The 58,433-nt window shown below is 32.7% G+C and overlaps 7 protein-coding genes across 8 annotated transcripts; 3 read left to right on the forward strand and 4 right to left on the reverse strand.

Annotated features, from left to right (window-relative positions):
* The first annotated feature begins 21,498 nt into the window (after positions 1-21,498).
* On the forward strand, positions 21,499-22,308 carry LOC141720085 (agamous-like MADS-box protein AGL80). The gene has a single exon (XM_074522442.1). It carries the CDS (start codon positions 21,499-21,501, stop codon positions 22,306-22,308), a length of 810 nt encoding a protein of 269 aa, XP_074378543.1.
* Positions 22,309-24,024: 1,716 nt separating this feature from the next.
* LOC141720086 (uncharacterized) lies at positions 24,025-24,741 on the reverse strand. Its single transcript, XM_074522443.1, has 2 exons — positions 24,615-24,741; positions 24,025-24,407 (listed from the first exon to the last, which is right to left on the reverse strand). Exons 1-2 carry the CDS (start codon positions 24,739-24,741, stop codon positions 24,025-24,027), a joined length of 510 nt encoding a protein of 169 aa, XP_074378544.1.
* A 14-nt stretch (positions 24,742-24,755) lies between these two features.
* On the reverse strand, positions 24,756-25,319 carry LOC141720087 (uncharacterized). The gene has a single exon (XM_074522444.1). It carries the CDS (start codon positions 25,317-25,319, stop codon positions 24,756-24,758), a length of 564 nt encoding a protein of 187 aa, XP_074378545.1.
* Positions 25,320-27,460: 2,141 nt separating this feature from the next.
* Positions 27,461-28,329, forward strand: LOC141720089 (agamous-like MADS-box protein AGL80). Its single transcript, XM_074522445.1, has one exon. The coding sequence runs from the start codon at positions 27,505-27,507 to the stop codon at positions 28,327-28,329; it is 825 nt and encodes a 274-aa protein (XP_074378546.1). The 5' UTR covers positions 27,461-27,504.
* Positions 28,330-33,560: 5,231 nt separating this feature from the next.
* LOC141717313 (uncharacterized) lies at positions 33,561-37,806 on the reverse strand. 2 transcript variants are annotated; one of them, XM_074519396.1, is made up of 7 exons: positions 37,581-37,806; positions 36,113-36,177; positions 35,941-35,970; positions 35,605-35,828; positions 34,961-35,526; positions 34,431-34,706; positions 33,561-33,895 (listed from the first exon to the last, which is right to left on the reverse strand). In XM_074519396.1, exons 1-7 carry the CDS (start codon positions 37,683-37,685, stop codon positions 33,827-33,829), a joined length of 1,335 nt encoding a protein of 444 aa, XP_074375497.1. In that variant the 5' UTR covers positions 37,686-37,806; the 3' UTR covers positions 33,561-33,826. The 2 variants fall into 2 exon arrangements, with proteins under 2 accessions (XP_074375497.1, XP_074375498.1); XM_074519397.1 differs by having other exon boundaries at positions 33,562-33,895; positions 34,961-35,523.
* Positions 37,807-38,743: 937 nt separating this feature from the next.
* On the forward strand, positions 38,744-40,649 carry LOC141721642 (chlorophyll a-b binding protein 13, chloroplastic). The gene is made up of 3 exons (XM_074524641.1): positions 38,744-38,938; positions 39,727-39,888; positions 40,001-40,649. Exons 1-3 carry the CDS (start codon positions 38,816-38,818, stop codon positions 40,508-40,510), a joined length of 795 nt encoding a protein of 264 aa, XP_074380742.1. The 5' UTR covers positions 38,744-38,815; the 3' UTR covers positions 40,511-40,649.
* On the reverse strand, positions 40,464-53,881 carry LOC141721643 (myosin-2-like). The gene is made up of 24 exons (XM_074524642.1): positions 53,107-53,881; positions 50,967-51,068; positions 50,742-50,885; positions 50,504-50,654; positions 50,386-50,413; positions 50,120-50,288; positions 49,938-50,001; positions 49,782-49,795; positions 49,598-49,682; positions 48,498-48,601; positions 48,245-48,383; positions 46,848-46,966; positions 46,550-46,702; positions 46,389-46,478; positions 45,345-45,422; positions 44,871-45,029; positions 44,407-44,604; positions 43,915-44,120; positions 43,687-43,822; positions 43,018-43,147; positions 42,673-42,783; positions 42,462-42,577; positions 42,053-42,250; positions 40,464-41,461 (listed from the first exon to the last, which is right to left on the reverse strand). The coding sequence occupies exons 1-24, from the start codon at positions 53,533-53,535 to the stop codon at positions 41,105-41,107; spliced, it is 3,480 nt and encodes a 1,159-aa protein (XP_074380743.1). The 5' UTR covers positions 53,536-53,881; the 3' UTR covers positions 40,464-41,104.
* Positions 53,882-58,433: the final 4,552 nt, after the last annotated feature.

Raw genomic sequence — 58,433 nt, forward strand, 5'->3', positions numbered from 1 at the left:
AAATTGATGTGTTTGAGGTATTTATAGAATCAAGTCAATTGATTATTTTTATTAAAATTACTAACTTCACTGTTAGCGCAATAGTGTTTTGGGACTTGTACCGATTTTAAAAATATTTGAAATTTGATATGAGATCTCACGAGATTTGTTAAAACTATGATGTTATATTAAATCGATTTATTTTTCATTTTTCACTTATAAAAACTAGCATTTTAAAAAAAAATCTTTTAGATAAACAATATTTATTGATCAGGATAATATTGTACAAATATTTTAAATTATTTTAATATTTTGAATTATTCAAATAAAAGTTATATTTATACTATATTGTAGCATTTGATTCAATACATTTTATACTATTTAAAAAAAATATTGGTCAATAATTTGAAGGAATTAACCAGTTCAACTAATATTTATAAAACTTTATCGAATTGAAAAATATTTAATTTTAGGAGAATAGTATACAATATTATCAAATTATTATATGAAGAAATATTAGAGTTGTAATGAAAGAAACTAATAATGAAAGAAACTAAAAATAGTTTAAATAAGAATATAATTACAATTTTTACTTCAAATTCTTGAAAAAAATCATGAACATCAATAATAAGTCTTACAATATATAATTCATTTTTATGTTACATGATTGATATTCGGTCGCGTAAAAAATATATATGGATTGTTTGTGAGTGATAATGTGAATACCATATATAAATTATTGCAATTTATTTATTAAATAATTTTAATTTTTGAATAATTATAAATACATATTATTTAAGTAATCAATTATCTTAGTAGATATTAATAATGATTATACATGTATATAAATTAGATATTTAGCATATAAATAATTGAAACCAACGTAATTTCCTAAAAAATGTAACATACGATAATTCACATGCTAACATTGTCAAACTTAATCTTATTTTGTTAAGAGTAGTGTAAAAAAACTAACATTTTTCTAAACATACATACGTTAAATTTCAAAAACTAACATTTTCCATTAAAATCAACTTTTATATTAACACTAGTGTAAATTTTATATTATTTTATATTATGATTGCAAGTAATTCTGAATTCAGTTATTTATTTTTTATCTTTTTAAATTGAATAAGTTAATTGTAAATTAGTAGAGAACTCAATAATAATATATACCAGTTATATAGTTTACTTAAATAAAATTTAAATTTTTTGGTCAACTCTATATTCAACATATATGTTAATTTTTAACTTTTTCTTTGTAAACATACCAACAACATTCTACATATTAAGTTTATTTGTTTCATTTTAAACGTACAATAACTACCCTGTTTATATTCATTCATTAAATACAATTATAGAACACAAACAAGAATATATATATTTTTCTAATGAGCTATATTGGAAATATTGTGTAATTTAGTAATGTCTTGACATATTTTATTCACCTATACAACCTCATATCACTGCACCATATTGTCACATGTGCTTTTTATGATACACATAATATGTAAGTGTGCTAAGTGAGTATTTTATTTAGCTTTTAAGATAACTACTTGAATTTCGAAAAAAAATAGTTACTTGAATATTTTTACAGTTAATTTTAAAGAATTGTATTTCACATATAAAGAATTGAAAAAAAAATCTTGAATATTAATAATAAGTCTTTACAATATATAATATATTTTTATGTTATAACCATGATTGATACTCGGTTGCGTAAAAAATAGATATGGATTGCTTGTCAGTAATAATGTGAATACCATATATATATTATTGCAATCTATTTATTTATTACATAATTTTAATTTTTGAATAACTCATGTTATTTAAGTAATCAATTGTCTCACTAGATGTTAATAATGATTATACATGTACACAAATCAAATATTTAGCATATAAATAATTAAAACCATCTTAATTTACTAAAAAATATAATATACGATAATTTACATGTTGACACACACACATAACTTAATCTTACTTTTTTAACAGTAGTGTAAATAAAAAACTAATATTTTTCCATACATACATACGTTGAATTTTAAAAACTAACATTTTTCATTAAAATCAACTTTTATAGTAGTGTAAATTTTATATTATTGTATATTATGATTGCAAGTCATTTTGACTTCAATTATGAATTTTTTATCTTTTTAAATTAAGTAAGTTAATTGTAAGTTATTAGTGAACTCGGTAATAATATAGCCCACTACATATACTTTATTTAAATAAAATTTAAAATTTTTGGTCAACTGTGTATACGACATTTATGTTTATTTTTAGCTTTTTCTTTGTAAACATACTAATGACGTTCTTTACATTAAGTTTAATCGTTTCGTTTTAAATGTACACTGACTACCCTTTTTATATTCATTCATTAAATACAAACATGGTTATAAATATCGGTAATCGGTACTAATCAGTTTAGGTACCGATTAGGGATTAATCGGCAAATCGGGGATTAATCGAAACAAAAATCGGATATATTTAATATTTTAATAATTTATAATATATTTACCTTATTTATTATGAATTATATAATTCAAAAATAATTTATAAATATTAATCGGATTTCAAAAAATAGATCGGCCAAATATTTTTTAAGGATTAATCGGGGATTTTTAGAACACTGAATACAAATTATACAACACAAACAAGAATATATATATATATTGCTTAATGAGCTATATTTGAAACGTTATGTAATTTGGTAATATTTTGTATGAAAATAATACACATTGATAAATAATCAACTTGTATTTGATATACGTTAGACATTGTACAATATTTACAAATAAAAAAACAGCTAAAAATATTATAATTGTATAATGCATAAGTAAATTCTAAAAAATGACCCGTGCCTCGCACGGGTTATTATGCTAGTAATATATATAATAGAGCAAATGGGGTTGGGTGAGACAATTTATTCAATGTGAAATGACTATTTTAACCCTTGTCCTATTTATTATTTCGTATTTAATATTCATTAATAGCTAATCTTCATTAAAGTATATGAATTATTTTGTAATTAATAGCTACACACACTTACATATATATGTATACATATGTTATTTTCAATGATATAAAATTTAAAATGTGATAAATTTAATTAAGAATTAGATATCTCGAATAATTATTCACATAAAAATTACATCAATTTTTTAGTAACATGTATTAAATTAATTGTGGTTTAAGAGAAATCATCACCAAATAATATAACTGCTATTACCCCAATACAACACAAAAAAATTTATTATATAGTATCAAATATGAAGAGGCAAGTCGAAAATAATATAACTGCTATTAGAAATTTTTTTCAAATACAACATATAGCAAAATAAGGTTGATAATTCTCAACTATTTATCATTAATTTAAATATTTAAATATGCCAAAAAAACATCAAAATTAATTAAAAAAATTATAATATTTTAGAACATGTTGTGCCTCGCACGGGTTATAGAGCTAATTATAGAAGTATAGGTAAAGTTTAGTTCAAGAATATTTTTGGAGGTGAACATACACTGTTTTCTTAAGAGTGAATATTTAATTATTTATAAAGCATAAGCTAATAATATCCTAGAAGTGGTACAAGTCTTGAGATAGCTAGGGAGCCCTTTCACTTCATTTAGAAATCGAATTGTGATCCGTTTTAATAATTTCTTACGGTTGTGCTACTAGAAGCCTATCTAGTGGCGGATCCAGGTTTCAATTTAAGGGGGGCGGGAAAAAAAATTGTAATCAAATCAACAAATATAAGCAAAAGAGCAAATGAACATATATTATAATGTAATATTTACAAGATCATCAGCCTATCTTTCATACTCTGAAATCGTTTCATAATTTCTTCATTTTCAACTGTTTGAAAAATATCTCTCTCAATATATGTTATCAAACAATCATTCAACCAAATATCTCCCATTCTATTCCGAAGCGTAGTTTTAACAAGTTTCATTGCTGAAAATCCTCTCTCAACTGTTGCAGTTGCAACCGGTAGAATTAGTGACAATTTTATCAACAGATAAACCCAAGGAAATCCAATATCTTTGTGTTTTTGAACCATTTTTTGAGCAAGATCATGGATGCCCTTCAAATTTTGAAAATCAGCATTACTTCTCATGTCAATTATATAGCTAGAAAGCTGGTCTTCAAGTGATAGAAGACGAATTTGATCAAATTCTGAAGGATAAAATCTTGCAAGTTGAACTAATTTTTACTTATCAAAAGTTAAGAAAGAATTCTGCGGATTTAGGCATGATTGTTGGGGCGGAATCACACGCTAATAATACACGCAAGTATACGCGTTCGCAAGTAATATAGAATACTTTCTAGTTCGTTCCCACAGAGACTCAGACTAATTATGTTCAATTAAACTCACTCACCAATGTATGATTACTTCTCAATGTTAAGACAATAACACTTAGATTTGATTAACTAATTATTAACTACAATTAACTACTAGAATTAAGCACTTAATTAAAACTTAAATTAACAATATTTAAACACTCATGAGATCACAACTTCATTACTACTTCCTTCAATAGTCATTGTTATTACCCTTAGCATGCAACAGTGATGATATTAATCGAATAACACGAAACTGATAAAAACCAACTTTCATTGTACTAATACCATTCTACCAAACATCCACAATTAAGATAGAAGTTGAATAGGCATCAGTTATGTTGAGTCCCTATATGTGTACATAAATTGACAACATAACGATTTAAGAACAAGTTATTCCTTTTGATTACACAGGTCGAATAAAACGGTTAGAGTTACCCACTAATCATGCAAAATCTTACATGAACCTATGCTAGCATGGCAAGTTCTAAATCTCAAGATCCACCGTCGTTTCACAAGAGATTAACACCCTATCTTATATGTTCGCGACGCACATAAGACGAATTCGCACAACCAATACTAGATATCATACAATTATCACACACTAAGGTATTAAACAACTAACTAAAGAATTCCATAGTAAATCCGTTATGATCCCATGATCACGATTAGCCCATAATAGCACTCATCGTCATCATGGGTTCATATGAAAACATGATAAATAAACATAAGAGAATAATAACTAAACTAATTATATTAAACCAGAGTACGTCACAAGAGTAAATAGGTTCAAAACAAAGAAAACCAGCATCCAACGTTACAACGAAATAAAGAATCACAAGAAATTATGCTTCCTCTTCGTTGCGGTGTGCTAAAACGGTCTTCTTCCTTATCGCCTTCGCTCCTTGATTAATACAACGATCCAACCTTTTGTGAAACGTCTCTGAAATCTACTTATATAGGAGTCCCATAAAACCCAGATTACTCAGAAGTTGGAAGCCAAACAGAAATAGGAGTCTAAAATATTTATTCTGAATTCACGACCCTGCGCGGCCGCTCAGCATAGCTGAGCGGGCGCTCATACCCTTTCTGAAAAATGATCTGTTTGCTCCGTTTCTTCGCTGCAATCTGCTCCTCTCTTCCCACTTACAATGCTAAACACATGCCGAGGCTTATTATTGATGAATTCTCCCCCGAAATGCAACTAATACCCTGAAATGCACAAACACTAGAAAAACGCATCAACTACAAAAAATACTTGATTTCAAGACACCAATTTAAGCTATTATAAGACGTTCTAAGTGGTATAAAATGCCACTTATCACACCCCCAAACTTAAATCGATGCTTGTCCTCAAGCGTCACAGACTCAAAAATAAAATAAAAACATGCATGAATGCAATCTATATGAAATGCAACGATCCCCCTTACTACGACCAAACCAACCAACTTACGACATCTCAACAAATGCAATTAGGCGACTAAAGATCAATCAAATCATGCAAACTAACATACAGCCAGAAACGTGGTGTGTGCAGATGCTTAACAGATATGCTTCGGAACTAGATCAATTATCATGACTCAACTATCATCAAGGCAATCACATGATTATACAAAAAATAAAAATTCTAGGCACAAAGTGACTTATAACACTACAAGAATCCTGGAGCTTATTACGGAATCATGCTTTTTATTTATAACAACAATGCTTATTTGACCGTGTAATGAGCGAGGTCCACAAAAGACTTATGCAATGGCATCCATGTAGCGAGCGTTACGTTAGCGGATCCCAGACTATAAAAGCCTTAGGTCACTAGGCACAAAGTCCCCTAAGAACTTAATAACTCGAATACCAAAGAGCCCACTCGTGATCAATTATGCACTAACTCTTTATTTTTATTTTTGTTTTTGTTTCTTTTTTTTCTCTTTATTTTCTCTTTCTCTTTTTTTTTCAAAATTTCTGAGCAAGTGCGTTTCGCTCCATCTTGCTCAACCCTAGACTACTCGCATAAACATACGAGCCGGCTACTAGCCATTTGACGCCTAGCCACAATTAGCAACGAATTCCATTTTTTACTCCATTTTTTTCTTTTCATGCCTTTATCACTAAGAACCTATTATAAAATTCTAAGCATAATAAATAGATTAACCTCGAAAACAATCAGACCATAACAACCATCTAGTCCTTAAGCATTCTCTAAGACTTAGTGAAAATACAAGTGTTTCTAGCATGCATATCAACCTACACGACTCAACATCACTTTAACTCTATCACTACACTCGCATCGACATCACAAATCAATTGGTAAATCAGCGCAAAAGGGATCATGGCATATGCATGAGCTACATGACATGATAATAAAATAAAGCTATAAAAAAATAAAAAAAAACTATATGGCAAAAATTATGCAATTATATGAACTAAACTATCATGAATATGCAACTATAAGACACACACACAAAATATTCCTTAACTACCACCCCCAAACTTAAAATCTTCACTGTCCCCAGTGAAGGTAGTAGAAAGGAACACAGGGTATACCTACTCGGAGAGATCATCATCATCATCACCCTCAGAGGGTGGTGTATTAGGAGGCGGATATGTAGAGTCCTCACCAAAAACTGGCCATTGGATATCAGCTCCAAAGCCTCGAAAAGCGGTCCCTAGTGCAAGGGTGAGCTCCTGAGCAAACCTTCTCTGCGTCTCGTACATAGCATCCATCCTCCGTGACAGCCTCCTATACTGGGCATCAGTCATCTCAGCACCCTCTTGAGCTCTAGAAGAACCAGCCTCATCACGCCTTGGCCTCGCCATGGTAGCACCTCGTGCTGGACGCCCTCCTGGAAGACGATAACCCAGCCCATGCTCCTCAGGCTCACCACCGGTCCACTCTTGCATCGCATGCAGAGTCCCGGAGTCAATAGGAGCGGCCGGCAACTGCAACTGCTCATGAGACGGCCACTGAACTCCCACCGCTCGGCAAAGCTTGGTAACCGTAGATGCATAAGGGATGTTCATGTGCTTAGCTCCCCTCAAAAACTTCAGAATTCCCTGGTAGATGAACTCACCAAGGTCCACATAGTACTCCTCATTCAAAATTCCCCACAACAATTGTGCTCTCTCAACTGTGACCTCATGTGCATGCGAAGAAGGCAAAATATTAGCACAAATAAACGCATTCCATGCACGGGCATACCTGTTCATCGCGATCGCCGGAAAGTGACGATACTCATTAGTTCCAGTCTTGAAGGTCCATACTGTGCCCGGCCTACAGAGAGTAGCACAAATCAAATCCAAGTCAAAATCCTCAGCAGTCTTCTCGTTCCAGTTCTCCTCCGTGGGCTTCCTCTGTCTCTGCCCAATCACACGGCGAATCGCCGCAGGGTGATAATCCACCGTCATCCCCCGGACCACAGAATACCCATTCTTCTCGGCCTTCGCGTTCGCATAGAACTCGCGAACCACACTCATCGGCACTGCTTCAGGTGACTCAAAAAAAGCTATCCACCCCTTCTCAGCAATCATAGGTAACAACTCACCATCCCTCCCTGATGGTAAGAATCCCCTCTCCTTCAAAATTGGCTTCCCCAGAAGCCTAGTGTACTCCTCCTCAGCAGCCCTATCATTCAAACGAGGCCTCGCAGCAGTACCCCTCGAGGAATCAGCAGTAGGGACTATAACACCCTCCAAATCCGGGGTATAGATTTGGGGCATTATTAACAACAATTACCAACTATACCTGCACAAGCGGAATATAAATATAATAATTACCCCGAACTATCACTACTCAGGATCTTTTAAGGGTTGAGTTTGAAAACAAGAATCATGCACTACACTTTATTACAAACCCAACTAAATAAAACCTGTCTCAATAACTCTCTTTATTACAAACTTTATTCTATCTACAGTTTCACTACACAATCTTTTATTCAAACTACACAAAACTTTTATTCAACCCAACATTACTACTTATCCTGCTACACCTGATCTGGCAATTTAAAACTCTCTTCGAGAATAGGAAGGAACACTCTTGGTATAAGAGGGTCCCGCTGCTTGACTCGCTTCTTGACTATGCGGGTCCTGATGGGTTTCATTCTCTACCTTAACTGTAAAACAATAGGAGTGACAATAAAAGAAATGAGCCAAAATTGCTCAACAAGCCTGCAACAATATATATATATTATAAAGAGAGAGAAATAAATGAACCAATAAGCTGCTGGTTTGAACAACCATCTGTATCTGTATATGATAATAATTTGCCAATGATGGCGAGTGCCAAATGAACAAGACTGGAAACAAGAACCAACATATGCACTATAATCTGCTGATCAGTCAGAATATAGTGCGGATCTATACCCAACTGCATAGACCCAACCAACATAAGGAGTACTCAGGCAATTATGGCCTATTAATTAATGGTCTGGGAAAAACCCAGCCTTTATAGTAACCATCCAGTCCAAGGCTGAGCATCCGGAACAATCGGTATGCTATTGATATATCCCAACACCAGGATATACCAGAGTATATGTAGGGTAAAAGAATTGAAATATGAACAGGGAATTCAATAAATTGGGTAAATCAAGAATTGAAATGAAACTGGAACAAGTAATAATAAATGGATAACAGTGTATATGAACAATGATTATCAAAGAGAATTGATACGATAGAAAACAAATATAAATCACTATTCTGAATTTAGAATAGGGGAAAAACTTGCCTTGCGCGTACTTAACCTGGTTTAACTCACTGTCTTCTGACCCTAGCTTGCTCTGCCTTGCTAACACTGAACAAATCATGGAAAGATAGGCGTTTAGATAATTTACTATATACGCGTATCTTGAATTGATATCACGCAACCTTATCAGTCTACCCATGCGTTTCTATCTGACTCGCATATATATATACATTTATACAACACATCTATTCACATAATCACATAAAGCACGTAGCACGTAAGGTACATAATTAATTTTTAGATTTATAATTATTTTTAGAATCAATTCTGGGCTTATACCTACATTACTAGTCGTATCTGATTTTATTATAATTTTTCGGGATTTATTCAACTCAGTTATACCCCTATTAGGGCCTACGAACTATTAATTATCACAAGATCACTCTCTTCCGGGAGAATTTATGACTCACAATTATTTTTATTGGATTCGTCTCATTTTTCTGAGTCTAGGGGTCTTCGTTTTGCTCAAATCGGACTAACGGTTTAATTATTATGAATTAAACAAGATTTAATTAATTAATAACTAATTATAAATAATTAATTATAATTAAATAATCCTTAATTATATTTTTAGATAATTATTTAATAATTATTGCATTTTAAAATAATTAATCCCTAATTATTAGGAATAATTACAATTTACTACACTAATTTACTAATTATTAACGCTTACCCGATCAGATCGATTATTTACAAATAATCAATCGATACAATTAACTGATACGTTATTTATCAAATAACTACGAATTACTCGAATTATAAATCACTTAACGATTAATCACTCGTATAATTATGAGCTACTCGCAATTCTCGCCTAATTATCGAATTATTCTATTATTATTAAAACCTGTACGATTCGCTAAACAGATAATTACCGATAACTATTTATACGGTACGAATAATTATTACAATATTATTCGAATAACTAACGCTCCAATAATAATTCTAATTATCGAATCATTATTCGCACTATTAACTAATTATTAGATTATTAATTATCTCACTTAATTATTTCTAATCTTTATTCACTAATTAATTACCTAATTATTAATTAATTACCCAATTATTAATTAATTAGATAATTAATAAATAATTAGATAAATTATTAAATAATTAATTAAATAAATAAATTCAAATTTATAATTAAATAAAATAATTCAGAAATTATAAATACTATTTTTCATAATATAAAACTAATTTTTAATTAATTATTAGAATTATTAAAACTGATTTTTACTTACTAAAATATAAATAAATAATTAATTTATTTAGAAACACAAAAACATAACAGGATTTAGGGTTTTTAGGATTGAAACCGGGTCGAAACCGGGTTGCAAACCGGGTCGTCCCCGACTCGATCGGGTCGGGAAGAACACCGCCCGCATTCCCAGAATCCGACGCCGGCGGAGATTTTCCGGCGAACCAAACGCTCGATTCCAGGTTCTTCTCGAAGCATAACAACACAACGACATCTCCCCTTCTGCTTCCTGGCCTTTCCCCGTCCTCCTTCCTCGTCGAACACCGCCGGAGACGAAGAACAACGGCGGCGTCGCCGTTTTTCCGACGAACCCAAAACCAAAGCCAAACACCACGAATCCGGTACCAAACTACTCCCTATTCGACGATCTACAACCTCATGGCAACGAAATCATTAAACAATCAACAGAAATTCAAACCCGAATTCGCGATTAAAACCCGAAAATATGAAAGTAAAATCAGATAATCAAACATTAAAACTAATTACATAATCAAAAACTACGATTCTTGGGCTTCAAAACGGATACTTACACTAACGATTTGGACTCCGGAATCACGATGAAAATCGCCTTTGATTCTCCTGCTCTGTTCTTCACAAAACCCTAACCCTAATTTCTTTTTCTTTTTCTTTTTATTTTCTGATTTTTCTGAATAATTAACTGATTTAATTACTAATAAATCGTGTATTTATATTTATGAAAATAATACCCCTAAGTAAAATTAAGGGTCTAATTACACTCCTAATAAAAATATTTGGCCCCAATTTTTATAATTTTTGGGTATTAATAATGAATTTTTAAATATCCAATAAATACAAAATAAATACTAAAAATTCCCAAAAATTGTAAAAAATACAAAAATACAAAGAAAAATGATATATGATAATTTCATGATCATATAAAAATAAAAATGTGATTTTTGTGGGGTTTTTGGTACCCGAAGGGGTCCGGAAAAGTCGTTTTTCGCGAAAAAGGTCAATTTGTAAAACGTCTAGGGGTTCAAAATAGTGATATGGTATAGGGCATTTTTGGTAAAATAGGACCAATAATTTTATTTGAAATACGGGCTTTTAAAACACTGTTTGAGCTGTACGGGTTTTGATATAAGATATATAACTTGCGATAAAACATTCAATAAATATCCAAAACACATTCAGATCATAACAGACAACACGTAGCACATAACGATTAGGGTTTAATGACTCAACACAGTTAATCACATAATAATACACACAATTTATCTTTATTATGATATAATACAAGCGTAATTTCTCGGTCGTTACAGGGACAGTGCTGCTGCTATCGATAGTCCTTGCTCTCTTGGGTGCCATCGAAACTGAGTAAAAGTGCTTGAGATTTGTGTTTTTGTGTTCGGGAGAGAGTTGAAGTGTTGAAAGTGTATGGGAGATATATGGGATAGGTGTATGTATATATAGGGTATGGATTAGGGAAGAATTTGATTAGGAGTGGGTTTAAGGGTTAAAATCATGAGATAATGGGGAAATAGGTCGAGGGTTTATGGGCTGTATTTTGTGTTTTTATTTTTCTGATTTTTTTTGGTTTTTTATTGAACATAAAAAAAATTTCTCCCAGTCGGGCCCTGAGCGATCGCTCAGCAGAGCTAAGCGGGCGCTCCGCTTGCTGAGCGGTCGCTCAGCATAGCTGAGCCGGCGCTCAGGGGGCTTCAAGGTATATTAAATCTTTTATGAATATTAATATTAATAACTATTAATATGCTTTTATGAATATTAATAACTTCAAGGTATATTAAATCTATTATATATATAATAGAGCAAATGGGGTTGGGTGAGACAATTTATTCAATGTGAAATGACTATTTTAACCTTTGTCCTATTTATTATTTCGTATTTAATATTCATTAATAGCTAATCTTCGTTAAAGTATATGAATTATTTTGTAATTAATAGCTACACACACTTACATATATATAAATACATATGTTATTTTCAATGATATAAAATTTAAAATGTGATAAATTTAATTAAGAATTAGATATCTGAAATAATTATTAACAGAAAAATTACATCAATTTTTTGGTAACATGTATTAAATTAATTGTGGTTTAAGAGAAATCATCACCAAATAATTTTAGGGTACACTTGCAAAACATAATATTTTTTAAATTGTTTAACATTTAATACGATTTTTTATGACATACTTTAAACATCAAATACTTACTTATAAAATAGACAATAATATAATCACATATATATCATCATGTATTTGTAATATTACATAAAATCCTTATCAATATAAAACAAAAAAATGTATTTTACAGTTCAAAATATATTGTGTCACGTGTATAGTATATAGTCACATATACACTACACTATGCACGTGTATTACACAAAATTACTCCAATACAACACAAAAAAATTTATTATACAGTATCAAATATGAAGAGGCAAGTCGACAATAATATAACTTCTATTAAAAAAAAATCAAATACAACATAGAGCAAAATAAGGTTGATAATTCTCAATATTTATCATTAATTTAAATTTTTAAATATGCCAAAAAAACATCAAAATTAATTTAAAAAATTTATAATATTTTAAAACATGTTGTGCCTCGCACGGGTTATAGAGCTAATTATAGAAGTATAGGTAAAGTTTAGTTCAAGAATATTTTTGGAGGTGAACATACACTGTTTTCTTAAGAGTGAATATTTAATTATTTATAAAGCATAAGCTTATAATATCCTAGAAGTGGTACAAGTCTTGAGAGAGCTAGGGAGCCCTTTCACTTCATTTAGAAATCGAATTGTGATCCGTTTTAATAATTTCTTACATTTTAATAATTTCTTACGGTTGTGCTACCAGAAGCCTATCTAGTGGCGGATCCAGGTTTCAATTTAAGGGGGGTCGGGAAAAAAATTGTAATCAAATCAACAAATATAAGCAAAAGAGCAAATGAACATATATTATAATGTAATATTTACAAGATCATCAGCCTATCTTTCATACTCTGAAATCGTTTCATAATTTCTTCATTTTCAATTGTTTGAAAAATATCTCTCTCAATATATGTTATCAAGCAATCATTCAACCAAATATCTCTCATTCTATTCTGAAGCGTAGTTTTAACAAGTTTCATTGCTGAAAATCCTCTCTCAACTGTTGCAGTTGCAACCGGTAGAATTAGTGACAATTTTATCAACATATAAACCCAAGGAAATCCAATATCTTTGTGTTTTTGAACCATTTTTTGAGCAAGATCATGGATGCCCTTCAAATTTTGAAAATCAGCATTACTTCTCATGTCAACTATATAGCTAGAAAGCTGGTCTTCAAGTGATAAAAGACGAATTTGATCAAATTCTGAAGGATAAAATCTTGCAAGTTGAACTAATTTTTACTTATCAAAAGTTAAGAAAGAATTCTGCAGATTTAGGCATGATATGCAGGAAAGTAACTCCATGTTATCTCTATCAAGACGCTCGTTCATCTCTTGCAATTGATAATTATAGTATTCAGCAAACTATTCTTGAAGTGGTGTTTATTAGAAACTTTTTGCAGTTTACGTCTTGATCTTCCACGAGGCATAGAGATAGCATCCATATCTGGGACATCCATATCTGGGACATCGATCTCAAACTTTTCACAGAATTTGGAAACATCAACAATTAACTCATTCCATCCATCATCTCTGAATGTTTGTAATATTTTCTTCGATACATTTACCAAACATAAAGCATTAGCAAGATCCTAGTCTTTTCTTTGTAGTGCTTGTGATAAGCCATTTGTGATTCCTAAAACTTTTCTCATCAAATGCAATAGAAAAATAAACTCAAAGTCATTCATTGCATCAATAAGTCTATAAATCTCTCCTTTATTTTCATGAAAGGAAGGCATGTCTTTTATTTCTTCAAGCACATCAAATGCCGGTGAAAATAAAGAAATCACACTTAGAATTGTATGATAATGCGAACCCCATCTTGTATCTCCTGGACGTTTATGAACTGCCTCTTGATTCAAGCCTTTACCAGTCATTCGATTGCCTTGGGATATTTTTTCAGCTAACTTTTCTATTTATTTCACCCGGACTAATTCTTTTCTCTTGCAAGAAGCCCCAACAAAATTCACCAAAGATGCTAGATGGTCAAAAAATGAGCAAATTTTATTATGCTTTTTTGAAACTGCAACAAGTGTGAGCTGCAATTGATGAGCAAAACAATGCACATAAAAGGCAGATGCATTTTCTGCTAGTATTAAACTTTTTAGCACACTAATATGGCTGTTCATATTACTAGCCCCGTCAAAACCTTGACCACGAATACGCGATATGCTCAGACCATGTGTGGCAAAGAGTACGTCAATTGCTAATTTTAGGACAATCAAGAGATTGTTAAAGGATGTCAAATTGCATGTACATGATGTTAACATATTAATTATATCAATATTGTTGGGTTCCGAAGGCATAAAACGCAGCGGATAAACGTAAATAAAACAAAAAATTTCGAAACCCAAAAACAGGATCCATGTATAATTATGGGCAGATTATGGAGATAACGAATCATACCTTTCAAGAGCTTAACTTTCACGAACTCAACGGAGATCCTAGCTATCACGCTTTGTGTCTACCTCTCGGAGAAACACCTCTATGGTATCCACACGAGCACCTTCAAGAACGTCTCACGAACTTGACTACGGAATGAATATACTAGCCTCCTTCTTGACGATCCGAATTGCCTCTGCCTCTTTTTGCTGCTAGGGTTTTCTCAAAAAAAAACATACAAGCCTCTTTAACCTATCATTATGTATTTATAATGGCTGATTAAAAAGGCCCATAACAGCAAAGCCCAACCCTAGTAGGTATTGGATTAAATAATAAAAACGAATTTCTATTATTTAATTAATAACTAAGTCATACTTAATTATTATGGGCAAAAACATTCCTTTTAATTCGAATTTATATTATCTCAATTAAGTCTTACTTAATTATAATAAAATTCGAATAATCATCAATTAATTTAAATCCATAATTTAAATTAACTATTCCATTAAGTGCTCTATTTGTGCGACCCTATAGGCTATTATTTAATTGGCAATAATTTTATTCTCTAATAAAATTATAAACGATGAGCGGTATCTAGTAATACATCATTGTTACCCAATTAAACAATAATTAAATCGTGATTAGATAAAACCTTTCGTGATTAATGTTTTTCGTGTAATATAATCCCTTTAATCATACATATTATAGATTAAACTCGAGGCATGTATTTAGTCATCCTCTTCAACATTTAATCCGGGTTTACTTGATCCATGAGTAGATTATTAAGACAAATCATTATTTAAGCATGACCATGCTTTTATAATCTCACTTAATCAAGAGGCCAATAATATCTCTCCTAATTATAGGAGGGTTAAATCCTTTATCTATCATTCATATTTCTCATACGACTCATGATATACCCGATGTCCACTTTTATCATCACCCGATCAAAAGTAACTTTTAATGTAGTCAAAGTATATTAATCCTCGTATAGAAATATAATGATTTCAAGTCAAAGAATCGTTACACCATTATCACTGTGAGTCTTTCTTATGACTTTATTAAACATGAAGAATCTCATTGTGGGTCTGTCCAGTACCATGTACTCTCACATGTACCTATGTATTGACTTTAGTATCACCATACTTATAACCAATGAGATGTGGTTATCTTGTCAAATAACATACTAGTCTATCTATGTATTATTATTGTCCTATATAATAATACTCGACTAGGGACCTTTAAGAATATGATATATTATATAATCTCAAGTTCAAGTCATGTACTTAAACTATACAATGTGTATCATGATTCTAAGGACATTTATTATGCTAACAAAATATCGCAGTAATTAAGGTCATAATAAATACATTTATTGAATGATCAACTGACATAAAGATTTAATAGAATAATGTATTGCCTCTAGGGCACCTACACTAACAAATATATCGTGACAAATGACTCTAATAGGGTGCAAAGTGACTCTAATATGGTGAAAAGTGATTTACACGATTGATTAGAGCCAAAATGTGGAACAAAATTGACTTGTATGAAAGTGGCACTAAGAGATGGTAAAAGGATGTCAAATTGGATGTATGTAATGTTAACATGTTAATTTTACAAATATATGGTGTCAAGTGACTCTTATAGGGTGCAAAGTGACTCTAATATGGTGAAAAATGACTTACATAGTTGATTAGAGTCAAAATGTGGCCCAAAGTTGAGTCCTATTATGAAATATCAAGTGTGCTAAAACGAAGCTAAACTGGATGTTCATGATGTTAACATGTTAATTGTATCAATATGGTGGCAATTGACTCTTATAGGGTGCAAAGTGACTCTAATATGGTGAAAAGTGACTTATATGGTTGATCACGGACCAATTGCCTATCATCTGAGATCACATACCAACTGCCATTGTTTTTCTTTACAAATGTTGCTTGTTTATGTATTACACTTGACAAATATTGACTAGTTACTGATAAATTTCTTTTGTTGAGCTATTGTATTAACTTCTGAGGCAATTTCTGTTACTTCATGTTAAAGATATAAACTCTTTACTTGGGAGCTCTACTTTATTTGAGAACCTAGTAGTAGTTATAACGATTCGTAGATTTCTGTAATATTTAAATGTGTAATTATTAAATAATTAAATAAGTTATGTGTATGGGATCTGTCAGTTGAATATTATTTCTGTTAATATTTTATTAATTATGTGAGATATTTGGTATTCGAGGATCGTTTGTGTAATTAGTTGTGGCGTTGTGTTAGTTGTTTTATGGTTAAAAGTGGTTACATTCAGGATTTATTTCCATAAATACTTGGTTTATCTCTAAAATCATTTTTATGGCTTCATAATTTTATTTATTATTTTTAGGAATTTTTAAAATTGAGAAATCAATATTTAGTTGATTGTTTACCCTTAAATGATTTTCTGAGTGTATTTAATTGTAAAATCCGTATTTAATTCTAGAATTCTTCAATAATTATGAAACTCGTATTTATTTAAGTTTAGAATATTCTGAGAATTTTAAAATTATTTTGGTAATTTTTGGGATAAATTTCACCTGCGCGTTGTTTCGTTTATTCGTTAAAAACGGGTATAAATTATGTTTCAAAAAAAAATTATTTTAAAATTTTGAAAATCCTATTTTTATTGTCTTTCAATTATTTGTGATATGTTATAAAATATTTTATTAATGTCCGGGTTTTAATTACCCGTGAATCACTCGTTAAAAACTAATTTCGGGTCAGATAGAGTTTTTGTTGCGAGGTTTATATAATAAATAATAACAATAATAAAAGAAAAGAGGGGGGGCTGTTATTGTTAATCGGGTATAAACCAACCCTTTCCTCTCCAATCTCTCTTCGGAATCTCTCTCGAGTCTGTCTCTCTCTCCCTCGAAATCTCTCTCGCTCTCGTCTCTCAATCTCCCTACAAATCTCTCTCGTTCTCTCCTTCTCTCTGTCCTTTCTTTTCTGCTCTCTTGGTTTCCTGTGGTTCCACCGTTGTGTTCCCCTTCTTGTTTCGGTAATTGCCGCCTGTGATTCATGTCTTCCTTTTTCCGGCCGCCGCCGGACTTTCCTCCAGCAAGGTGGTCTGTGTATGTGTTAATTATGCGTGTGTGTATCGATTCTGTGTGTGTTTTATGTGTGTGACGTTGCTGTGTATGGTTGTTGCATGTTTATCTTTGCACAGCCGCCGCCCTTCGCTATTTTCCGGCGAAGAGGTGGCGCGTGCTCGGCGTTGTTCCCTGTATCCCCGGTTCTGTTGTTTCCGATTATGTTGCTGAGATTGCATAATTCGAAGACTTGTTTCGTGATTTCGGTTCAATTCGATGATTGCTTTCGTGATGTCGTGAATCAATAAATTCGAAAGAATTTTGTGATTAATTGTATTATTATTACTAATTATTCATAAAATTTATCGGTGAGATCCGCGATTGGAACCCCGATTTGGGGAACCTCCGGATTTTACCGCCGTCCGCGATGAATTTCGACGAGCGGACGGTGGACGGTGAAAACGTTGTTCTGAGTCCTACAATTTAAAATACAAAATACGATTTAAAATAAAAATTTCGAATAAAGTTATAAAATGCGAGTTAAGACATAAAATGCAGGTAATAACGAATAATTGGTGTTTGTGAATTTGAGAATTGACAGTGTTGGCGGGAATCGGTGGTTGGGAATTGTATTGTATTGATTTGAATTGATTGTGATTGATTGGACGTCGGGACGTTCGACGGGTTAGCCGATAATCAAAGGAAGTGCTGCTCGATTTCCGGAAAAAATATATTACGGGAATACGAGGCTGTACCCAATGGCTATCGGAACGTCGATCGATTATATGTAACTATTTTGTACAAAAACTGATTATGTGTTGCGATGGAATACTTTGCGAAACCCATAACCCTAATTTCATAAAAGGACAAATATACCTATATTACGAAAACGAACATTGAACCGGCTTTTGAAGACGTGAACCCTAATTGATACGTGTATTATTATATTGAGAATGTTACGAGTCGGGTTTGTTAACGTATGGGTAGATTGTTAGCGAGGATAGTCAAGCTTATTCGGACGTCTAATTTAGGGTATTTTGGTTCCTGTAGGTTCCAGTTGAAATCCCTAACATTCCGGTCAGTGCAAAGCCAGTCAGAAATTAGTGTTAAAGCGTATTAAGGCAAGTACCCCTAACCATATCTTTATGGTTCAGTATATATGAATATAATATTGTTTTATTCTCGTACTGGAACAGAATGATTTAAGTTACGTATCCCCTGGGTTTCAAATTATTTTACTAACTTGTGTTTTGGGGGAAAAGTAACTTCTGAAAATACCTATCTTTAAGTTTTGAATAAAATGGAAATGTTTTGGGAAAAATGTGCTGTGTTATAATTGTTTTGACAAGAGATAGGTAAGTGATTTGGAAAACTGGATAAAAATGATCAGATAATTGGATGAGTGTGCGCAGAAGGCCCGTAACGGCCTGGAAGTTAGCGTAAGAGGCGAAGTGGTTGCGCACCCTGTTATAACCACCAGCCCAGCGTGACAGAGACCTAGCTAGTCTCTGAGTTCCGGAACAAGTTTCATAGGATAGCCTGATCAGCTATCTCACCAGGGATCATCCAATGCTTTTATATCTGAGCAAGTGATTCTATGGTTCCCGTAAAGGAACAATTAGTTTTATAGGTCCTGCGATGGGACAACTGATTTGGAAATGGAAGTAGCATGCTAAATTTAACCCTGCTATTTACACAGCACTATTAATAAAATGTTTAGAGAGCATGCTAGCTATTAAAGATCCAGTTTCAACAGTTTATCAGTTTTTATCTATTTACACTTGTTTTACTTGTTTTCTACTATCAAGTTGTAATTTCTGTTCCTACAATTGTTTATTATAAACTGTTTTAGTTAGTAATCATATAGTGGTACTGCGGAGCGGTTGATCGCTCACTCTTGCAAATGTGTTTGTATATTTTCGCATTGCAGATGCTTAGGGGATGTTGCTGTTTTGCTAAGGGCCAGTTTCCAACTCCTCCTGTGTCGAGCTCCTCTGAATAGGTTGTGTCTGGGAAGTGTGGTCTGTGCGTTGCTGTAGAATAATAGTCACAGGTGGCAGGTTGTTTTTAATAAGATGGTTTGTAATAAGTGTGTAACCTAAGTTATACTTGAACCTGGAAAAGATCTTGTGGAAGAGTTGTTTATATTGAATAAAGTAAGTAGTTGTCTTATAATTATAGTTTCGTTTTGTTAGTGACGTCAACTCCTAACCCGGGGGTTGAGGTCGTCACAGTAGTAATGGTTGGCTGTCGTATCAGTAGAGCCGGCCAAACGGTCGGGCCGCCAATGCCGGGGCGAATTTCCAGAGGTCAGGTTCAACAGCCAGTTAACTCGTGAATAGCTCGCGAATTAGGCGATTTTAATGGTCCGGCGAGTCTGGGGGTTCGGGGCGAACGACGAATAACGAATAAAACGAATAATCGTGAATAACCGTGGGCTGCTTTGATTCGACACCACCCACCTTTTTTTGTCTTTTTTTTATGTTTTGTTTTTTACTTTGTACAAACAGACTTTGCATTTCTGTTTTTATTTTACATTTTTTGGATTTCTGTTTTTATTTTACATTTTTTATATTGAAAAAGATTTTCAATTTATAACACATTTCAACATTATTAACAATTTACTCATATTTTTATTTGATAAACTAATCAAAACAAACAAATTTTATTTTTACTCGTAATTTGAAAAAGTTAGTTTTTAAAAAACAAATTTGTTATTTTTGAAAAACAAAGTTAATTTTTGCAAATGAGTTACTCTGTTACGGAAGGAAAAGAGGACGGTACGGTATCAGTATCAGTATAAGTCAACTAATACGGTATCAGTATCACTCAACTGACTGATTTTTTCATTTAGCCCAAAACACCTTGATATCGCGTATCTCCCTCGCTTTTTTTACGGACGGGCAAGAGTCGAACAAGTCACTGAAATTGTATGTATTCTAAACATCGTTCTGAACCGGCTTAAGATATCTTGTAATTAATAAAATAATTTTAAAAATATGTAATTCTGATTTATAAGTAACTTATAAATTGTAGTCAACTATGTATTGTTCGTGTAATATCCAACTCAGCTCGTTTCAGCTTTGATTTAATTTTTGAAGAAGGGAACACCATACTTTCAAATTGATCCAAATATAATTTACTATTCAATGTAGCCGTTAATTATTTGTACTTAACAACAATCACGCAAGTAATTATAATTTTACGATTTTACCGATTTGGAAAATCATAAGGAGATTATATGTTTCCAATTAAAATGATTCTATATTTATTACCTAACTATGGAAACTTTTATTTAGCTAGATATTACAACTAATTATACTTATCTCAAATGACTTGAAAACGTGTAAAACCATATACCAAAAACAAATTAAGAAGAAACAAAGATCTTAACATATAAATGCGTGTTCATGTTATGCATCAAGAAATTTAATTATATTGATTTGCCTCATTGGCAAAGAAATCTCAGATGCGTTTACAAAAATGCACACATTTCTTATTTAGTAGTGAAAGAGCAAAAAAGAGTTATATATAAACACATAACTTCCATATACTTTGATCTTGCCCTGTTTGGTGTTTTCTACAAAAATCATACAAGGCATCATGACAAGAAAGAAGGTGAAGTTAGCATTCATCAGTAATGATGCTTCTCGAAAAGCGACATTCAAGAAAAGGAAGAAGGGGCTGATGAAGAAGGTTGGAGAGTTGAGTACCTTATGTGGTATTGATGCTTGTGCTATCATTTATAGTCAGTATGAGCAAGAAGGTGTTCAGCGTGTGTTGGCTCAGTTTAAGCGAATGCCGGAGATGGAGCAGAGCAAGAAGATGGTTAATCAGGAGAGTTTTATGCGACAGAGGATTGCGAAAGCTAATGAGCAGTTGAAGAAACAGTGTAAGGATAATAGGGAGAAGGAAATGATTGAGGTTATGTATCAGTGTTTGACGGGGAAAATTGGTTTACAAAATTTGATGATCCCGGATTTGAATGATCTTGGTTGGCTTATTGATCACAAGTTGAAGGAGATTTATAAAAGAATTGATCAGATATCGGCTACTAAGAAAAAGAATACTACTACTGGGAAAGTTGGCAGTGGCTCTGGATCTGGCAGTGGCTCGGGATCAGCTGCTGCAATGTTGAAAGGTAAAGGAGTGGCTAATTGTGTTGATGGAACGGAAGAAAAGGCTATAGAGGGCGAGATGGAAGCAATGCAGCAGCAGCAGCAGCAGCAGCAGCAGAAACCGCCTTGGTTTAGCGACTGGATCAACAGCAATAGTGGGAACAGCAGTACTGATCAGATGCAGAACCAGCAGCAACACTGCCAGAATTTGGGATTTAGTCGCGGTGAGGAGACGATGATGCCTTATGGAGATGCGCAGAATGGTGGCATGTGGTCAAGTGCATTTTTTCCATAGTTTCCAATCAGAGCTACAATCAAGGAGAAGCAGATGAAAGGATTTGTGCGATAGTGCTGGTTACTTGTGTTTTTGTTGTTTTTTCGATCAACCTTGAGGATGATGGTTATAAATACCCATTTTTGGGTTGAATTTGCTCAAAATATCCATTTTCAAAAAATATGCTCAAATGCGTATTACACGCATTTGAGAATTGGGTATGTAAGAAAATTACTAAAGATACGCATTTCGTATTATCATTGGGATACGCATTTGCCAAATGCGTATCACAAAAATATATAAAAAATAAAAACTGGATACTTATTTGACAAATGGGTATTTAGTACAAAACAAGATAATCATATGGCAAATGCGTATCCAAATGAATATTTTCAGCACTACACTCCCAGAATGGATATTTTCAGCATTTTCGAACTTTGAAGGATATTTGTTTTGCTTTAAATAAATTTCTATCCGGTGTGTTCTTATTTTTGCGTTGTTACAATAATTTCATTGCTTGTTATATTCCTTTTTTTTTCTTCATTATTTTTATACATTAATAACTTCAAGGTATATTAAATCTATTATATATATAATAGAGCAAATGGGGTTGGGTGAAACAATTTATTCAATGTGAAATGACTATTTTAACCCTTGTCCTATTTATTATTTCGTATTTAATATTTATTAATAGTTAATCTTCATTAAAGTATATGAATTATTTTGTGATTAATAGCTACACACACTTACATATATATGTATACATATGTTATTTTCAATGATATAAAATTTAAAATGTGATAAATTTAATTAAGAATTAGATATCTGAAATAATTATTAACATAAAAATTACATCAATTTTTTAGTAACATGTATTAAATTAATTGTGGTTTAAGAGAAATCATCACCAAATAATTTTAGGGTACACTTGCAAAACATAATATTTTTAAATTGTTTAACATTTAATACGATTTTTTATGGCATACTTTAAACATGAAATACTTACTTATAAAATAGACAATAATATAATCACATATATATCATCATGTTTTTGTAATATTACATAAAATTCTTATCAATATAATACAAAAAACGTATTTTACAATTCAAAATATATTTTGTCGCGTATATAGTATATAGTCACATATACACTACACTATACACGTGTATTACACAAAATTACCCCCAATACAACACAAAAAAATTTATTATACAGTATCAAATAGGCAAGTCGACAATAATATAACTGCTATTAGAAATTTTTTGCAAATACAACATAGAGCAAAATAAGGTTGATAATTCTCAATATTTATCATTAATTTAAATTTTTAAATATGCCAAAAAAACCATCAAAATTAATTTTAAAAAAATTATAATATTTTAGAACATGTTGTGCCTCGCATAGGTTATAGAGCTAATTATAGAAGTATAGGTAAAGTTTGGTTCAAGAATATTTTTGGAGGTGAATATATGTTTTCTTAAGAGTGAATATTTAATTATTTATAAAGCATAAGCTAATAATATCCTAGAAGTGGTACAAGTCTTGAGATAGCAAGGGAGCCCTTTCACTACATTTAGAAATCGAATTGTGATCCGTTTTAATAATTTCTTACGGTTGTGCTACCAGAAGCCTATTGGCGGATCCAGGTTTCAATTTAAGGGGGGCCGGAAAAAAATTGTAATCATATCAACAAATATAAGCAAAAGAGCAAATGAACATATATTATAATGTAATATTTACAAGATCATCGGCCTATCTTTCATACTCTGAAATCGTTTCATAATTTCTTCATTTTCAATTGTTTGAAAAATATCTCTCTCAATATATGTTATCAAACAATCATTCAACCAACTATCTCCCATTCTATTCCGAAGCGTAGTTTTAACAAGTTTAATTGACGAAAATCCTCTCTCAACTGTTGCAGTTGCAACCGGTAGAATTAGTGACAATTTTATCAACATATAAACCCAAGGAAATCCAATATCTTTGTGTTTTTGAAGCATTTTTTGAGCAAGATCATGGATGCCCTTCAAATTTTGAAAATCAACATTACTTCTCATGTCAACTATATAGCTAGAAAGATGGTCTTCAAGTGATAGAAGACGAATTTGATCAAATTCTGAAGGATAAAATCTTGCAAGTTGAACTAATTTTTACTTATCAAAAGTTAAGAAATAATTCTGCGAATTTAGGCATGATATGCAGGAAAGTAACTCCATGTTATCTCTATCAAGACGCTCGTTCATCTCTAGCAATTGATAATCAATTATAGTATTCAGCAAACTAATCTTGAAGTGGTGTTTATTAGAAACTTTTTGCAGTTTACCTCTTGATCTTCCACGAGGCATAGAGATAGCATCCATATCTGGGACATCGATCTCAAACTTTTCAAAGAATTTGGAAATATCAACAATTAACTCATTCCATCCATCATCTCTGAATGTTTGTAACATTTTCTTCGATATATTTACCAAACATAAGCATTAGCAAGATCCTGGTCTTTTCTTTGTAGTGCTTGTGATAAGTCATTTGTGATTCCTAAAACTTTTCTCATCAAATGCAATAGAAAAATAAACTCAAAGTCATTCATTGCATCAATAAGTCTATAAATCTCTCCTTTATTTTCATGAAAGGAAGGCATGTCTTTTATTTCTTCAAGCACATCAAGTGCCGGTGAAAATAAAGAAATCACACTTAGAATTGTATGATAATGCGAACCCCATCTTGTATCTCCTGGACGTTTAAGAACTGCCTCTTGATTCAAGTCTTTACCAGTCATTCGATTGCCTTGGGATATTTCTTCAGCTAACTTTTCTATTTGTTTCACGCGGACTAATTCTTTTCTCTTGCAAGAAGCCCCAACAAAATTCACCAAAGATGTTAGATGGTCAAAAAATGAGCAAATTTTATCATGCTTTTTTGAAACTGCAACAAGTGTGAGCTGCAGTTGATGAGCAAAGCAATGCACATAAAAGGCAGATGCATTTTCTGCTTGTATTAAACTTTTTAGCCCACTAATATGTCTGTTCATATTACTAGCCCCGTCAAAACCTTGACCACGAATACGCGATATGCTCAGACCATGTGTGGCAAAGAATACGTCAATTGCTGATTTTAGGACAATCAAGAGATGGTTAAAGGATGTCAAATTGCATGTACATGATGTTAACATATTAACTGTATCAATATATAGTGACAAGTGACTCTTATAGGGTGCAAAGTGACTCTAATATGGTGAAAAGTGACTTACACGGTTGATTAGAGCCAAAATGTGGAACAAAATTGACTTGTATGAAAGTGGCACTAAGAGATGGTAAAAGGATGTCAAATTGGATGTATATAATGTTAACATGTTAATTTTACAAATATATGGTGGTAGGTGACTCTTATAGGGTGCAAAGTGACTCTAATATGGTGAAAAGTGACTTACATAGTTGATTAGAGTCAAAATGTGGCCGAAAGTTGAGTCCTATTATGAAATATCAAAGTGTGCTAAAACGAAGCTAAACTGGATATTCATGATGTTACCATGTTAATTGTATCAATATGGTGGCAAGTGGCTCTTATAGGGTGCAAAGTGACTCTAATATGGTGAAAAGTGACTTATATGGTTGATCACAGACCAACTGCCTATCATATGAGATCACAGACCAACTGCCATTGTTTTTCTTTACAAATGTTGCTTGTTTATGTATTACACTTGACAAATATTGACTAGTTACTGATAAATTTCTTTTGTTGAGCTATTGTATTAACTTCTGAGGCAATTTCTGTTACTTCATGTTAAAGAAATAAACTCTTTACTTGGGAGCTCTACTTTATTTGAGAACCTAGTAGTAGTAATGGTTGGCTGTCGTATCAGTAGAGTCGGCCAAACGGTCGGGCCGCCCGTGCCGGGGCGAATTTCCGGCAGTCAGGTTCAACAGCCAGTTAACTCATGAACAGCTCGTGAATTAGGCGATTTTAATGGTCCGGCGAGTCTGGCGGTTCGGGGCGAACGACGAATAACACGAATAACGAATAAAACGAATAATCGTGAATAACCGCGGGCTGCTTTGATTCGACACCACCCACCTTTTGTTGTCTTTTTTTGTTTTTTTTTGTTTTGTTTTTTACTTTGTACAAACAGACTTTGCATTTCTGTTTTTATTTTACATTTTTTGGATTTCTCTTTTATTTTACATTTTTTATATTGAAAAAGATTTTCGATTTATAACACATTTCAACATTTTTAACAATTTACTCATATTTTTATTTGATAAACTAATCAAAACAAACAAATTTTATATTTACTCAGTATTTTGAAAAAGTTAGTATTTAAAAAACAAATTTGTTGTTTTTGAAAAACAAAGTTAATTTTTGCAAATGAGTTACTCTGTTACGGAAAGAAAAGAGGACGGTACGCTATCAGTATCAGTAAGTCAACTGATACGGTATCAGTATCAGTCAACTGACATATTTCATTTAGCCCAAAACACCTTGATATCGCGTATCTCCCACGCTTTTTTTACGGACGGGCAAAAGTCGAACAAGTCACTGAAATTGTATGTATTCTAAACATCGTTCTGAACCGGCTTATGATATCTTGTAATTAATAAAATAATTTTAAAAATATATGTAATTCTAATTTATAAGTAACTTATAAATTGTAGTCAACTATGTATTGTTCGTGTAATATCCAACTCAGCTCGTTTCGGCTTTGATTTAAATTTTGAAGAAGGGAACATCATACTTTCAAATTGATCCAAATATAATTTACTATTCAATGTAGCCGTTAATTATTTGTACTTAACAATCACGCAAGTAATTACAATTTTACGATTTTACCGATTTGGAAAATCATATTGAAATTATATGTTTCCAATTAAAATGATTCTATATTTATTACCTAACTATGGAAACTTTTATTTAGCTAGATATTACAACTAATTATACTTATCTCAAATGACTTGAAAACGTGTAAAACCATATACCAAAAACAAATTAAGAAGAAACAAAGATCTTAACATATAAATGCGTGTTCATGTTATGCATCAAGAAATTTAATTATATTGATTTGCCTCATTGGCAAAGAAATCTCAGATGCGTTTACAAAAATGCACACATTTCTTATTTAGTAGTGAAAGAGCAAAAAAGAGTTATATATAAACACATAACTTCCATATACTTTGATCTTGCCCTGTTTGGTGTTTTCTACAAAAATCATACAAGGCATCATGACAAGAAAGAAGGTGAAGTTAGCATTCATCAGTAATGATGCTTCTCGAAAAGCGACATTCAAGAAAAGGAAGAAGGGGCTGATGAAGAAGGTTGGAGAGTTGAGTACCTTATGTGGTATTGATGCTTGTGCTATCATTTATAGTCAGTATGAGCCCCAACCTGAAGTGTGGCCTAATACAGAAGGTGTTCAGCGTGTGTTGGCTCAGTTTAAGCGAATGCCGGAGATGGAGCAGAGCAAGAAGATGGTTAATCAGGAGAGTTTTATGCGACAGAGGATTGCGAAAGCTAATGAGCAGTTGAAGAAACAGTGTAAGGATAATAGGGAGAAGGAAATGATTGAGGTTATGTATCAGTGTTTGACGGGGAAAATTGGTTTACAAAATTTGATGATCCCGGATTTGAATGATCTTGGTTGGCTTATTGATCACAAGTTGAAGGAGATTTATAAAAGAATTGATCAGATATCGGCTACTAAGAAAAAGAATACTACTACTGGGAAAGTTGGCTCTGGCTCTGGATCTGGCTGTGGCTCGGGATCAGCTGCTGCAATGTTGAAAGGTAAAGGAGTGGCTAATTGTGTTGATGGAACGGAAGAAAAGGCTTTAGAGGGCGAGATGGAAGCAATGCAGCAGCAGCAGCAGCAGAGACCGCCTTGGTTTAGCGACTGGATCAACAGCAATAGTGGGAACAGCAGTACTGATCAGATGCAAAACCAGCAGCAACACTGCCAGAATTTGGGATTTAGTCGCGGTGAGGAGACGATGATGCCTTATGGAGATGCGCAGAATGGTGGCATGTGGTCAAGTGCATTCTTTCCATAGTTTCCAATCAGAGCTACAATCAAGGAGAAGCAGATGAAAGGATTTATGTGATAGTGCTGGTTACTTGTGTTTTTGTTGTTTTTCCGATCAACCTTGAGGATTATGGTCAAAAATACCCATTTTTGGGTTGAATTTGCTCAAAATACCCATTTTCAAAAAATATGATGAAAATATCGTTTTGGTTACGTATTTTGTAATTTGGTAAGTGTAATACGTATTTGAGAATTGAGTATGTAAGAAAATTACTAAAGATACGCATTTTGTATTATCATTGGGATACGCATTTGTCAAATGCGTATCACAAAAATATAAAAAAAATAAAAACTGGATACTCATTTGACAAATGGGTATTTAGTACAAAACAGGATAATCATATGGCATATGGCAAATGCGTATCTAAACGAATATATTCAGCACTACACTCCCAAAATGGATATTTTTAGCATTTTGCACCAAAAAAATATTGTTTTTAACATTCTTTCGAACTTTGAAGTATATTTGTTTTGCTTTTAATACATTTCTATCTGGTGTGTTCTTATTTTTGCGTTGCTACAATAATTCCATTGCTTGTTATATTCCTTTTTTTTTCTTCGTTATTTTTATACATTAGTAACTTTAAGGTATATTAAATCTATCTCTTAGGAGAACAAATGGATAAATTCATGAGATTAAAAAGTCTCATTAAAATGACTAATTTACCCTGTTTTTTAAATTTATATAAAAAAGGTTGTTGGGAGGAATTGAACCTAAGTCTTCAGGTTTACAAGCACTGTTACTTAAGTTTTTTATCATACACATATAATATGTGAGTGTCGTAAATAACGATAATTTATTTAACTTTAAACACGATTACTAATATATTTGTAGAGTTAATTTTGAACAATCGAATTTGAGATATAAAGTTAAGTACAGTATATAAACGGATCATTCCCTGATTTATTAAATAATTTAGCTTGAAAAGTATGTCTTATATATTTTTAATATATATTTTTAATAAAAAAATAAATTGTACATATAATTAATTTTTTTTTATATGTTAAAAGGAGATACACTTATATAAATAATATATATATGTACAGCATATTTAGATAAGTTATAATTAGCGTATTTCGATTTATTTCCAATTCAAAATTAGAATTTGACCCATTTTTCAAAAAATACTCGAAATCTGACTAAATGATCTGCCCGTAAATACCATGTCAATACATAGGTTTAATTTGAATTACGAGTTAGAATAGAAAATCTTACTAACAAAATTAATATCTTTGAGATCTTTATAAAATCAAGTCAATTGATTTATGTATCAAAATTACTAGCTTCAAAATCAGAATTTTACCCATTTTGAAAAATACTCGAAATTTGAATACATGACTCAGCCGAAAATACATCATCACTATCTAGATTTAATAAATTTAAATTACGAGCTCGACGAGAATATCTTACTAATAAGGATAAATTTTATAATATCTTATATTAATAAAAATTAATATTTTTGAGCTCTTTCTACGATCAAGTCAATTGATATTATGTATCAAAATTATTATTTTTATACTATTTTACTTGCAGAACATATATGGACTCCCGCACTGAACTAAAAATAAGGACTCATGTATATATATATATATATGTATATATATATATAAAAAAAACTTGTAAAATTATATAGTTCAATATTTGGAAAATTAAAATTTAAATTAGCAATAATAAATTTACAAAAATAAATATTTAGTGTTGGAAAATATTGTAGAGCTATTTTAAATTATTTGAAAAAAAGTTAAAATTATAATGTATTGTACTATTTAATTTAATCCATGTTATGATATCTAAATAAATTAATTAATATTAGTCGATATTTTGAAAGGATTAACAAGTTCAACTAATATTTAAAAAAAATCATCAAATTGAAAATATTTAATTTTAGAAAAATAGTATACAATGTTATCAAGTTATTATAAAAGGAAATATTAGAAGCATAAATGAAAGAAACTTTAAAATAATTTGAATGATGATATTAGTAAAAATTTATCTTCAGATTCCTTAAAAAAAATTGAATATCAGTAGTTAGTCTTGATAATATATGAATTATTTTTATGTCACATCCATGACTCATGCTCTGTTAAATAAATAAGATATTGTTTGATTTTCAAGACTACTAAGACTACGATATATAAATAATTGTAATTTATTTATTAGATAATTATAATTTTTGAATAATCATAAATACATGTTATTTGAGTAATTTACTAAATAACAATTAGATATATACATGACCAAAATATCTAGAATATAAACGAGACCAACATAATTTACTCAAAAATATAATAAATAATAATTTATATACACACACATGTGACTTTATCTTAACCAATATTAAAAGATTCAATTTTGATGTTGTATTTGAGAGTTATTGATATATATACTACAAAAAAATAACAAAAGTTTTTTATGTTCTGAAAATAAGAATGATCAATTAAATTTAAGTTTTTTTCAATGTGTTAAAAACTAAATAGATTATATCAATTTTAATTTATGAATTGAAAATAATCTGACATCTTATAAAATTAATTTTGTATAATGGAGATGATTAAAAGCTAAATAGTATCCGTGATCAACTTTAGTTAATGAATTAAGACATTAACAATTAGCAATGATATTAAATTAACATAAACGTTGAATTAAAGAAATACTATTTTTCTTAAAAAATAAACTTATATTAATTGAACTGTAAATTCTATTTTGTTGAATATTACGATTGTAACTCTTGACCACTTTAATTATGCATTACTGATCCTTTTAAACCAAAACTCAAAAATTTACTCGACTCATCAATATACATATATGTTAATTTTTAGTTTTTTTTATAAACATATTGACAATATTTGATGAATTAACTACATTTTTTTTCTTTTACACGTACAATGACTATCATGCTTGTATTTATTTAATAAATAAAAATTACACGACACAAATAACAAAAATATGTATTATAGTTAATGAGATATATTTAAAAACGTTATGAACGTTATTAAGGTTTACATGAAATCATACACTGATAAATACTCAACTTGTATTTATCAATAATTTTACTAATATAATTGTATGATGTAAAAAAAATCTAGAAAATGACCCGTGGCTCCCACAGGTTATTATGCTAGTTATATATATAATAAAGCAAATGGGGGTTGGGTGAGACAATTTATTCAATGTGAAATGATTATTTTAACCATTATCCTATTTATTATTTCGTATTTAATTTCCATTAATAGCTAATCTTCATTAAAATATATGAATTATTTTGTAATTAATAGCTACACACACTTACATATATATGTATATATATGTTATTTTCAATGATATAAAATTTAAAATGTGATAAATTTAATTAAAAATTAGATATCTGAAATAATTATTAACATAAAAATTATATCAATTTTTTAGTAACATGTATTAAATTAATTATGGTTTAAGAGAAATCATCACCAAATAATTTTAGGGTACAATTGCAAAATATAATATTTTTATATTTTTTAACATTTAATACGATTTTTTATGACATACTTTAAACATCAAATACTCACTTATAAAATAGACAATAATATAATCACATATATATCATCATGTACGTGTAATATTACATAAATTCTTATCAACATAATACAAAAAACACATTTTACTGTTCAAAATATACTTTTTCACGTGGATAATATATAGTCACATATACACTAAACTATACACGTGTATTATACAAAATTACCCCCAATATAATACAAAAAAAATTATTATACGGTATCAAATATGAAGCGGTAACTCGACAATAATATTTATTAGAATTTTTTTCAAATATAACAGCAAAATAAGGTTGATAATTCTCAATATTTATCATTATTTTAAATTTTTAAATATGCAACGAAAATATCAAAATTAATAAAAAATATTATAATATTTTAGAACATGCCGTGCCTCACAAGGGTTATAGAGCTGATTATAAAAGTATAGGTAAAGTGTAGTTCAAGAATATTTTTGGAGGTGAATATACATTGTTTTCTTAAGAGTGAATATTTAATTATTTATAAAGTACAAGCTAATACTCTCTCCGTCCCATTTTATCTGGCTACCTTACTATTTTTATTTGTCCCAAAATTCTTCTGTATTTCCATTTTTATCAAGTTAATTCCATTTATACCCTTCTTTAATTTAAACTGACGGTCTTATTTTTTCATTGATTAATGAGATACATTAATGGATACACCTATATCAACCTCTTGACCTATTAAATACAGTTCATGTTTCCAACATAAATTTAAGTTTTAAACACATAAGTGATAGCAAAAAATTTCTTCCAGAAATTTTCATTAGTACACACCAAAATTTAGCTATCCCTTTTTTCCTTAACTTGTTCCATAAATTGAAAATATAATTTTTTTTTAAGAAAATAAGAAATACAGTAAGCAATCACAACAACTATAACAAAAAAAAAATCAGAGTTTAATAATTATTCATTTTATAGCAAAATAATTGCATTCTCAGTGAGTCACTTCTTCTATCTATTTGGGAGCCCTTTCACTTCATTTAGAAATCGAATTACAATACGAGGACATGAAAGCCATCTCACTTGATTCACTTGAACCTCTTTAAAGTTACAGATTCGAGACCATAAAACATATTATTATCGAAGGTAAGATAATATGCTTCAATTATGTTGACACCAACCAAATATTATTTATCAAGGTCAACACTTTATCTATTTACTTTATCGATTATGTAATAATCAAGATTTAACTGTACATCAATAATTACTAAATATTTTATTTCATAAAGCTTATATATTTATATACATTAAAATATTTAATCAGGTTACATATAAATTTCTAACGATATTAAGATATAAGACTTCAAATGACATGTCTTTAAAAAAGTATTCCTTTTAGCGTATTTAATATTTTCAAGAAAAATAGTAAAATCAATTGAAGAGCCTTTTCATAATTGATTTTTGAAATTTGAAGTTGACACACCTGGAAGAAACTAATTCTTATAACGTTTGTTATGTGTGTCCATAGTCACATGTTAAGAAAGTGTGTTTAATAAGTTATAAAAATTTTATTGGTGAAAATTTTTGTACAGCCGTCTATCATTATTAACGAATTTACCACCAATATTTCGTGGACATCTCATCAAACACTAACTCTTAGCATAGCACACAGAAAAAATCCATTCTTATAATAAAAACGGATGTTCTTTTTCCAGAATGTTTACTAGTAGTTACACTACCGAGTTCGAGTAAACTTTGTATCCTTCAGTTGAGTAAATGTAGGTTATACTTGAACAAACATAGTACGTATCACGCATTAAAAAAATGCATCATATTTTGTTTCAGGAGTTTATACCATACAAGTCTGAACTAGAAAGATGAACATTTGTGATTTGTTACCCCGTCCAGAATAAAGGGAATCGACAATAGAAAGTCTGCTCTATTTACACACAAGGGAATGCTTGGTTCCTACCGCAAGTAAAGCTTCTGAACCATGCCTGCAGATGTTCCTTGACCACTTCGACAACTGGCATTCTTCTGCAAGAAACCCCATAGAAAAGAAAGATCACAGGTTAAATCCATATTGTAGAATGAATATTTTCTCAATAGAACAACATTAGGCTACGATCACAATCTACTCAAAAAAGAAAAGTAGACTGCAATGAAGACAATGAGTTAAAAGCTCCAGTCTAAAAATGATAAAGTTACAGCATGAATAATAATTTTGACATCCCTCAAAAACCACTGATGCATATATAAAAATACAAAGAATGACAAATGGATACAGTTAACATGAAGCTTGCTACTGTAAGCCAAAAGTTTAAAATTATCCGACATCAGAATTAGTTTCTTTTTTATCTTTGGATCAAAGGGGTAAAAAGCAATTTGATTTCTATAGTATGATGCTTCCCATACATCGAAAGTCAACTTTTTTATTGGACTTTCCATAGTAACAACAAAATTAAGATGTACTATGATAAAGGGTCGAAGAGACAACACACTTTGTGGCTTTAGGTTATTTTAGACAAGCTAAATAAAATGGCCAACCCCAGTTGATGATAAAAATTAATACCTTCACGCAAGCATGTTTTCCAACATCTTTCTTTACTGGATTTCTTTCCTTTGTTGATTTTAGAACCTGCACCTTGACTTCGGATACGTTCCCTCTTGCCAATGAATTCTTTCTTGTTGTCATTGTTTCTAAACCATTTTCTTTACCAGCACCGGGACATCTCTTACGTTGCTCACTGACTTGAACTTTGCCCTTAGTTTTAGTAGCAAAGGAGATATCTGATCCAAGTATCCTCTGAGGCAATAAAACTTTTGGACGTACAGGACGACTTTCAACCTGTATTATATAAGAATGGTTCAAAAATCATGATGCATTTATTAAACTAAATGCACTTGATAAGAAGCAAAATTAAGAATGATAATGATTAATAAGTGAAAGGACATAGCTTGAAATGTGGCTTTAATAGATGTATTATCCATGGAATTATAGACTAAAAAATTAGAACCGACTATAAGAGTTTATGATGTTTAAAAGCCTATCACACGTTTCATTTAGCAATAAATAACGAGTTATTAGTTGTAGCTTTTCACCTTTGCTTTTGAATTTTCTTGGTTGATGGACTTCCGAACATCAATCTTCTGTTGAGGACCGCAACGTATTTTCTGAACTGGAGACGCTTTTGACAGGTTTGGACCTTTCAATATGTTCTTTGGAGCTTGGTAGATTCCCATAGCATTTCTACTATCTGGAGTCTTCTCATAATGCAGTTTTCCTCTAGATGTCATGTTATTAACATCATGACCAGGGTGTGAAGAGGAACTTACACTAGATTTACTTGAGGAAGATTTGGTGCCCACAGACCTTCTCACTCTGTTAATATCTGTCCTTGCCGCTGGTCTTGTACCACAACTTTTTCTAAGACTAGTCCTTAGAGAAGACAAGAGTTTACTTGGTTGGTCACTGACTTGTTTAGCTACTTCAAGTGATTTCTCATTGCGCGTGGTGCTTTCAGATGTAATGGTGCTTATTGAATTATTTTCACCTTCCCTAGAAACGGTAGCACCTGAAAAAGTTTTCCTGTGACGAAAACCTGTAGTCATTGTGGATGTACTTGATCCAGCAGTTTCAGTTATATTGTTTTCACAATCTACACCTGCTGGCAAAAGATCACATTTTGTTACCAAATCGATTTCTAGTCGAGAATTAAGTTTTTTCACATCTTCTGGAGCGATACCTGACAATTTACTGCTTATGCTCTTCACTGGATGCTGCTTATTTGCAATTGTGCACTTGCTCTGTGGCCATACTATACGTTTGTAATGCTTTCCTCTTGACTTTGAGACTGAAGATGGTAGCTTTGGTGAACAAGGTTCTTGTCTTCCAGATACAGAGTTTATGCAAACCTCGCCGGGATGAGAAAATGCAGAGATTAACTGGCGTGAAGAACATTGGTGGAACCTGAATTATGGTTAGCACTTTTATTATTGAAGGTACAACGGCGATTAGGACCACATGTAGAATGACATAGTAGGGAAAATTTAAGAATTGATAATTGATTTTAAGAACTTACTGGTGTGTCATCAGGAACCATTCATCATCACTGCAGAGTAAGCAACAAAATATTCAATATTTATAACTGACTAAAAATCAATGGAGTCAACATTTATTTATTCAATATCTATAACTGACTAAAAATCAATGGAGTCTAACATAAATTTATCATTGATGGTACAGAGACTAACTTTTCATGCAAAGTCCCTGTAACTTCAAAGTTAAGATCTACCCACATTGGAGCTTCAATTTCATCCTACAGGCATCAAAAAAGGCCAAAATTGTTAAATGTAATGGAATGCAGGATACGATCAACCTGAAACCATTCAAAACATGAGGAGATCTTAATCAACATTACAATAGTTTTTTAGAGATACAATTGACATTAAGTTGTTAAGACTGCAAAGCAGAATGGTAAAAGCTAGCAATAACAAGCAATAACTAAAGAGGGAAAAAGAAGACGTGGCATTATACAAGAAACAACAATGCTTAACATAGAGAACATGATCCACAAATCATCAATGCATCAAGACACGGTGCTTAATCAATAGTTGCTACGCGTAACTCCAAATTTGTGAACTATATAAAATAATTAATTAAATCTAAGCTACGGAACCATAATGATATACCGAGTTCAAACTAAGGAATAATAAAAACAACAGAACACACATGTTAGAACATAACAACCAAGCCTCTTATAATTAGTATCTTAACAGCTGACTTTGACTTAAAACGGACTTATAAGCTTTACTTCATTAAAGTTTGAAAGAGGTACCTGAATTTTGAAATATTGAGTTATAGTAGGATTTTGGTTGACTTTATAGCTTAAAAAGAAAATATTGTTCTACTTGTAGATTAAAACTAACTTTAAGTAGTACTAAGTAAGAGCCAAATATGATAAGACTCTAAACCGAAATGTACAGGGACAGAATAGATCAATCTAGAATGCAATTCAAAACCTAGCGAGTGTTTGCATAATAGATCAATCTAGAACGTAATTCAAAACCTAGCAAGTGTTTGCATAATAGATCAATCTAGCACGTATCTAAAGTGAAAGTGAAACTTAACAACTTTAAAAGAATAATGTACAACCTCCTCCTCCAGGCTAAATATGACGACAATCGATCTCAATCCAGAACATGCGTAATTAACGAATGATCACGTATTATTGAAGATTAAAACCAGAAACCGAAGGGAGGTAAAACAATGTGATACAGCACAATTAGCTTACTGCTACAACCTGTCCGTGTAGATCTAATACAATAATCTATACTCTATATATACACAACAAATCGAAGAAAACATGTATGATGCTATAATAATCTACGCATTACATCTATTCTTTCAATTCAGAGCAATTAGAATCCAAATCACAGTGCCGCTTTGTAGAGATACATATATACGCATACAAATACGAATTGACGGAAATTGAGAGAGAGAGATTACTGATTCCATACAAATCAATTATTCGTTAAATATATAAACAAATATGTATACATAGATTGGGAGAGAGAGGGAGAGAGATAGGGGAGAGAGAGAGGGAGAGAGAGGGGAGAGAGAGAGAGGGAGGGAGAGAGCGAGAGAGAGAGGGGGAGAGAGGGAGAGAGGGGGGGGAGAGAGAGAGAGAGAGAGAGAGAGAGAGAGAGAGAGAGAGAGTACCAGAAAAGACCAGTGATCCAAAGGAGATTTAATACATACATCTCGTTGCTTATTTGTAACAGATATAGCTGCTACTGCTGCTTTTGATTTCTTGGAGAGCGGCATTGAGAAGACGAAACACAAGAAGAAGGACGATTGAAAAGTTTCAATTCAATGTCAAAATGAAATGAATATCACCTGTTCCTCCATTTCCCCCCTTTTCTGTTTCCGAACACCTATTCATATACGACGTCGTTTATCATTTGGGTTTCTGTTAAATCAATGGATTTTTCATTATTTTCCCAAGCCCATTCATTATTTAGGCCCAGCTTGGTTGCTAACAAATTTTGGCCACATATATTTTATTTTATTTTTCTGATTTTTAATCGATTTAATCACAAAATTTCCCGATTTTTTCCTAATTTTTAAAACAACCGCTTTGTAATCCATTTTATTCTCAATCAAGACGGAGCATACGGTTTACTGTTTAATCGACCAATTTTTAGAATAGAGTTACACGACAAAGCTACCAATTTTTTTTATTAATTAAAAACACTCACACACGCCCGGTTGTCGAATTACTGGTCTCCCATAAAAGATACAAGAGCTCAAATACTGCGCAACCTTCGTGGCCAAGGCTACCAAAATTCATTTTCATGCAATTTACAATTTACAACCTGCGTGCCAGCCCGTGTGCCTGCAGCCCGTGAACTGCCTGACACGCACACGAGCTCAGTGCCGAAGTCGGGTTACCTTCTGTAAGCTCAAACACAGCCCGACCCGATTCGCTCGCTTCCAGTGCCGGTTCAGTGTTCAGATTTTTCGGTCCCAACCCGTTACAAACATAGCCCGCCCCGCACGACCCGCACGGATGGCCACCTCTACCCAGAGCCCATGCATTCTGATAAGTCCTAGCAAGCCCATTTTTGATATTAGCCCAACTTGGCTATTAACAATATCTGATACAAATATTTAGTTTGGCCCATAGCCCAAAGCCCCAAACTAACAAGATGCTGGTAGATAAATTTGTTGATAGATGGGGTACCATAAGAAGATGTAGAAAATCTTTTCTAGTCTTCTGATTGGTCCAAGTTAGAATCTCCAAAATTATTACTCACCACAATTTTCATGCAAATTTATAGCCACAAGTAGCTTCTCCTCCACTGCCTACACATACACACCACCTTCTCATTCATTTTTCATATTGCTCTTCACATTATTCAAAATATTATATCTCAAGAGAGACTAAATATTACATGGCAATGGCAGCAAGCTCCAGCACTGTTGTTAGAGCCACCCCTTTTTTGGGTCTTACCAAGACTACCAATGCTAACCCTCTCAGAGATGTTGTCTCCATGGGCCCCGGAAAATTCACCATGGTATACTTACTTTTTCTCGCACTTACACACCTGTCTTGTTGTTTTTGACTATATTCGAATTCTCGAGTTTCCGTAAATTTTAATATTTAGTGTTTATGATGTAATAAATAGGGAAATGAGGTGTGGTTTTTCTTTTTTATAGATGAACTCTTGACATCTCGTAAAATTTAATAATATTGTTTTGTAACGGAAACAGGGAAATGAGTTGTGCGTTTTTCTTTTTTTATAGTTAACTTCACTCACATGCCTTCGAACCCTTGACGTCTCGTAAAGTTTAATAATATTGTTTTGTGATGTAAACAGGGAAATGAGTTGTGTGTTTTTCTTTTCTATAGTTAACTGCACTCACATGTCTATCTTGTTGTTGAATAAATTCGAACTCTTGACGTCTCGTAAAGTATTGTTTTGCAATGTAAACAGGGAAATGAGTTATGCGTTTTTTTTATAGTTAACTGCACTCACATGCCTACCTTGTTGTTGAATAAATTCGAACTCTTGACATCTCGTAAAGTTTAATAATATTGTTTTGTGATGTAAACAGGGAAATGAGTTGTGCGTTTTTCTTGTTTTATAGTTAATTGTACTCACATGCCTACCTTGTTGTTGAATAAATTCGAACTCTTGACATCACGTAAAATTTAATAATATTATTTTGTGATGTAAACAGGGAAATGAGTTGTGCGTTTTTCTTGTTTTATAGTTAATTGTACTCACATGCCTATCTTGTTGAATAAATTCGAACACTTGACGTCTCGTAAAATTTAATAAGATTGTTGTGATGTAAACAGGGAAATGAGTTGTGGTATGGACCGGATAGAGTGAAGTACTTGGGACCATTTTCAGCTCAGACTCCATCATACTTGACTGGAGAATTCCCAGGTGATTATGGCTGGGACACTGCTGGTTTATCTGCTGATCCTGAAGCCTTTGCCAAGAACAGAGCCCTTGAGGTAATAATAATATATCCAAGTCTCTTCACATTTGTACTAAAACCTTCAAAAATCTTGTCAAAACAAATGGAAAATCTTGAAACTAATACAAAGTGATGCATTTTGTGATCAGGTAATTCACGGGCGGTGGGCAATGCTTGGAGCATTCGGATGCATTACCCCTGAAGTCCTCGAAAAATGGGTGAAAGTAGACTTTAAGGAGCCAGTTTGGTTCAAGGCAGGCTCTCAGATCTTCACAGAAGGTGGCCTAGACTACTTAGGCAACCCAAACCTTGTACATGCTCAGAGCATTCTTGCGGTGCTCGGGTTCCAAGTAGTCCTAATGGGACTCGTAGAGAGTTTCCGTATCAATGGCCTTCCCGAGGTTGGAGAGGGCAATGACCTCTACCCCGGAGGACAGTACTTCGACCCCCTTGGTCTTGCAGATGATCCAGTCACATTTGCAGAACTTAAAGTTAAGGAAATCAAGAATGGAAGATTGGCTATGTTCTCTATGTTTGGCTTCTTTGTTCAAGCAATTGTTACTGGAAAAGGTCCACTTGAGAACCTTTTGGATCACCTTGACAACCCTGTGGCCAACAATGCTTGGGTTTATGCCACTAAGTTTGTCCCCGGATCATAGATATTTCTTCGTATTAAATCAGTGTTGTGTTTTCAATGGACTCAAGTGAAAAATATTTTGTAAATTGTTGTAGTCCATGTGTTGGCAGTTTATGCTCTTTGTTGACATTTATCAAAGCAATTTGTGTTGTTTTGTGCTATATCTTGGTAATCATGCTTCTTTAATTGATCTAAACATGTTCATAAGTAAGAGAGGAGAGGCTAAATATACATTTCTCTACCACATCTCAGCATCAACTACTTGTTTAACAATTTCTTACATGACAAAAACATCATATTTTCACAACCCTGGGGGAAAAACTTCAGGAAAGAAGAAAGTAGAAGCATACAAGCTTGTTCCCCTTTCGCTATGATAGGCTGTTCAATTTTTCCTCAGCTTCGTAACAAACTTTTCTGCTTACGCACACTTGATCAGCCATGTAACTTTGCTCATGCTACTATAAAATGCTAATACATGTTGAAAGACAAGAACGGTCCTGCTTTCGGGGTAAAGCAGCTAAAGCTTCAGAATGTCGACTATAGTTCTTCCTGAAATAACGAATCAAGCTCTGCTCTATCCATACACAACTATGCAATTGCTGCTTTTGTGGCCCTTCTATTTAAACTTGACATTCCTCAGTAACCACCACCATTTGTGGTGGTGGTGGTGATGTCTTTCAGCTTCTTGTTGCTTTTGCAGTTTTGCCCTCGTATCCCTCAAACGAGCTTTGTAGTCTTTCTCCCAAGAATCAAATTTTTGTTTCAGGGCCCGAAACTCTTCATCAGGATTTTTTGATTCTGAATTAACCTCAACAATAGAAAGCGCTTGATTATCAAAGTTCTGTGACTGGTTCTCAAATTCTTTTGTGAGATGGCTAACTGCAATCGCGTTACTCTCTGACCGGACGGGTTTGCTCCCACTGGGTTGACCAGAAGCATTATCGAGACCCTTTCTAGCAGCAGCAAGGCTCATCTGTGTTTGTCAGAGTGAGTTCCAGGGATCAACTTCGAAAAGTTACTTTCAACAATAGAAGTTTTTAAGCAAGCAAAACAACATTACACACATAACAAAAAGTCAGTCAGTTTCTCAAGTAGTAGTAAAATTACAAGATAATCATGCAAAGGCAGCCGACAACATGATCAACAGACCACTTGGAGGAAGTTAATTTCTATGACAATGCATGAAGTAATTTCACTAGTCACAGATCTGTCAGATTGTCAATCTGAAACCAGAACTTGAAGGCTTAAAGTTCCTATGCCAATTGACATAGAAACACGCGAAGTCATTCAGTTTTCTCTCAACAAATGACAATGACACGGGGATCTACTGCTCATTTCTTAGCAAAGAGATTTTCCAAACATGCCAACATATATCATGTAAAGATCAACAATTTCACTTATGTTTGCACCAGCAACACAACTAGTTGACTGCTTTGTGCAGTACTAGGTTTTGACTATCACATTCACAATATTTTTCAAATGGACTTATTGGAATCTCTAAGCAATACAATTTCTTAATTTGAACATAATGAAAACATATCTACATTAGAGCATTTGAACTTACTTGCAAGGACATTATCTTCGCTTCCCACATCTCCTCCATTTCTCTCACCTTCTCTTGGTATTCCAACAATCGAGATTCATATTGTTCTACGTGGACCCTGAGTTCTGTTTTTTCCTGTTCCTGTTTTCTAATGGCAGCTTCTGCCTCTAAAACCCGCTTTTGAAGCACTTGTACAGGTGAAGGCCAATTTAGGTTACTCTGTTGAAGCATCAAAGGAGGGTGTCTGTCACAATCTTCAGTGTACAGATGTAATTAAGAAGAAACTACACAAGAAATCTCACTGTTGTGTCTAAAACACTAAGTGATTTGAAACAAGTTTTTTCCTTTTGTCAAAGGAAAAAGAAAATACAACCAAATGGCAACAAAACACCAAGAAGGTACAGAAACAATATCTACTATCTTAATGTACCTTGACTGTAGAATTCATCAGGTCCTGGATGCCCCTAGAGTCTGAACTATCATAATTTGATCTTGTCAAATTCTGCAAGCGATTAAAATGCTTTCGGACTAACAGCCCACGTATTACTGAAAAATTAACAATAACCGCGGCTTTATAGCAATAACAATGACTATAATAACATGTTAATAAGGCATTAAACAACTTGTAGGATAAATCATACCAGATTGGAATATAAGAGCAGCACTCAGTTCGTCATTAAGTCTTTTTGCAACTTGCTGCCTCAAATTTATCATAATACTGTATTGCCTTCTAACAATATCAGCACGCGCAACTGCAGAAACATGTTAATCAGCTATAAATTCAAGCACTTTATTTCTGTATAAAAATGGAGAGCAGTGGGATATAAAATATTTCCGTGTAAACTTTAGAATATAAATTACAAATCAACAAAATGTCATTCTTTTTTTTTCATACCAATACATAAATATATATCTGATAACAGACAACTTAATTAGTTATAAGGGTATCTTCATCCAACAAAACAAAAAAAAAATGTAATTCTTACATGATTGCAGTGTAATCGTCGCTTTCTTCAATTCCTTGAAGTCACGACGAGCCAGATGACGACGAAAGTATTTCTGCACCTTAAGTGTGCCTTGTAAAATTCGTTTTCTAGTATCCTCTAATGCCCCAATCTATTAGGCCAGATAGCACGTCACTGTAATAATTTATTAAAGTAGCGTGTAATTTCAAATATGAGCAACATGATGCACTTTTGACATGAATCTATGAGGACTATTTTCAGTTTATTTCACTGAAAGCGGTTGAATGTTTGGTGAAGTGGAATAAGTAAATTAGGAAATCACAAATTTCTGGAATCTTATCCTTTGGGAGTTTCATATTTGGTACATGCAGATAATTACTTTTACATCTTCTCTTACTTCATAATTCATTTTAATTACTCATATTTAAATATTTTAATTTTACATATTCTAGCAGATGAGTTCTTTTGGGTAAACTCTTTGTGACTTGTTACTTTCTGTTTATCCAGAAAAAAGCTTTTCTTTAATTGGATGAATTAAGCTTTGGCTGACATTTGTTAGTGAGACCTTGTTCGTTATTCCTTGTTCACTTGACTCATCTGTTTTAATGATGATTTCATATCTAATCTACGCGTTTTTGGCAATATAAGTAATACTAAATGCATCTAATCCAACATGTGTATAAAACTCACCTGCCCAATGCGGAAATATAACTTTGTATAACCAACTTGATACATTTCAGGCTGGACTCCAAATTGCTGGAGAATGGAGGCTGATATACTTAGTGGATCCTGAGAGACACCAAACTCCGAAAGAAGGAAGCCATACCTTAAGATTCTCAAGTATTAGAAACGTTTATCGATTTAAAAGGAGAAGTAAAATTAACTTAAACCACACTGGTCCCTGTAATTGCAGTTCACCTTTCAGAAAATTCTTGATGTGTCAGTCGAGTAGGATACCCAGATCTTGATATTCTGACTACCTCCAGAACTCCACAGCAACGTAGTTGCTCTAAGACGAGATGCTTTTCATATAAGCCAGGAATCTGTTTAGAATTTGGTTTAATACAGCGAATGAAGTGTGGTGTAGAGTTATCCAACTTCTGCATCAATTTGAACAATTGGCCCTGCAAGCAAGAAGGATTGATAGGATAATCACACTGCAATTTCCGAAAGAAAAAAGGCTCCAAAATGCTATTGTAACTGCTAAATGACAAATGCCTAACCTTCTACTATTCCTTTGTTGATTACATTAGAATATCACAATCTAGGATTCATTATGTGCAAGCAGACATCTTTGTGTAATATCCAAATTACTTCACACGATTTAAAGCAGAATATATATCAAGGTAGACTTGGTCCTCTGAAACACAACTCATGTTACTACTAGTAAAACTGACAAAGACTTCTTACTTTGAACTTCGTTCCAACACTGTGTCTATGGAACTCAGAGGCACCCAAGCCATGACTTGGTTGTTTCGGAGTTTGATTTTGCATGATGGAGGCAAACAATTGAGGCATCTGGCTACTGCACGATAAAAGTAGTTCTATGGTACCAGGTTGCAATGGATCTCTGTTCTTTTCCAAGAAACCGGCAGTGTTGTATAGAACCTTCAAAAATTCCAATTGATACTCAAACACAAGATTGTAATAATAAATTTTAAGTCATATCCTGTACCAATATGGAAGATAATACCGTTTAGAGTTCTGTTCTATTTGAAAAGGTTCCTGATTTGATAAGAATCATAAGAATCAAGGACGAATCATATATAATTATCTACAAGGACCTTGTACTATTTAGTGCACCGTCAACGTTGATTCGCTATATTAGCATTTTCGAGAGTAAAATTGTAGAAAAAACATGTACTTGAACTAACCTCTCCAGCGTAGTGGCGAACAGTGAAAGCTCCACCTCTTTCTCCTTTAAAGCAAGGAGTGTCATCCAAGTGCTCCTTGAGCTTATTGGCGAATGTCAAATCACTGCCATTGGGAAAATGTGATTCCTCGTCCAATAAAGATATTAATCCAATGGGTTTCTGCAAGTGAAAGAAGTTCTAACAGATGATAGATGATCACAATTTAATACATGCTCAAACAGTAATGTTTGATAGCTGAAAATAATCCAGTCCAGCATGTAACAAGTTCATCATTGGGAAAAACATATATCTTTTTAAAGCTAACAAAAAGAAAATTATGTTTTGTAATACCAAAAGTTTGCAAGCTATCGAAAAACAATTAAATTCACAGTTAAAAATGAAAAAAAGAAACAAGAGAAGGCATGAAAGATTCCACCATGACATAAAAATTGCAAAGATAACACTTAAAGAATGAAATACACAAGCTTAAGTTACCTTCTCAAATAGATCCAAGCACTCCTGGTTGTCCTCAAATTCCACTTTTGTCCAATCAATTCCATCGGACTCATACTCCTGAAGCAATACTGGGAAGTTAGCATGTTGGACTGCAAATACTGCCACCTCTAGAGACTTTTTAGACATGAACAAATCTTTGCGATCTACACAGTCCCTGCCATTTTTGGCTCAAAAGTCGGAGTTCCATCAAGATTGTCAAGTAATATTTCCAATTGCAATAGACAACTACTTCTGTCAAACCACCATGGGCAGAGGAAAGGTATTTTAGAAACAGCCTCAATTTTTCACTTCCTAATGCCCCTAATCTTGGGTGTTCAGGCTGTTGGAAGCAGTGGCCTTTGCCAAACTAATAACAGGGTGAATAAGGAACTCATATGATAAAGAATGTAGAAAATTTGCTGGTTTTATTATTGTCTGTGCATGAGTTACATGTTCTAAAGTTTGCTTTTGTTCGGTGGTTGGCTTAGACTCATTTTTAGATACCACACTACCGGTTTTAATTAGAGCAGCCATGCTCATGGATAAATTACCATAGTTTAGCAGTTCCAGCTATCTTGGTGATGTCTAAAAAGTATGCTTTAAAATCTGGTCTATTTTATTTACGGACAGAGCTGATTGTGTTCATATTAGAAAAGAAATTTACCTCAGTATAACCAGAGTCATCAATACCATCAACTGGAAACTGGACCTCTTGAGCTTTAAGCCCTTTCAATGGAAGTCATTTCATATCCTGATCTTGGCCTCTGAATTATTTGAGTTTGTTTTTTACTGTCTTTCACTCAAATAATATGTTTTGGTCCTCTTATTGTCCTAGCTACCTTAAGACTAATACCACTGGGTTTTTTTATAATTTTAATATCCTGTCTAATTGTCTATGATGGTTTTTTTTATAATATTAATATCCTGTCCAAGCTGGGAGTATTTGTTTTTATATATACTTCAATGAAGATGTGAATAATGATAAGAAGAGAACCCGTTGTCAGATAGTTCTAAAAATTGAACAGTAATAAGCTGGTAGCTCACCTCTTGCTGAAGTTTAAAGAGATGACGATTGAAGTGCTGCTGCAGTCTCTCATTTGCATAGTTTATACAAAATTGTTCAAAGCTATTTTTCTGTAATAGTAAATGATATCATCATAAAGGTGAAATGCTATAAAACATCAACAAATATATTTATTATCTACCTTAAACGACTCAAATCCATAGATATCTAGAATGCTTATGGATCTCCCAGTTTGGCGTTTGCCCTTCACAAGTGACCTATTGATTTCCTCTACAAGCCATTCAAACAAGCTTGCATATACAAATTTTGCCAGTGCATCCCTTGCATCAATTGCCTAAAAAAAGATATATGTTATAGCATGAGAAGGTAATGATGTACGCGTCATGTCTAAAAAAATTCCTTTAACAGTGAGTTGCAGGTGCCCCTGTCAGGCATGCACTAAAAAATGGAGACAATGGCCATCACATAACTTTACCTACCTGCTGTAGTGTTAGTTTCTTAGCAACGGTCTCCTTCCCAGCTTGGATTTTATGGGTAGATAAAGCTAAAATGAGGTCCTCTAAACTGCAACCGAGCAAATTAGCAACCCTTTTGGATGCTGCAATAGAAGAGTGAACACCGTAGTGACATGTTAAATCAAGAACTAAACCAAAACTCCAAAAGCAATTGCAAAGATTAAACTCTTAAAAAACTTAACATAATTTCCTTTGTGGATTCACTAGAAATATGCACAGAGATGCTATCTACTTTAAAGTTTAGTATTATACAACTCAAGCCCTTTATAAGATAAAGCAGTCAAATTATGATAAAACTAAATTCCAGGACCCCTGCACAAGCGAATCAGTCATTTATTACAGTGCATAGCTTAGCTGGATTGAGGTTAATATTAAGTATGAGGACAATAATCCATGGTTTTTCGATCTGGAATAGTATAGCTTGTCTAGAGAAATTTTTTTATTAAGTACTATTATTTTTTACTATGTAAAAATTGTTGTCTAACAATTTAACTAGTACTAATCTTTCACACACTTTCTTTAATGTATTCTTACACTAGTCTAGGTGACTAAGTTGAGGAGAGAAGTTCATCGAGTGTCGAAGATTGCACTATTTATTAAAAACTAAAACCCGAACAAAAAACAGTAACTTGCCACCAGTGCCAGCCTGAGTAAGTGCATAAAACTCGACGCAGAATAGTAGTAAAACAAAGACAAAGGCTTACATAGTTGAGTGTAAATATGTGATGCTACTGTTCTTGGAGTAGTAAGTCTATTTACACGCAACCACATTATAAAGAGAGGAACTAAACGAGTCAATGTAAATGTTATCATGTTACAATAAAACAGTTTATAGCACCTTGCTGACATGGAAATCAATAGGTGTATTATATTTTTTCACCACCATGTCTCGTCGATTTCAAATCTCAAAAACATGACCAGAAATGCCTGCCAGATTGAGATTTTATGTAAAACAATTTGAAATCGTAATCAATCAGAGTGCCGAAGCTGTCAGGTATATGGTGCATCTCAAAATTTGGCTATCACCGCATATACAAGGATCTGTCAGGTCTTGGTAAGGACAAAAACAAAATCCTTGTTAAATTTCTGTAATTTTCCTACGGCTTACCCATATGTATGTGCCATTTCCTTGTTAGTTAGTGATTGGATTTAATAAGTTAACACTGATTTTGGAGGTGTAATCAGTTGTGTTGAATCAAGATTATTTCCTAGCTTCGTAGACTACTTTATGGCAGATTTTTATTCAATTATAATGCAGTAACTCTAGAAGATCAAGTAATAGAAGTTCAGAAACTTGTCATCAAAACATATCTGAGTGCTAGTATTGTGAAATTAAACAGAATTAGCATAGAGAAATTTACCTTCATTATCCAAAACCTCCACGTGATTTTCATTTTCAACAACCCGAAATGATATGTTTCCCATCCATAATACAGCTGCTAACATTTCAAAAGCATGTTGTCGATCTTCTTCAGACATGTGAATCATGTTCAGGGCTTCCTGAAGAAATATAAAACAATATTATGACATACCAATATTATACAAGACATATAAAAACGTAATATCCATAAATGACAAGTCGTTAATTTTTGTTGATGATTCTTTTTATATTACCATAAGTTGTGTAAATTTCTCAGCATCATTGACATTGTCAACTACCATTTGGCTGCTTTGGTTAAGATATTTGTACTCGCTTGCTGCTTTTAAGTTCAACATCTCTGTTATTTAATAAAAGTAAACATGTCGAAGGTTAGAGTATTATATGTCTGCAATTAATCAATGGAATGCAGAATACATCTTATAACCAGATGTACGATTCACAACTACAATATTCATCAGAAATGCAATGATGCAAAGTGCAGGATTCCACCCTAATAGCTTACAAACTTCCAAATATTGCAACAAAATGAAAGCCATATAATCAACTTTAACATGCTATCCCAAAAACAAATTAATGGTAGATGCTGATATCTTGTAAGCATTTGACTCTTGGCATATAGCTAAACTTATACTTGTACTTTCTGTTCATTCTGTGAATATTTTTTTAAAATCGGAAATGGAGGGAAAATGGGGGCATGTTCTAATTATCCTTCCCTTCCAATAGGCAATACCAGACCACAACATGATGTCCATTGCACCAGTGATTTAGCAAGACCTCGAATTTTATACACTTTGGTGCTAGGAATGAATTTGTTGAACCTTATGACCATATACTGGTTTATCTATTAGAAATTCAGAATATTACATTTGTGATATGCTTATAGTGACATGTGTATTTTACAAGAGAAAAATAATTTACCAGAGTGTCTTCAATGGCTGGCGCCCATGAAAGGTGCCACCTTTTTCAAATCATCCTAACTATTAATTTCTTTCTTTTTCTCTCATCAACATCACTCTTGGCACATTTCATTCAGAAAGTGCTTCAATAATTGGCAACCCTAAAAGTTACTTTTTATATTAATAAATCATCGTAATTTATGTAGAATATTAATTAATTACTATTTTAGTCACATTTGGTCTCGCAATTTGGCACCGTACCAAAGAGTGCCAAAAGTTGGCACTAGAGAGCCAACAGGAGGTCAATGCCATGCCACATGACAGTTGGTACTTTTTGGCACACACCATTAAAGATGCTCTTAGAACTACTCAGGTGTTGAGCTCCTTTGTTATGCACACAGCTAACTGTAGATCAGCCGATAATGAAGATAAACAACCTCTAAGAGCAGATGAAGCCCCAGCACAAATCTGGTAGAAGATATGATATGACCTCTCCCCTTGTGCCAGCTGAACCACTCTCGACTGCACAAGAGACGCTTCAAATAGATATATTTCTTTTATAATAGGAATACATATAAATTAGAGAAAGTACTGATTTAATATAACATTAAAGTAACTTGCCTTTTCAAGAAGAACTATCCCCCAATTAGCGTAAGCGTTGATATTTGATTACATATGCAAACATCATAGCAATTCAGTTGATTTAGTTACTGGTAGCAAATGGTGACCAACGAAATATGCTGCATAAGTTAACGCAATTTTTAAGATCAAACTTACAAGTCTGAATTTTGGCACCGCATATCTTCCCCACAGCACTAAAATAAATTTCTGTTAGTTTTCCCTGGTTAGCATCAAAGTAGTTAAAGATGTATAGACAAACTTCACAGCTATGGCTCTGTTCCTAAATATACGGGAGTTTTTTTTAAAAAAAAAGGAAGAAATGATCGAAGAAAGCTTACAAATCGACTAGAATTGTCATTTCTGGAAGTTTTTGCATTGCCAAATGCTTCTAGTATAGTACTTGTTTGAAGGATTTTCTGCTCCATACCGCCACTACCACCACCAAGAGCCCCCAAGTATTGCATAGCAATTTTTGCTGTTTCGGTTTTTCCTGCTCCACTTTCCCCACTACAGAATTCATAGAAATGCTTTCTAATCATTGAAACACGTATGTAACCAATAAAACTTAAGATAAATAATCATAGCATTCAGTAAAACCACCTACCTTATTATTAGTGATTGATTTACTTCATCTGCAAGTCTCACAACAAAAAATACTGTAAGAGTGAAGATTGAATGCAATAAATCTATTCCCCAAGTCTTTGAGACCTGATTTCACTAACCTCTCATCATTTCGTTATAGGCAGTATCAGCTATGGCATAAACATGAGGGCTGTCCATAAGTTTCTGTCTGTAAGCTGCGACATAATCGTTCCCGTAAAGTTTGAGCTTCTTAAAGGGATTGATTGCAATCAAAACAGTTCCAGCCTTACTCTATTTGGGGGAGGGGCGAAAACATGGTTTAGAATCAGAAAGGGAAAATGAGTTGTCAGATAAGTGAAAACTATTAAATGTACATACATAAAATTTATCATGAGTAAATCTGAAGTGAAGGTTATGAAGAACCGATGGCTCATTCAAATAACTAAGTTGTATAAGATCATCTACACCCTCAAGGATACCAGGATTTGCAGGTAACAGTTCTCCGGTACTTGCTATCACCAACTACAAAGACACCAGTAGAAGAGAACACGATTATTTAACCAAGTATATTACAAGCTTATAACATGGCATGCATGAACTCACATTTCCATTCCCAAGCAACACAGACGCTGTTTCTGCAGAAGTTGATTGTATTTGTCCTAATTCCCACTGCCCATCTTTAAGTTGACACCAAACTCGGAGTTTCTGAAACAAAGTAACTTGAATGAGTATATGAAGAAATTCATTTTTTAAATAAATTTCCTATAGGATGTCTGTTAAGCAACACAAGTTTAATTTAATTATGTACACAGTAGGCACAATCCAGATTGACATTTATGTACTCTTTACTTTGCAGTATTTTGAAATTTAAAAACAAATCTACTTATTCATTACTTCGCTCCCAGAGCAAATCAATTGTATACAAAGAAAATTTGTAAATACAATAATGATAATGATTATACACTTAACAGTTAAGATAGATTAAAGTATTAAACAAACAAAAGGTATATGCAGTTGGATCCTAATCCAACACTACAAACAGGCAAAATGGAATTGTTCGATAATCAATATGTAACAACAATGTTCAACTTTTAATTGCAACCAACCAAACAATTGACATGAACACATTCCTTGCCTACAAAAGTATCTTAACAAAATCCAACTGCTAATTAAAAAATAGTCATTGCTTATCTTAAGCTATAATGCATTATGCAACCCTGTATCTTTTTTTTTTTGACAAAATGCTTTTTATAAATTGCATCAACCAAAATTACAACTTAATTTCAATAGGAACAAAACTCCCATCGAAAAAAACACAGTCAGGATTAAACAAATAAACGAGCTAAGCAAATAGTCGCTTATGTTTTCAGACTGTTTAACATAATGAATCTCACGATTCTTTGAATGAAAAAAGATTAAAATGGCTTCCTGATCGATCATACATGCATCAATTCTGGAACTAGTAATATCACAAATGACCTTCACATACGCACCACCTGTAGCCCAATGTTCAGAAGCACCCAAGCTATCTACATGCCAAAAACCAGCTATAGACAAGCCGAGAGTGAAAGATCTCAAAAGATGAACACATTTTAGTTGTGAAAAGTAAGCTCTTGTAATAATCGGCACCAGCCCAAATTTATTGCACGGAAAACAGATCTCCCACAAAACCACATAAATCATTTTCAAAGTAGCCAGATTAACTCAAGCATGACTAAACAAAAACATAACAAACACTCCAAAAGGAGAGACAGATACACACTCCAAGAGGAGAGACACACAAATACCCAAAAAAAATTGGGTTTTATTGAAAAGAAATAAACGAGAGTAAAAAATGAAGGGATTGGGGCTTTCCACTGGAGAAACCCTGTATCTTAAAAAGGCTTATGACTGTATCCTGAAAATCAGTTGATATTAGTTTAGAGAGAAAGCCTGGTCTGTAAATTTTCGAGACAAAAAACACTCGGAAACAGAGATCACAACAATAGTTTCCAAGAGATTACAATTTCATTCATCTAAACTAAGCCTTTCTCTCAAATGTTTATCCATGCTTTAGCCGTAATTGATCAGTGCCATAAACAATCCAGAGTTGTTTACTGTAATTAGTAAAAGGTAAGAGCTAAACAATTCATATATAACACATATCACTAAACAAACGTCATAAACAGTACAGAGTTGTTTACTGTAATTAGTAAAAGGTAAGAGCTAAACAATTCATTTATAACACATATCACTAAACAAACGTCATAAACAGTACAGAGTTGTTTACTGTAATTAGTAAAAGGTAAGAGCTAAACAATTCATTTATAACACATATCACTAAACAAACGTCATAAATAGTACAGAGTTGTTTACTGTAATTAGTAAAAGGTAAGAGCTAAACAATTCATTTATAACACATATCACTAAACAAACGTCATAAACAGTAAAGAGTTGTTTACTGTAATTAGTAAAAGGTAAGGCGATTTAGCAACAAAAAAAAGGTAAGAGCTAAACAATTCATTAATAACACATATCACTAAACAAACGTCATAAACAACACAGAGTTGCTCACTGTTATTAGTAAAAGGTAAGCGCTAAACAATTCATTTATAACACATATCACTAAACAAACGTCATAAACAGTACATAGTTGTTTACTGTAATTAGTAAAAGGTAAGAGCTAAACAATTCATTCATAGCACATATCACTAAACAAACTAAAATTCAACAATGAACTTTAAAAAGATATGCACAATCGTACCTTACTGATGAAATAACCAAGATTATCATTCAACTCGGGATCTCTAAACTTAGGCAATGGAGAAGATTCATCAGCAAAACCAGCATTGTCCTTATTATCATGCTCCACATACTCCTCGAAATTGACATCACATAACATAACAGAAGCATAAGGCGATTCATCCGGTCTAGCTTCCTTAGATCTCCTGCCTCCAAAACTACCACCTAACGATCTTCTAATCTCTCTCTTTCTCACCTTTTTACTAATATCAGGTACACTAAACTTATCTGGCAATGACCGTTTAGCGACAGATGGCCTACGAGCCTTAGACGTAGGCCGTGATGGCAATGCCGGTGGTAAGTCCTTGGGATGCTCTTCCTCGTCTCTTTGCTTGAGGGAATCAAGCATTTCCTCCAGCGAACTGCGAGCTGCAGAGTGCATTTTCTCCATGTTTGCAATATTATGTCGTGAATTTCAATGATTTCGAATGTGATCTTGCAGAAAATCGAATTTGAGACCCCTGTTTATGATCACATATGGACAATGCATGTACAAAATTACATGTTCAATACATTGCATGCAGTAAAATTGTATCATGTTCACCTAATATGTACCGATCATTACAGAAACTGGAGGAATCTGTACATACATGCATATGAGTATACAATCGGATTGTTTTGAATTGTTGAAGATGGATGAGTAGGATTCATAGGCGAAGCTGATTGGAATTTCAATCTCAGGTTTTCGTCAAAAGATATTCATGGAGTAAAATCGGATGAAAAAGAAAAATGACCAAATTTTTGTAATTAACAATTTGGGGAGAAATAGACCAAAATCTCACTTCACAGTCTAAAATTGTCCAAAATGTGATTTCGGAGAATAATGAACCAAAATAACATTTCACCACAACCCAAAATAACATTTCACCACGTTACATCCTATAAACGCTACACAATGTAGATGTAGCGTTTTGTTCTTTTTTTAACTTTTCAAGGCCATCACGTTGGTTCATCTAACATTTTGTATATTTTATTTTATTTATTTTTTTGAACTTTGTTTGAGGTATAGTTTAGGGGCCCGAAAACATCACTTAATGTATGTTTTCGATATTTCCTTTTCTTTAATTTTTTTAAAATTTAAGAGTATACCATAATTTAACAATTTTTAACATTCAGGATTCATCAATCCCTTTTTAGGTTTTAGAAATATTAAAAAAAAAATTAATAAATATTATACTGATTTAGGGTTTAGGCTCTAGGGCCCTAAACCCTAATTTAAGCTAGCCCTAAACCTTAGAAACCATAAAATGTAAATTTCAAATTAAACAATTTTTGTTGTGAATGGATGTCCCTTGAACTTTCTAGATATTGTGAATGGATGATCATAGAACATTCTAGGTTTAATCTTTTAATCTTTCATAAATATGAGTCTGTTGACTTCTCAAGTTCATGTATCAAGTTCATGTATCTTGTATATCCTACACTTATAAATAGTCATCTGAATGGAACTTGTAAACTCACTTGAAAATAATATATTCTCTCTTCTTCTCTTGGTGTATCTATTACTATATTTATAATACGTTATCAGCACGATTTGCTTAAAAAGTTTGGAGGCCTCTTACCGTACAAGAAGTCACCTACATATCTTCTTTGTTTATCTCACCTAAGGTATGTAATCTTTCATGTTAAGATAACTTGATTTGTTATAATATCTTTAGTCTTTACATAAACATATATTCAGAATATGTCTATTTTTGGTATTATACTTCTTTGCACTGGACATATAATAAAAGAAAAAAATACATGTATGTGTCCCGCCTTGTAATTTGTTTTATATGTACATAATATTAAACCTAGCTAGAAGATTTATCATATGTTAGATTAGTTAATTACCAAAACTAGTTGTTTTAATGTGCCCAAAATATACAAAATTATTAGTTTATAAGCATTTATGTAAATATATAGTTTCATTTTAAATCATGGATGCAAGTGATAAAAGTTGTTTATGGATTATATGATACCTGTTATATAATAGGCATCAAAAGTTTATATGGTAATCTCTGGAAATATTTTATTCTACCCACATCAATGATAATTATAAGTTTTCTAGTATATATAATTTGTTTAGCTTCACATGCATGTATTTAGACATCACAATTTTATTTTTGTAAAATTAGATATACATATATGTTTGAAATAATAATAATATAATTTTGTAATTATTTTTCTAAAAAAGGCAAACTTCACCAAACTTAAATTTGAGGCTGTTGATATCACCGGAAAGAATTATTTATCATGGATACTAGATATTGAAATTCATTTGGCCGCACAAGGTCTTGGAGACACCATTAAAGAGGGAAACAAAGAATTTGAATCAAACCGCGCAGAAGCGATGATTTTTCTCCGCCATCATCTCCACGAAGGACTTAAAACTGAATATCTTACTATGAAAGATAAATATGATCATCAAAAGACTGTGATTTTTCCAAAAGCTCAGTATGATTGGATGCATTTGAGGCTTCAAGATTTTTAAAACCGTCAGTGAATATAACTCCGCGCTTTTTAAAATCAGTTCTCATCTAAAATTATGTGGAGAAAATATTATTGACGCGGACATGTTAGAAAAAACTTATTCAATTTTTCATGCATCGAATGTACTCCTCCAGCAACAATATCGTGAATAAGGTTTTACAAAATATTCAGATTTAATTTCTTGTCTTTTTGTTGCCGAATAAAACAACAAGCTTTTGATGAAAAATCATGAGTCTCGCCCACCTGGCTCTAGCCCTTTCCCTGAAGTGAATGCGACAACTTATAGTTTTGGGCGTGGACGTGGACGAAGTCGAGGAAATCAAGTAAGAAACAACTATCTTTGTAAACAAGGAAAATCAAATTACAACCCGAAATTTGTGAAAAAGATGAAAAGGTGGAGAAAGATAAGAGATGGCAAAAGAATGTTGAGAATATTTGTTATAGATGCGGTATGAAGGGTCATTGGTCGCGTACATGTCGTACGCCTAAGCACTTAGCTGACCTATACAAAGCATCCTAGAAGTAGAAAGGAAGATTACTGAAGCAAATTTAGCTTTCCAGAATGAAGGACCCGAGTACAACCCCTCTGACATGACACATTTAGATGCGCCTGATTTTTACGAAATCCCTGAAGGAAGCGGCAATATGAATGATACAAATATGATATAAATAATTGTTTGGATGAAAGTTTTTTTTATTATGTGTAAGACATTTTATTGATTATTATTAAGTTACTAATTCTATGTACTTTTATTTGAAGTGCTATGGATATTTCTCATTCTCACATTGATCACAAAATAAACGAAGATATTTGTCTTGTGGATAGTGCAACTACTCACACCATTTTTAAAAATGAAAAATATTTTACTCATCTACAAAAATATAAAAGTAATGTATATACAATTTCCGGAAGTACAAGTATAATCGAAGGCTCCGGAAGAGCTCATATTTTGTTACCTGAAGGAACAAAATTTATTATAAATGATGCATTATTCTCTCCGAACTCACAAAGAAATTTATTAAGTTTTAAAGATATTCACAGAAATGGATATCATGTCGAAACATTGATTAAAGTGAATAAAGAATTCCTTAATATCACATGCATCATTTCGGGTAGGAAAAGTATCAAGGAACAACTACCCGCCTTTACTTCCGGATTATATTATACAAACATTCGTACTATTGAAGCAAATGCTATCAAAAACCAGAAGTTTATTGATACAAATAATTTTATGATTTGGCATGACCGGTTGGGACATCCGGGATCAAGTATGATGCGGATAATTATTGAAAACTCAAATGGGCATCCATTGAACAATCAGAAGATTTTTCAGACTAATGAATTCTCTTGTGCTGCTTGTTCTCAAACTAAGTTGATTATTAAGCCCTCTCCAACAAAAATAGGAGTTGAATCTCCGAGATTTTTGGAACGTATTCAGGGTGACATATGTGGGTCCTTTCACCCTTCATGTGGACCATTTAAATATTTTATGGTACTAATTGATGCATCAACAAGGTGGTCACATGTGTGCTTATAATCGTCTCGTAACCTGGCGTTTGCGAGACTACTTGCACAAATAACGCGATTAAGAGCACAGTTCCCGAATCATAATATTTACACGATCCATTTAGATAATGCTGGGGAATTTACTTCACGTGCATTTAGTGATTATTGTATGTCAATTGGAATAAAAGTTGAACATCCGGTTGCTCATGTTCACACACAAAATGGCCTTACGGAATCATTTATTAAAAGACTCCAATTGATTGCTAGACCTTTAATTATGAGAACAAATCTCCCAATTTCAGTTTGGGGGCATGCTATTTTACATGTTGCAGCACTTATACGCATCAGACTCACAAGTTATCATAAATTTTCTCCCTTACAATTGGCCTCTGGAAGAGAGCCTAATATTTTCCATCTTAGGACTTTCAGGTGTGCGGTATATGTCCCTATTGCTCCACCACAACGTACAAAGATGGGTCCCCAAAGAAAATTAGGGGTATACATCGGTTATGAATCTCCCTTTATAATAAAGTATCTCGAACCTTTGACCGGTGATATATTTACAACAAGGTACGCTGACTGTCATTTTGATGAAACAGTTTTTCCAATATTAGGGGGAGAAAACAAGATTATCTTAAAATCAGGGGGAGAAAAAAACTGCTTGAAAAAGAAATTACATGGAATGCATCAACATTAAATATTTATGATCCTCGTACAAATCAATGTGAACTAGAAGTTCAGAAAATAATTCAGTTACAAGGCATTGCAAATCAATTACCTGATGCATTTACTGATATAAATAGAGTGACTAAGTCACACATACCAGTAGAAAATGCTCATGCAAAGATAGAAGTCCCAGAAGGACAAATAATCAAAGCAAGTGAATCAGGACCTCGCATGAAGCGAGGTAGGCCGATCGGTTCCAAAGATAAAAACCCTCAAAAAATAAAAGGGGTAAAAAGTGGAGATGAGAGACCTGTGACACGATAGATGAAACCTCAAAAGAGGACCAGGTACCTGAAAATGTTGAAAGTGAAGAGATCTCGATTAATTATGTTGTCACAGGAAAGATATGGAACCGATATGACACTACCGTCGACGAAAATTTTGCATATAATGTAGCGCTCGATATAATGACAGAAAATGAGGATCTTGAACCAAAATCCGTCGATGAATGTCGACGTAGAAATGATTGGCCAAAGTGGAAAGAAGCAATTGAAAATGAATTGAGCTCACTTAATAAACATAAAGTGTTTGGACCTGTAGTCCGAACCCCTGAATGGACAAAACCTGTTGGTTTCAAATGGGTA

Source organism: Apium graveolens, chromosome 4 (assembly GCF_009905375.1).
Source record: "Apium graveolens cultivar Ventura chromosome 4, ASM990537v1, whole genome shotgun sequence".
Classification (NCBI taxonomy): Eukaryota; Viridiplantae; Streptophyta; class Magnoliopsida; order Apiales; family Apiaceae; genus Apium; species Apium graveolens.

Coding starts and splice junctions, on each gene's coding strand:
- LOC141717313 (XM_074519396.1), bottom strand. CDS start 37,685: ATGCCGCTCTCCAAGAAATCAAAAGCAGCAGTAGCAGCTATATCTGTT. Junction 35,971..36,112: donor ACAGGGACTTTGCATGAAAA/GTTAGTCTCTGT, acceptor CTTACTCTGCAG/TGATGATGAATGGTTCCTGA. Junction 33,896..34,430: donor GAAAACATGCTTGCGTGAAG/GTATTAATTTTT, acceptor GGTTTCTTGCAG/AAGAATGCCAGTTGTCGAAG.
- LOC141721642 (XM_074524641.1), top strand. CDS start 38,816: ATGGCAATGGCAGCAAGCTCCAGCACTGTTGTTAGAGCCACCCCTTTT. Junction 38,939..39,726: donor GCCCCGGAAAATTCACCATG/GTATACTTACTT, acceptor TGATGTAAACAG/GGAAATGAGTTGTGGTATGG. Junction 39,889..40,000: donor CCAAGAACAGAGCCCTTGAG/GTAATAATAATA, acceptor TTTTGTGATCAG/GTAATTCACGGGCGGTGGGC.
- LOC141721643 (XM_074524642.1), bottom strand. CDS start 53,535: ATGGAGAAAATGCACTCTGCAGCTCGCAGTTCGCTGGAGGAAATGCTT. Junction 51,069..53,106: donor TTGGTTATTTCATCAGTAAG/GTACGATTGTGC, acceptor ACTTTGTTTCAG/AAACTCCGAGTTTGGTGTCA. Junction 42,578..42,672: donor TGCTCTTATATTCCAATCTG/GTATGATTTATC, acceptor TTAATTTTTCAG/TAATACGTGGGCTGTTAGTC.
- LOC141720086 (XM_074522443.1), bottom strand. CDS start 24,741: ATGTTACAAACATTCAGAGATGATGGATGGAATGAGTTAATTGTTGAT. Junction 24,408..24,614: donor GCCTCGTGGAAGATCAAGAG/GTAAACTGCAAA, acceptor TTTATCCTTCAG/AATTTGATCAAATTCGTCTT.
- LOC141720089 (XM_074522445.1), top strand. CDS start 27,505: ATGACAAGAAAGAAGGTGAAGTTAGCATTCATCAGTAATGATGCTTCT.
- LOC141720085 (XM_074522442.1), top strand. CDS start 21,499: ATGACAAGAAAGAAGGTGAAGTTAGCATTCATCAGTAATGATGCTTCT.
- LOC141720087 (XM_074522444.1), bottom strand. CDS start 25,319: ATGAACAGACATATTAGTGGGCTAAAAAGTTTAATACAAGCAGAAAAT.